The sequence below is a fragment of the Hyperolius riggenbachi genome, chromosome 3 (genome assembly GCF_040937935.1).
Source record: "Hyperolius riggenbachi isolate aHypRig1 chromosome 3, aHypRig1.pri, whole genome shotgun sequence".
NCBI classification, from domain to species: domain Eukaryota; kingdom Metazoa; phylum Chordata; class Amphibia; order Anura; family Hyperoliidae; genus Hyperolius; species Hyperolius riggenbachi.
The window spans coordinates 16,159,192-16,231,280 of NC_090648.1; the positions used below are offsets into that span (position 1 = coordinate 16,159,192).

Here is a 72,089-nt window from a genome sequence, read left to right on the forward strand (position 1 = left end):
ACTGAGAGGGGTGTAGGAGTGGATGAGGAGCCATTGAAAAATGTTGTAAAGGAGCGGTTGGAGAGGTAGGAGGAGATCCAGGCTAAGGCTAGGTCCTGAATGCCCATTAGCTGCAGGGAGTGGAGGAGGAGGGAGTGGTCGACAGTGTCAAATGCCGAGGAGAGGTCCAGGAGGAGCAGAATGGAGTATTTACCTTCGGCTTTGGCAAGGGCGAGGTCATTTACCACTTTGGTGAGGGCGGTTTCTGTAGAATGGGCTGTGCGAAAACCAGATTGCAGGGGATCGAGAAGGGAGTTGGAGTTAAGGAAGTTGGTCAGGCGTTGGTGGGCCAGGCGTTCAAGAATTTTTGAGGCAAAAGGGAGGAGAGAGATTGGGCGGTAGTTGGATGGCAGAGCAGGGTCAAGTGAAGATTTCTTTAGTAGGAGAAGCACAGTGGCCTGTTTGAATACGGAGGGGAAGATGCCGGTGGAGAAGGAGAGGTTGAACAGATAGGTGAGGACAGGGGCCAGATCAGAAAAATGTGGGCGATTGGAAGACAGTGGTGGTTTGTAGAAACGGGCAGGCCAGACATCTGATGTTGTTGCAGGGCGAACATCCGAGTGTAAATTGGTTGTCTGTGCGACTGTTGGGAATGGGTGTTCTTAACCGGCTGGGTGCCAGGAGACTCTTTAGATTGGGTGCTCTTCTAAATGTAATGGCAGGAGTGGGTGGGATGATGGGACGAAGGTATGGGTCCTGGAGCAGGATTTCCCACCTATTTTTTAAAATAGAACGGATTTGGGGGTGTTGGGTATTGTATTGTGTGATGAAACGTGGGCAGTCGGTGGTGGTAGGTAGTGTTGGGCGAACAGTGTTCGGCACTGTTCGGGTTCTGCAGAACATCACCCTGTTCGGGTGATGTTCGAGTTCGGCCGAACACCTGATGGTGTTCGGCCAAACTGTTCGGCCATATGGCCGAACTAAGAGCGCATGGCCGAACGTTACCCGAACGTTCGGCTAGCGCTGTGATTGGCCGAACGGGTCACGTGGTTCGGACCCGAACGCGCTCTGATTGGCCGAACGGGTCACGTGGTTTGGGTAAATAAATACCTGATCCACATCATCTCTCTGCCATTTGTCTGTGGGTTTAGCTTTAGGGTAGGCAGGCAGGGTAGTTCTTTCTCCAGCCAGGCTAGCCAGGGTCCCCCGGTCATTGTGTCGCTGCTGGGAATAGTAGTACACCGCTCACCCACACTATATAGCATTGTGTTTACTGCCACTCTGTGTCTCTCTGCTGGGAACAGTAGTACACCGCTCACCCTGTATAGCATTGTGCTCTGTGTCGCTGCTGGGAACAGTAGTACACCGCTCACCCACACTATATAGCATTGTGTTTACTGCCACTCTGTGTGTCTGCTGGGAACAGTAGTACATTGCTCACCCTGTATAGCATTGTGCTCTGTGTCGCTGCTGGAAATAGTAGTACACCGCTCACCCACACTATATAGCATTGTGTTTACTGCCACTCTGTGTCTCTGCTGGGAACAGTAGTACACCGCTCACCCACCACTGTATAGCATTGTGCTCTGTGTCACTGCTGGGAACAGTAGTACACCGCTCACCCACCCACTACTGTATAGCATTGTGCTCTGTGTCGCTGCTGGGAACAGTAGTACACCGCTCAGCCACCACTGTATAGCATTGTGTTTACTGCCACTCTGTGTCTCTGCTGGGAACAGTAGTACACCGCTCACCCACCACTGTATAGCATTGTGCTCTGTGACGCTGCCGGGAACAGTAGTACACCGCTCACCCACACTATATAGCATTGTGTTTACTGCCACTCTGTGTCGCTGCTGGGAACAGTAGTACACCGCTCACCCACCACTGTATAGCATTGTGCTCTGTATCGCTGCTGGGAACAGTAGTACACCACCCACCCACCACTGTATACCATTGTGCTCTGTGTCGCTGCTGGGAACAGTAGTACACCGCTCAGCCACCACTGTATAGCATTGTGTTTACTACCACTCTGTGTCGCTGCTGGGAACAGTAGTACACCGCTCACCCACCACTGTATAGCATTGTGCTCTGTGTCGCTGCTGGGAACAGTAGTACACCGCTCACCCACCACTGTATAGCATTGTGCTCTGTGTCACTGCTGGGAACAGTAGTACACCGCTCACCCACCCACCACTGTATAGCATTGTGCTCTGTGTCGCTGCTGGGAACAGTAGTACACCGCTCAGCCACCACTGTATAGCATTGTGTTTACTGCCACTCTGTGTCTTTGCTGGGAACAGTAGTACACCGCTCACCCACCAATGTATAGCATTGTGCTCTGTGTCACTGCTGGGAATAGTAGTACACCGCTCACCCACCACTGTAAAGCATTGTGCTCTGTGTCGCTGCTGGGAATAGTAGTACACCGCTCACCCGCCACTGTATAGCATTTCTGTACTGCCACTGTACTGCTGCCAGTCAGCGTGTACTTTAAGGATAAGTGAAATGAAGAAGAAATCCTGTGAAAGAGGGAGGGGCAAGGGAAGAGGTGTTTCCCCTGACGGTTCACGTACAGGCCACAGTGGAGCACCGAAGAAAACCCACTCAATACCGCCCATGTTGTCCAGGAAATCAACCCTCACAAATCCAAAAGAACAGGACCAGATAATTAATTGGATGACCTCTCAAGCGTCCAGCAGTGGGTTAAGCAGCACCAGCACATCACGCACGAGGTCCGAGTCCTCAGCCAGTTACAAGGAGCCAGTGGGCACAAAGCTGACACAACTGGCAGCGGCACCACGCACACAACTGCCAAATAACCAGTCCGAAGAATTTCCTCAGGACACAATGGGGTATTCGCAGGAGCTATTCCCAGCCCAACAAACTTCCACCTTTCAAAGGTCAATGGAACAGCCAGAAATTTTGTGCCCGGATTCACAACCATTTAGTGTGGGAAATGCACCGCGCACTGAAATGCAAGGCGAGTCCGAGGACTTTGAAACCCAAATCCCAGAGCAAGTTGGGCAGGAGGGGTTTCAATTGCAGGAGGTCAGCCGAGAAGATCTGGAAGACGACGTTGGAGTGAGCTGCGCAGAGGTTGTTCTGGCGAGCTCTACTCCACGGCGGCGGCCCACATTCACATATGACGAGTTTGAGGAGATGGAAGAGGAGGAGAGTATGGACAATGTTGACAGAGACCCAGATTTTATATGTGAAGGAGAACATCACCGTCGTAGCAGCAGCACAGATGAGTCTGTTGAAGAACCCACTGCTGCACGAGTTCGCCTTGTGCCACAAGGTAGGCGGCGCGAAATTTCAGGCACCACAAGCGTGGAAGTTCAAGTGAGACGCAAAAGAGGCGCAAACAGAAATCGCCAGCAAGGCAGGTGCTCCAAAGTCTGGCCTTTCTTTGAAGACTGCAGTGAGGATGGTACCATGGTGATTTGCAAGGTGTGCAAGACCCGCCTGAGCAGGGGGAAAAATATTAACAACCTCTCCACCACCAGCATGACCCGCCACATGGTATCCAAACATCCCAATCTGTGGGCGCCAGGACAGGGTACCAGCAACACTGCCTCCCTTGGGGTCACCAGACTCACCACCAGACCCTCCTCAGCAGCAGCAGTAGCCCAGCCATTGCGTGGTTCACAACAACATTCACAAACATCAGACGACGCTGACACTGTCACTTTCCGGAATAGTGCTCTTGAGGTCTCCCAGTCTTCATCAAACACAACAACCAACAGCCCTTCAGTGTGCAGCCCTACGGTTCAGTTGTCTGTCTCGGAGATGTTTGAGCGCAAGAGGAAATTGCCAGCAAATGACCCCCGGGCCGTGGCACTAACAGCCAGCATAGCCAAGCTTCTGGCCTGCAAAATGCTGCCATATCGAGTGGTGGACACAAACAGCTTCAAGGGCATGATGTCAGTGGCCATCCCACGTTACGTGGTTCCCAGCCGCTACCACTTTGCGTGCTCTGCAGTGCCTGAGTTGCATGAGCACGTGGTCAACAAAATAACCCGAAGCTTGAAGAATGCCGTTGCCTGCAAGGTTCACCTCACCACTGACACCTGGACAAGTGCGTTCGGCCAGGGTCGATACATCTACCTTACCGCGCACTGGGTGAACCTTGTGGAGCCTGGCAGCGATTCCTCACCTGCTACGGCGCGGGTGTTGCCCACGCCGCAAACAGCTGCACCGCCGTCCCTCCCACTGGATAACAACAGCAGCACCTACCTCTCTAACTCCTTCTCCTCCAACGCATCTCAAAGCTGTACCTCATCCGGAAACGCTAACCCAGCAGCAGTAGGATTGTGGAACCAGTGCAGCACAGCTGTTGGCATGCGTCAGCAAGCGTTGCTGAAGCTGATCTGCCTTGGGGATAAGCAGCACACAGGGGAGGAAATTTGGAGGGGAATAAAGGAACAGACGGATTTGTGGCTGGCACCGCTGGACCTGAGACCGGGCATGGTTGTGTGTGATAATGGGAGTAATCTCATTCGCGCTTTAAGGTTGGCTAAGCTGACACACATCCCTTGCCTGGCGCACGTGATGAACCTAGTAGTTCAGCGGTTCCTAAGGACATACCCAGGCGTGGCCGATCTTCTGTTGAAGGTGCGACGAGTGGCCAAACATTGCAGAAATTCCAGTACTGCTTTGGGGGCACTCGCCAAGATGCAGGAGCGCTTCAATCTCCCCCACCATCGCTTGCTGTGTGATGTCCCTACGCGCTGGAATTCTACGCTGCACATGCTAGCCCGCTTTTGCGAGCAGAAGAGTGCAGTGGTCCAGTACATGACGGCCCAGTACCGAGGCGCATCCGGACAGCTGCCAAGCTTCTGTGGATCCGATTGGGCCAACATGTTGGACCTCTGCCAAGTCCTCCAAAATTTTGAGCAATCCACGTTGCTTGTGAGCAGTGACAACTCTTCAGTTAGCATTACCATACCACTGCTGTGTTTACTGAAGAAGTCAATGTTGAAAATCAAGGAAACAGCTGTCATGATGCAACTGGAGGAATCTGAAGGAGAAAACGATCAGCGTGATGGTACCAACATCAGGCCATCCGCCTCAGGAAACGCTGGCCCCAGCAGCTATGACGAAGAAGAGGAGGAGGAACAGCTGGAGTTGGAGCAGGAATTTCATGCCACCACTGACGAGGGCCAGAGCGGTGCACGTTGGGCTTCCACAATTCAGCACAAATGGTCAGCAGAAGCAGACCAGGAAGAAGGTGATGACTATGATGCATCACAACAACTATCACAACGCTCACAAGAGGATGATAAGGATTCTGGCAGGACTCTGGCACACATGGCTCAATTCATGCTAGACTGCATTGAACGCGACCCACGCATTGTGCGCATTCTGGACAACACCAATTACTGGGTTTATATCCTTCTGGATCCACGGTACAAACACAATGTTTCAAAACTGCTTGAAGAAAGAGTCAGACAGGTCAAAATGGAAGAATACCAGCAGGCCCTTGTGGAGACTTTAGAGAGGAGATTGACATCCTCCCCCTCCTCTAGCCAGTTGTACGCCGACAGACTGACTTCCGCAAACCCAGGACGACCAGGACGGCAGCAAACAACACAAGCCGCAGCTAGTGCCCAAAAGGGAATGGTATCGGCAGTGTGCTTGGAGTGGGAACATTTTCTGACACCCATGCAGCAGCCCACAGAACAGCAAGCGTGCAGATCCACCTCCAACACCGATCGCCTGGAGAAGATGGTCAAGGACTACATGTCAGATGGCGTAGCTGTGTTGAACAATCCATCTGCACCCTTCAATTATTGGGTATCGAAGCTAGACACCTGGCACGAACTGGCAATGTACGCAATAGAGGTGCTGGCTTGCCCGGCAGCCAGCGTTATGTCGGAACGCTGTTTCAGTGCTGCCGGAGGCATCGTTACAGATCGGCGTATCCGCCTCTCCACAGAAAATGCAGACCGTCTGACTCAAATTAAAATGAATCAATCCTGGATTGGAAACAACTATGCAACACTCCTGGACCCCAACCAAGTAACATGAATAATGACCATCTGTGATGGGTTAGCGTTTCCGGTCCCTGTTTATTGAACCTCTCATCTGTATTACATTTATGACTGCATGGCGGTAAAAAGCATGCTATCCGCACGCTTCTTGTCCTCATGCAAGGCCTGGGTTGTTGTGTCTCAAAGCGTGGCCTTCTCCTCCTGCGCCTCCTCCTGTTCCATCACGTGTGCTGCTGCTGGGTTAGCGTTGCCGGTCCCTGTTTATGGAACCTCTTATCTTTATTACATTTATGACTGCATGGCGGCAAAATGCATGCTATCCGCACGCTTCTTGTCCTCATGCAAGGCCTGGGTTGTTGTGTCTCAAAGCGTGGCCTTCTCCTCCTGCGCCTGCTCCTGTTCCATCACGTGTGCTGCTGCTGGGTTAGCGTTGCTGGTCCCTGTTTATGGAACCTCTTATCTTTATTACATTTATGACTGCATGGCGGCAAAATGCATGCTATCCGCACGCTTCTTGTCCTCATGCAAGGCCTGGGTTGTTGTGTCTCAAAGCGTGGCCTTCTCCTCCTGCGCCTCCTCCTGTTCCATCACGTGTGCTGCTGCTGGGTTAGCGTTGCCGGTCCCTGTTTATGGAACCTCTTATCTTTATTACATTTATGACTGCATGGCGGCAAAATGCATGCTATCCGCACGCTTCTTGTCCTCATGCAAGGCCTGGGTTGTTGTGTCTCAAAGCGTGGCCTTCTCCTCCTGCGCCTCCTCCTGTTCCATCACGTGTGCTGCTGCTGGGTTAGCGTTGACGGTCCCTGTTTATGGAACCTCTTATCTTTATTACATTTATGACTGCATGGCGGCAAAATGCATGCTATCCGCACGCTTCTTGTCCTCATGCAAGGCCTGGGTTGTTGTGTCTCAAAGCGTGACCTTCTCCTCCTGCGCCTCCTCCTGTTCCATCACGTGTGCTGCTGCTGGGTTAGCGTTGACGGTCCCTGTTTATGGAACCTCTTATCTTTATTACATTTATGACTGCATGGCGGCAAAATGCATGCTACCTGTGCAAAGAAAACAGACATTTCCCGCATTTAAAAGACAGTTTTCCCTTTGAAACTTTAAAATCGATTTTCTCAAAAACTATAAGCTCTTTTTGCTAATTTTTTTTTCCTCTTGTACCCACTCCCAAGGTGCACATACCCTGTAAATTTGGGGTATGTAGCATGCAAGGAGGCTTTACTAAGCATTAAAGTTCGGGTCCCCTTTGACTTCCATTATGTTCGGAGTTCGGCGCGAACACCCGAACATCGCGGCCATGTTCGGCGAACGTTCGCGAACCCGAACATCCAGGTGTTCGCCCAACACTAGTAGTAGGTTGTGAATGGTTTGATGATGGGTTACTACTTCTCGGGTTTTTTGCTTTGAATATGGCGTCCTTGATTAATTTTTGGGGGTATTTTTGAGCTTGAAATTTGCTTGCGAGGATGTCAGATTGCAAATTATAGTCAGTGATATCTGTGCAATTTTTGTGGATTCTTTTGAACTGGCTATAAAGTGTGTTAATGGTCCAAAGGCGGTAATGGAAGCTGTCGAAGTGTATGTAGTTGTTGGCGTCCACCGGTTTGAAATATGTTTTTGTTTTGATGAGGTTGGATTCGATGAAGAGTGTTAGATCTAGGAATTCAATGCTTGTCTGGTTGTGTTTTGATGTGAACTGTAAACCAGCTAGATTGCAATTCAGATGATTGAGGAAGAGGGGAATGAGATCAGTGTTACCTTGCCAGATGAAAATGAGATCGTCAATGTAGCGCTTGCAAAATATAATATTGTCGGAATAGGGGTTGTTGGATTGCATTTTTTGGAGTTCGAGGAGGCCCATAGACAGATTAGCGTAGGAGGGAGCAAAGGACAAACCCACCGCTGTACCGTTAGTCTGATGATATACCTTGTCCATGAATGTAAAGATGTTGTTCTGTAAAATGAATTCTGTGCAGTTAGCTAGAAATGACTGTTGGCTGTAGGGCATTAGAGGGTTAGTGGACAGGAAATGTTTAATGGCTGTAATGCTGTATGAGTGGGGGATGTTTGTATATAGGGAGGTTACGTCACAAGTAAGCCATGAGTAGTTGTCTTGCCAGGAGATAGTACTAAGAAGTTCGATGGTGTGTGTAGAATCTTTTAGGTAAGAGCTGAGTGATAGTACAGATTATGAGTATTATGAGATTATGGGTATTCTGTAGTGTTTTAATGGCTGTCTTTTGTAGATGGGTGAGGTTGGAGGAGGAGTAGGATCTGTCTGTGTGGATGTTTTGTAGGTCCTGCAGTACTAGTGGGTAGAAGGTGTCAATGAAGTTGCCTTTAGATGCTGTGGGATAGAAACGGGATCTTCCCTTTAATTGGGTAGTGATGTATCGTTCGTTATTAATTTCAGGGGTGGATATTGTACATGATGGTATGGATGGTATGGTAAGAACAGGGATCACCCCCAAACCCCCAAGATTACTTCTGCTCCTGTCTCCGATAATGTTGACACCACACTCACCTCGTCTTTTTTAGATCTTCCTGCAACCCTGTCCCAAAACATACTTACCAATCAATTACCCAGCCCAAAAGCATCACGAATTATACTACAACCAAAGAAAAAAAGACCCCTCCCAGAATCCGAAAAAGAGGCAAACGTGGCAAAAGCAAAACGCAACAAACAACAATAAAAGCTGATCCCAAACCCCAACCAAAACAAACCAAATGCATATTCAATCTGTCCGACCATCAATTATCCTATAGTGAAACTACTCTGCTGGAAAGAGGATTATCTTTTTGTCCCACTAATCAACCCAATATGTTCCAGATTTTTTCGGATCTTAATGCTTATATACGTAAACTAACGCTAAAACGACATTTTGCCATAAAAAAATTAAATCCTCCCTCTTTCCATGAACCCACTGCCTTAATCGTAACAAATAATGAATCCATACCATCATGTACAATATCCACCCCTGAAATTAATAACGAATGATACATCACTACCCAATTAAAGGGAAGATCCCGTTTCTATCCCACAGCATCTAAAGGCAACTTCATTGACACCTTCTACTCACTAGTACTGCAAGACCTACAAAACATCCACACAGACAGACCCTACTCCTCCTCCAACCTTACCCATCTACAAAAGACAGCCATTAAAACACTACAGAATAACCATAATCTCACCATAAGCCGGCCGATAAGGGGGGAGGGATTGTCATTCTCAACACCACAGATTATCTGGAGGAAGCAGAACGCCTACTTGGCGATACCAATTACTATGAAGTTCTTGATACAGATCCCACCCCAGAGCTCAATACAAATCTTAAATCTTTCATCAACAGCGCATTTCACAACAATATTATTTCCAAAAATGAAAGAAACTACATCATTAATCCACATCCAAAAACTCCGTTTTTTTATTACCTGCCCAAGATTCATAAATCCCTCACCAAACCACCAGGACGACCTATCATATCTGGTATAGACTCACCAACCAGTAATCTTTCACGCTTTGTCGATCAACACCTCCAACCACATGTACTATCACTCTGCTCTTACCTAAAAGATTCTACACACCTCATCGAACTTCTTAGTACTATCTCCTGGCAAGACAACTACTCATGGCTTACTTGTGACGTTACCTCCCTATATACAAACATCCCCCACTCATACGGCATTACAGCCATTAAACATTTCCTGTCCACTAACCCTCTAATGCCCCACAGCCAACAGTCATTTCTAGCTAACTGCACAGAAGTCATTTTACAGAACAACATCTTTACATTCATGGACAAGGTATATCATCAGACTAACGGTACAGCGATGGGCTTGTCCTTTACTCCCTCCTACGCTAATCTGTCTATGGGCCTCCTCGAACTCCAAAAAATGCAATCCAACAACCCCTATTCCGACAATATTATATTTTGCAAGCGCTACATTGACGATCTCATTTTCATCTGGCAAGGTAACACTGATCTCATTCCCCTCTTCCTCAATCATCTGAATTGCAATCTAGCTGGTTTACAGTTCACATCAAAACACAACCAGACAAGCATTGAATTCCTAGATCTAACACCCTTCATCGAATCCAACCTCATCAAAACAAAAACATATTTCAAACCGGTGGATGCCAACAACTACATACACTTTGACAGCTTCCATTACCGCCTTTGGACCATTAACACACCTTATAGCCAGTTCAAAAGAATCCACAAAAATTGCACAGATATCACTGACTATAATTTACAATCTGACATCCTCGCAAGCAAATTTCAAGCTCGAAAATACCCCAAAAAATTAATCAAGGACGCCATATTCAAAGCAAGAAACCCGAGAAGTAGTAACCCATCATCAAACCATTCACAACCTACCACTACCGACTGCCCACGTTTCATCACACAATACAATACCCAACACCCCCAAATCCGTTCTATTTTAAAAAAATAGGTGGGAAATCCTGCTCCAGGACCCATACCTTCGTCCCATCATCCCACCCACTCCTGCCATTACATTTAGAAGAGCACCCAATCTAAAGAGTCTCCTGGCGCCCAGCCGGTTAAGAACACCCATTCCCAACAGTCACACAGACAACCAATTTACACCCGGATGTTCACCCTGCAACAACATCAGATGTCTGGCCTGTCCGTTTCTACAAACCACCACTGTCTTCCAATCCAACAACACGAAATTACAATACCCAATCAGAAATCAGTTAAATTGCACCTCCAGATATGTCATCTACATTATCTCTTGCCCGTGTCACTTTCAGTACGTGGGCCGGACCACCCAACCAGCACGCAACAGAATTGGACAACACAAAAGAAACATTCTCAAAAACTTCCCACTTTACAACGTATCAAAACACTTTGGCACCCATCACCACAGTGACCCTACCCTGTTCCGTATCACTCTCATCGAATCCATCTCACAACAACAGCACGACACTTTTGAAAAACTGAGGGCGAGGGAGATGTTCTGGATTCAAATATTAAAGACCCTCACGCTGGAGGGCCTCAATGAACAGTTAGAAAAGATCCATTGATCATATCCGATTATCATATCTTTTTTGTCGCCTCTTTTATCATCCTTGCTTTTAGTACTAATTTTATTCAGCCTAATATTTATTGCAAAATTGTTTTTGTAGGCATTTTTATGTTCTTTGTTGCTTACTTTGTTCACTTTTTTCCTAATTCTTCTATGATAATATTTGCATACAAGAAAATCGAGACTAACAGCCGTACCAATGTGAAGTCCTTTTATCACATCATCATGTATAACATAATGTTTGCATGTACATATTGGTTGTTTGATACTCCCTCTTATGATATTTATTGCATTGCTGATTACTTTGAGAAAATGTATGTTTTTTGTTATATATATTAATCCTTCTTTTTTCCTGTTTTTATACACCCCTCCTTTTTATACAACCTTTGTCTATATATGTGGCCATAGAATCATCTGACTATGTTGAGCAAGTCTCTTATTCAATAGAAGTACATCCTTTCACTACACTACCAGTACTGCCCACTAGATGCTGCTAGTGTATTGAAATAAAGAGCTATCTACCTTGTTAGAGATAAACAATCACAGTTTTTATATAAACAATTTTATAATTTAAGATGAATATCCTTTCTTCTTGAACACACTATCTGGCTTATTATTGCCTTTTTAATCCTTTTTCTACCCTACAATCTGACTTCAAATACCTATAAAGTCTGTCCTGGCTACTTGCCCACACACAATATGGCGCAGGACTCCTCCACACATGCGCAGTTACAGAGCTCTGGTCTCACGCCTTTGCCACCGGGCGGAAATGACGGAGCGCCTTCTCCTTCTCCTTCCCAATGCGGAAGTTATGATGCATAAACGCGTCCTATCCTGCCCTGAATGCGTCGCCATGGTAACACAACGGCGCATCCCGATGATGCGCAATGACGGCGCGAACTATGCCAGTGTGGCTGCAACTGGCCCGCCCAGCCTGCAAGTGATTGGGGGCGGTCTGTTTAGTATTTAAACAGCAGGTTAGTAGCACCTAGGCACAAAGGCGCCAGGTGTGATTCTGACACTCTGCTGGTAAGTTCTATATATTATTTTTTATCTAGATCTGCCTATCTCTTAACCTTCTTTTACATAACTTCTATCCCTACACTGATTGAAATAATTCCCCCTCCACCTTACGGTTTGTTTTTCCAAAAACATGTACATATGGCTTTCACTATCACTATACCTAATCCCCACTACAGCACCCACTGGTTTTACCCACACCAGCCAGCCTCAAATGCCCCCCCCCCCCACCCCATGCTCCCTCCCTCCTCCTTTTATGTCCACATTACACCTTGCACTCACCCTCCCCCCGGCCAACCAAATCCTATTTTAATCTCCTTATAAACCCCCCCCCCCTGTCCTCAGTATTAACCCCCTGTTCTCTTCACTAATAATTTCTATTTAACACTCATTTCAGCAAAAAAAGTGTTTGAATATACACTCTGCCTGTTTGATCAGTTAAACAATTGTATTTATCCTCCTACTTCTAAAAATGACCTTTTTAAGCATCCCAGGGTTTTCTTTTATATTTAAACATTTACAAAATAGGTTGAATGCTTTACGATCTCTAATCAGTGACAGCTTATTAAGTGTCCCAAAGTAAAAAAAAGGTCAATAGTTCATGTATTTTTTCTCTCCCTGCCCTCAGAAATTGTACTCAGTTAAGAGCACTTTTATGGCTGTAATTTGCTTATTAGGGATGTTTTCTATATTTCTGACAAGCCACCGACAAGACAGAAGCTGTCACTTCCATGCCTAGAAATGAACTCTTTCAGGCAGTAAAATAAAACAAGTAAAACAGCCTGGATATTAATATATGTTTTGCATTGTACATACACATGTTTATCTCATTGTCCTCATATCACCTCGGGTACACTTTAAATAGTAACATTGGACAATGCGTTTTGTGGGCAACAGCCTACTTCTTCAGGTCAAAAATAGTGTCCTAGAGACAAGAGCACATGTCCGTCTTACCTTTAAAACCATTTTTTAATTTTTTCATACATTTTTGTGTGCTTCCTTCTCTTATTCCCTTTTAGGTGATGTCACCATGAAAGTAGGAATTGCTTGCCCCAAACAGCCGCTCGCTTGAAGGCACTCTTGGATTTTACTACACACAAGAGCACGCTCGGGGAAGCTGCCGTCTGGAGCTCAGTTGACGTGCAGTGGTGATAAGCTAAAGATAGGGAATGCATTGAACTAAGTCAATGTATTTATGGATCACTTGATTAAACCAGCATCATTAGTAGCTGTATATGGAGAATTGGATTCCATACAATGTATGATGATGTAGCATACAGCACAGATAACATCAATAATAGCAAGATACACAAACGCCTTGATTCTTGTTTATGTATGTGGGGCAGAGGCCCCAAAGTGAAATAAAAATGATTAAAAACTGTTTAAAAATAGTCCAATAACTTCCAAGAGGAAAAAGATTGTGGACACCAGATTGGTTTCGAGAATCTCACCACTTTATTTTATCCCCAGGACACTGCAGAGTCCAGACACATGCAGGTGTAATGGCGACCTGACAGCCGTTTGCGAGCCTTTGATAGGCTTATAGCAATCATGGGGTGACGGACCAATTAAATTGGTTCCTGACCAAGATACGGAAGCTCTGCTGTTAGCGTGACAGCAGAGCGAAAGGGTGCAGCGATGTAAATAGAGGCGTGAATGAGTGATGAGACTCGGGAGCTGATTGACAGCTATGCCCTGGCTGGAATAATTGCCCACAAACAAGGCACAGATTTCAATCATTAAAGCCAATGGGTACTGGATTAAAAAAGAAAAAGTCAGATACTCACCTAAGGAGAGGGAAGGCTCGGTCCTAATGAGCCTTCCCTCTCCTCTCCCAGTGCCCTCGGTGCTGCGCTGGCTCCCCCGTTTACGTCCGCCGCCGCAGGGACTTCGGAGGTCTTCGGGAGCACTCGGGCTTCCGAAGACGGGCCGCTTCATACTACGCACGCGCGAGTGAGTCATAGAGGGTGCTCGCGCATGCGTAGTATGGAGCGGCCGCGTCATCGGGAGCCCGAGTGCTCCCGAAGGCTTCCGAAAGCTCCCGAAGGCATGCGGAAGTGGCAGTATTTGACCGAACTGGTCGAACACTGCCCCGGGGGATCCTGCGCGGGACCGGGCACCGGGAGAGGAGAGGGAAGGCTCATTAGGACCGAGCCTTCCCTCTCCTTAGGTGAGTATCTGACTTTTTCTTTTTAAATCCGGTAAACATTCACTTTAAGGTCCGGAATTGTTAAGGGCTGTTATTTTATTGATCCAAATAAACAAAACTCTCATAGATTGCAACACATTTCTCAGGACTAGATTTCTGCTTTAGGCATATAAGAGCTGTGGTGATCTGTGGTGGAGCCGTATGCCTCAGGCACTCAATGAGGCGCCAAGCTCTACTACAGCTGAGCTCATTGGAGACTGTACACTTTTTATATGCTTCCGAAGAAGCAGGAGCCCAATCCTGAGAAACGCATTGCAATCTATAAGAGTTTTGTTTATTTGGAGCAATAAAATTACATTTCTTAACCTCACTATTTTTAGCTTTTTTCCTCAAGAGGTTACTTTACCCTCACCTAATATATTTTTAAACTGTTTTATTTTATTTCACTTAAAGGAATACTATCGATTGAAACGACTTTTTTTTAATACTTTATATTAGTGTACACATTACCACTAGTGCTAGGGGCACTTTATTTATTCACCCAGGACTCTCTCTCGCTATCCCTGCTTAAAAATGTATTTCTCACACAGCTCATAGTAGTTTGGGTCACCCTCAGCTGCTTGGTTACTCTGCCACACAGCTCACAAATAGATTTCACTGTGTCACTCACAGCATGCAGCAGACATGAGGAGAAATAGGCTTATCTGAGGTGGTAACAGGTAACTAAATGAGCTGGAATATTGCTGGAATATAACTAGCTATAACACTAGTCTGTGTTTACACTCAGACTGGCTGCCTGCTTGTGGTGATTCACTCCAGGCTGCATCCACTTTACAAGCTGCTGAGAGGGGCAGACCACTGTCTACAATTAGCATTATTAGTATCTTTATCAGTCAAGAGAAGCAAAGATAATAAACACACATTGCTAGAATCTTTAACCCCTTACCACCATATCAACAAGATTCTTTCAGCAAGGTGATAATCAAACTATAAACTGTGGAGTTGATAGCATCTCCCCTTTGCAGAGACATGGTCTAGCCCTCTGGGAGCCCTCAGCATATAGATACATTTTGTATCCAACACTGACGCCAAAACTGACGGAGGATTTTACAGCTGAGAGGAACAGCTGTGTGAGGAATCAAATTGCTCCTAGTACTTGCCCTAATGTGTGCTACAACATACAGCATTTAAAAATAAATGCATACATCGATAGTATTCCTTTAAGTACCTCTGCATCACTTACACAATCATGCCACATTGTGTGGAGGGTATATTCCTTTGTTGTTTGGTCCATAACAGCTGAGAGCGACTTTTTAACCCAAATGGTGTTGAGCTTGTTCTTTCCACCAGCCTTCTGTTGTGCCAATGCCGTGGCACACATATGTGAGTATAACTGAGTATAACTATTCACATGGTCTTAATCCCTGTGTCACTAACTTGCTGCACTGTTTTATAAATGAAACTGTTTTCCTAACTCTAGAAAATGTTTTTATGTTTTCATTACTCATATTGAAAAAAAAAAAACTTTTGGGAGCGTTCTGCACCTGCCCAGTACTGTTGCGCAGACGCACACGCTCCTGGCAACGGGAATGCAGCAGGAGAGCACGCAGCCAGACTGTGCCTGTGACGACCGGCCCCGATTGGACAACCTACCAGGGCCAGTTGCAAACCAATGAGGAGGCAGAGGAGGACAGCGTGGGAGTGATAAGCCTGGAGGGGGCTAGGGGAAGCCCCAAGTTTATTTTTTCCCCCATCCAACCATCCCATTTTCCCCCATCTCAAGTACACTTTAGTTAATCTGAAAATTAAACAAGAAATCTGACCAGATGTAACTCTGTGTAACAAACAGAAATACTTCCCATGCGAAAATATTTACTCACAAAGGCTCAGTAAAATTTACATGTCAATTTTAATGGACGTCACACTAAGCACTTTACGTGAGTTATGCAGTTTGCCTTACTCACATTAGACACAAAATAGATATACAAAAAAGATGACGCCGAGAGCCTAATATAGTGTAGTATGTACGGATAATGTGTAGGAAATATAAAGAGTGCAATGTATACTCACAAGCCAGGGTTACCTCCTAGGTAATCACTGCATAGGCAAGTGAGGAGATTAGACCTGTCCCCACTCAGGATTAAGAAGTCGCTCTCTGTAGAAGGAAACAAGGGCGTATACTCCTCCACCAGGGGTGGATACAAGTATTCTCAAAGAAAACCGAGGCGAAAAAGGATAAAAAAGGCTAAAAAGTTTAAAAATGCTTGGAAGGCAATGGTGGACTTACCTCCTAAAGGCAGACACAAAACCGTCAATTTCAACAAGTATACATGTTTTAATATACTCCCCAAAGTGTTTGCAACGCATTTCACAGGTGTAGTCCTGCTTCCTCAGGCAATGAAAAAAGAAGCATACAACAGTATAAGGTCAGGGATGCACTCGGCACCTTACCTTATGCTGTTGTATGCTCCTTTTTTCATTGCCTGAGGAAGCAGGACTATACCTGTGAAATGCGTTGCAAACACTTTGGGGAGTATATTAATACATGTATACTTGTTGAAATTCACAAAATGTATATGTTGATTCTATAATGCAAGTTAGGTTATTTGGGTAACACACGTCATACAAGCAATATATGCGTTGTGTATATAAAGTTAGTTATGTAAATTGTAACATGTGTTAGGTAGTTGTGTAATGGCCAGGAAATGTTATGTGTGCTGTCTACACTTGTACGTTTTTATGAATTTTTGAGAATACATTTCCAAAATAGCCCCAGCCTTCAGATTAATTAGGCTAGCTGTAGACTCATACCGGCTAATCTGCTGAACAATCGGAACACCTTATTGAATCAGGAGGGGAAAGAGCTATTGTACCTCAGGCCCAAATGAAGGTGGCCATAGATCTATCAAGTCTGCTAGACTGCCGCCAGATTTACCATTAGATAGATCCCTCTCTGATCGAATCTGATGAGAGAAGGATCTATTGCCTGCCCACACACTGCAGACAGATTTCCAATAGATTTCTGCCTGCCATGCCCCATGTAACGGGCCTCCACTCCAGGCCCATGGTGAGCATTGCAGTTTCAACTGTCATTCTTTCATGACTCCTATCCTCCTCTTTCTAGGGTCTTTTTGAATTGTCACCACAAGTGCCTGTGCCAGGTGACTCTGGCACATGTATTGATGTCAGAGCATGCAGTGATGTCAGATGGTAGAGGCACTCGCTGTGACAATTCAAAAAGACCTCAAAACACAGGAGGAGGGATTTGTGCAGGCATGCCAGCTGATCATGCATCACTCACCACGGGTGTGGACACAGAAAATTGGGGGTATACTGGCCGGGGGTCCATTGGGTCAGATGGCCGTTGGGAAATCAAACCCCATTACCACCATGCTCCCAATCAAACCCTTGCGGCTGATATTTCTTAGATTGCCTGATTGATCCTTTTGACCAATTTCATCTGGAAATTGAAACAATCGAACGGGTGGCCATATTGACAAAAATTAGAAATGTATTGGCACCTTTACTCTTTAAAAAAATAACACTGAAGCCAGACTTGAAATAAATAAAATAGGGCAACATATCTAAGATTTTCACAAGTTTACTTTACTTCAGAGGTTTTGGACATAGGTTTACACTAGGTATAAATATACATCTGCTGAGGCCATCTCTTTATAGGAAGCAGTTTTCACAAATTACAGAACAGTTATAAGTATCACAAACTATGATTTTGTTCCCCCTTTTTTAAAGGACATCCGAGGTGAAAATAAACTGATGAAAAAAATAATTGTATCTATCCTCAGTCACCTAAAAATAACTTTTTTAGATATCCCACAGTTTTATTTTATATTTTAATCTAGTTTTTAAGTTTTTACTATTTCATTGTCTCTGCTTAATGACACCTTCATTGAAGTATGTCAGAGCTCAAATCTATGAATTATTGACCCTTTTTATCTCTTTCCTGCTCTCAGAAGCCATTTACTGACAGGAAAGTGTTTTATGGCTGTAATTACTTCTCAGTGAGTGTTGTGCTATAGTCTGACCCAGTCCCGACCCAGACAGAAACTGTCACTTACATACCTGATGTTTAGATTTTTCAGGCAGAGAAAGAAAAAAGAAACACAGCCTAGTTATTTGTGTGCTTGGCACTGTACATACACATGTCTATCTCATTATGTCACATGTCACCTCGGGTATCCTTTAAGGGGAATAATTGATAGCTAACATGTGCAAAACTTGGTGACCTTCTCAACTGCTACCTTGATATCTTTGTTCCTCAGCGAGTATATGACTGGATTTATTAATGGTGTCCCTGCGGTGTACATCAGTGACATCACTTTGTTTATATTTATTGACGCTCCGCTAAACGGAACAGAATACATGCAGATCAGGGTTATGTAAAATATAAAGACGACGGTCAGGTGGGAGCTGCAGGTAGAGAAGGCCTTCTCCTTTCCACTTCTTGTTGGAATTTTAAGGACTGTAGACACAACATAACTGTAAGATATAATGATGGATAAAAAAGGCATGTAGAGTACAGGAACGGAGAGGTACATTATAGGCAGGTCAATTATGGTGGTGTCTGAGCAAGCAATTTTCGCGAGGGCTGTAGGATCGCAAAAGAAATGGTCAACCACATTTGGTCCACAAAAGTCCAGCTTTGTAACTGTATTTGCACAAATGACCATGATTAAAATGCTGAACAGCCAAGATAAGCCAGATATGTTCACACAAAAGGTAGGATTCATTACTGAGGTATAGTGTAGGGGTTTGCAGATAGCCATATAACGATCATAAGACATGACTGCCAAGATAACACACTCTGTACTTCCCGAAAAAACAAAAAAAGTTAATTGCACAATGCATTCTCCAAAAGTAATTCTTCCTCTTTTATGAAGCACACCATGTAGCGTACTGGGCACGATATTGGTGGCCAGCATGATGTCAGAAGTGGACAGCTGGGAGAGGAAGAAGTACATGGGGGAGTGGAGCGTCTTGCTGTAGGCCACCAGTATGATGATCAGGAGGTTCCCACATACTGTCAAACCGTAGATCAAAAGTAGCAGAACAAAAACAAAAACTCTGATGTTAGGGAATATTTCAAATCCCAAAAGGACGACATCTGAAATTGCGGTTTGGTTGTTACTGTTTCTTTGCCTAAGTAAGGAAAAAAGGAAGGTAGGAAGTCAAGAAAGAGAGACAGAACAAAAAAGAAAAGAAGGAAAGGCTGAGCAAGTCAGCCAATTAGTTGGAGAGGGCTTTAGTTGCATATAGACAATGGCTATATGACCAGCAGGGGGCACCAGCGTGCAGGATATTCCCTCTCATCTGCCCCCCTCCCTAACTAACTGCATGGGATACTACAATAATTAAAAACAATGGTGCATGAGCCAGCCTGGGGCCCCGGGAACTCTCACTGCCCGGGGCCCCAGAACCAGCATCTAACACCATATGTGAGCGCAGCCAAAACCTTGGAGCTGCCACCTCCAAGGCCTGTCTCCTACTGCTCTAAAACTCCCCAGGCTGGCTCATGCACCATTTTTTTTAATAAAAGAAGGAAAGGCGGTAGGAAGGAAAGTAGGAAGAAAAACAAAGGGCAGGAAGAAAAAAAAAGGCAGGAAAAAAGGAAGGAATGAATAGGTAGGAAAAAAGAAGAAACAACAGGAGGGAGGAATGAAGGAAAGTGCAAAGGAAGTAAAGGAGGAAGAAAAAGAGGAAAAAAACCAAGACAGGAAAAACGGAAGGAACAAAAAGAGGTAAGAATGAAAGAAGCAACAAATAAAAAAAAATCATTTTGCCTTTGTTATTGCAAGATATGGACATGGCTTGTGGGACTGCTGTTACTGGTTCCCATTAACTCTACTGGTTCCCATTAACTCTACGGCCTGGTGCACACCAGAGGAGTTTTTCTGAGCGTTTTGAGTTTTTAAATCTGCTGCTAATGTTATCCTATGTGTCTGTGCACACTGGAGCAATGAGGTTTTGTAAAAACCCCATAGCATTACATTGGGAAGAGCTTTTGAAACCTCTAAAAGCTCTTTCCAATGTAATGCTATGGTTTTTTTACAAAACCTCATTGCTCCAGTGTGCACAGACACATAGAATAACATTAGCAGGAGGTTTCAAAAACTCAAAACACTCAGAAAAACTCCTCTGGTGTGCCTACTGTTTTACTGTACCATCATTTACAAGAAAAACATCTGTTTAAGGACAACTAAAGTGAGAGTGAAATGGAGGCTGCCATATTTATTTCATTCCACTTAAGGACCAGCTAATGCCCATAGGCGTCGGCAGGTCTTAAGTGGTTTCCCATGGAAACGGCCGCTCGATCGAGCGGCCTTTCCATGTCAGTTCACGGAGGGTGTCTCCGTGAACAGCCGGAGAGCCGCCGATCGCGGCTCACCGACAAAATGTAAACACGCGGGGAAGAAATCAATGCTGTTTACATCATACGGCGCTGCGGCGCAGCAGCGCCGTAGCGCAGATCGGCGATCCCCGGCCTCTGATTGGCCGGGGATCGCCCGCATATGATAGGCTGAAACCTATCCTTCAATGCGCAGGACGGATATCCGTCCTGCGCAGCCCATGGAGGGAGAGGGAGGGACAGGAAGGCAGGGAGCGCCGAAAACGCTGCGGAGGGGGGCTTTGAAGAGCCCCCCCCCGCAAAGTGCTGCAGCCGGCGGCGATCAGACCCCCCCAGCAGGACATCCCCTAGTGGGGAAAAAAGGGGGTAAGTCTGATCGCCCTGGCTAAATCCTGATCTGTACTGCGGGCTGGAGAGCCCCCACAGCACAGATCCTGCAAAACACCCCTGGTCCTTAAGTGGTAATACCAGTTACCTGGCATCCGGCTGATCTTGTAGCTTTAGTAGTCGTCTGAATCATACTCCTGAAACATGCATGTTGCAAATGCAGTCAAACTTAAGTCAAACTAGCATTAGAGGCCGATGATCAGCAGGACAGCCAGGCAATTGGTATTGTTTAAAATGAAATAAATATGTGAGCCCCCATATCCCTCTCATTTCAGTTGTCCTTTAAGCAATGTTTAACCCTTTTCTGGTACCATGAAAAATGTTATGTTGCCAATACCATGGGGCCAATCAACTGGACAATTAAAGTAGGAATCCCCTGGACACTTTACTGTAACTTCTACTCAGAAACGTCCCTGATTGTGTTGGTGGAAACCAATCCCAATCCTAATCAAGGCAGAATGGGCATTATAGAGCCTCCACACAAAACAGAGGAGTAACTCTAGATGGAACATCTGAACCCCTAGTAGAGGACAATCCATGATTCAAAGGACAACTGTAACCAGAAGGATATGGAGGCTGCCATATTTATTTCCTTCTAAACAATACCAGTTGCCTGGCAGTCCTGCTGATCTACTTGGCTGCAGTAGTGACTGAATCACAAAAAAACAAGCATGCAGCTAATCTTGCAGATCTGACAATAATGTCAGAAACACCTGATCTGCTGCATGCTTGTTCGGGGTCTGTGGCTAAAAGTATCAGAGGCAGAGGATCAACAGGGCTGCCAGGCAACTGGTTTTGTTTAAAAGGAAATACATATGGCAGCCTCCCCATACCTCTCACTTTAGGTGTCCTTTAAGTGAGTGCTCTGTCATACTCCTACATCCCACACCCCACCCATAAAACATGTGGCCATCCATTTCACTAATGTAATCCAGCATAGAAGGAAATAGATGACCGCAATTTGGATTTTATGGTGCTGTAAAAATTATTAGACTGTAGGCTCTACCGATGGGTGAATATGGCTATTTTTTGTTTCACTATAATTATTGTGAACATTTTTGCTAAGGGATGAGCAAAATGATGTGCGTGTCTGTGTGTGATGTTATCATGAAAAGTTTGTTGAGTTTATGATTGCATCACAAATTTTCATTGAAACATTTTTACATTGAAGTCAATGGAAGTCAATGAAGTCAATGGCCCATTTAGTTATTTAGTTAAATAAAACCTGACTTTTCTGGGTTTGTATTAATATATATTTTTATGCTAAAAGATTTTTACTAGATGGAAAGAACACAATCTCCAATTTACTAGCCTTTCAGGGATTCTCATCTATTGACATAACTCGTGAATGAGTTGCAAATTTTTGCCACTTGACAACTGCACCCTCATAAAACAAAAAAGTTAGTCACCTAAGAAAAAGGAAAGCTCTGGATCATTTAGAACCTTACCGTTCCTTTCTGCATCTCCTAATTCCACCACCAGGCCCCTGTTCACATCTCCCACTGACTGTGTCTTCAGGGCTCTGAGTACTTCCAAAGACAAGCAGCTCCGTACTTCACACACTAGACTAGTCTGTACATGTGCATACAAAGTACGCAGCCACTTGTCTTCGGAAGTACTCGTAGACCCAAGTACTTCTGTGGCCTTCCGAGGAGACCTGAATACGTCTTTGGAGGCTGACATTTATTTCCTAATAATAATAATCCACATTGCCTGGCTGTCCTGCCAATCCACTGCCGCTAATACTTTTAGCCATAGACCCGGAATAAGCATGCAGATCAGGTGTTATCTATTCAGACCAGATTAGCTGCATGCTTGTTTCAGGTCTGTGATTCAGACATTACTGACCAGAAAGATCAGGACAGCCAGGCCACGAGTATTGTTTAAGATGAAATAAATAAGTCAGCCTCCAAAAGTCTTTCTCCTCGGGTTCGTTTTAAGAAAAAACACAGTTGATGATTGATGAGGTACAAGATTCTTTACAGTGATCTCTATGTCAGCAGAACCTTAATAATTTCAGTAAAAGGTAATGTGAAAATGTTCTCAATAACTTCTGAGTTTTCTGCTGTATGTAACAAAGTGTATTTTTTTTTTAAAAAAGGATCATTTTAAAAAGCATTACATTTGTCTTCTGGTTCTTTGGACTTTGCAGATCTCCGGTTGATTTCTTAGGTTCGCCTGAGTGATAATGCCGTACGTGTTGTCAAGGGAATTGGAAGGCTCTGAACGAACCTCGGCATTGCTAGATTGTTCAGCTATTTATTGTTAAGATGCAGCTCCAAAGGGACACTCTCCAAAATAGAAACACATTAATTATACTCAATAAAGAAACGCTACTACAGTAAACAAATTAAACCCCAGAGAGACGAACCAATCAGAGGCCTCTGCAGTGTCCTGTGCTTCTCAATCCATGATATGGTAGATCTGGAGAAAGGAATCAGTACAAATAGTTTAAAAAGTGACTGCATGAAAGTGTCTTTAGATTGTACATTTAGTAGAAAAAATATTTTGTAATTTATATTTTTTAAAGCAAATCTGTAGGCAATAAATAGTAAAAGCTAGATACTAGAGGAAAGCACCCCCGATCCTTCATGACCCCTCTGCTGGTGGCCGGGCCACTCTTCATCTTCAGTGCCATGCTCCTCTCTGTGTACAAGTGTGGCTGTACTGTACAGGTGCCAGTGTGCTCCCACCTGCACAGTAGCACAGAGCTACTTGCACACAGAAAAAAGAGCAATGTACACATACAGTGGAGTGCAAAGGTTGGGCAACCTTGTTAATCTTAATGATTTTCCTGTATAAATCAGTGGTTGTTAAGATAAAAAATGTCAGTTAAATATATCATGTAGGAGACACACACAGTGATATTTGAGAAGTGAAATGAAGTTTATTGGATTTACAGAAAGTGCACAATAATTGTTTAACCACTTGAGGATCGCAGTCTTTTCGCCCCTTGAGGACCAGAGCCTTTTTCTCCATTCAGACCACTGCAGCTTTCACGGTTTATTGCTCGGTCATACACCCTACCACCTAAATGAATTTTACCTCCTTTTCTTGTCACTAATACAGCTTTCTTTTGGTGCTATTTGATTGCTGCTGCGTTTTTTTAGTTTTTATTATATTCATCAAAAAAGACATGAATTTTGTCAAAAAATGATTTTTTTAACTTTCTGTGCTGACATTTTTCAAATAAAGTAAAATTTCTGTATACATTTTTGTCCAAATTTATTGTGCTACATGTCTTTGATTAAAAAAAAAACATTCAGTGTATATTTATTGGTTTGGGTAAAAGTTATAGCGTTTACAAACTATGGTGCCAAAAGTGAATTTTCCCATTTTCCAGCATCTCTGCCTTTTCTGACCACCTGACATGTTTCATGAGGTGCTAAAATTCCAGGATAGTATAAATACCCCCCAAATGACCCCATTTTGGAAAGAAGACATCCCAAAGTATTCACTGAGAGGCATGGTGAGTTCATAGAGGATTTTATTTTTTGTCACAAGTTAGCGGAAAATGACACTTTGAAACAAAGAAAAAAAAAGTTTCCATTTCTGCTAACTTGTGACTAGAGTTGGGCCGAACGGTTCGCCAGCGAACGTGGTTCGCGCGAACGTAGGTGGTTCGCGTGCGGGTACCGCACGCGAACCTTTTGCGGAAGAAGTTCGGTTCGCCCCATAATGCACTGAGGGTCAACTTTGACCCTCTACATCACAGTCAGCAGGCCCAGTGTAGCCAATTAGGCTACACTAGCCCCTGGAGCCCCACTCCCCCTTATATAAGGCAGGCAGCGGCGGCCATTACGGCCACTCGTGTGCCTGCATTAGTGAGAGTAGGGCGAGCTGCTGCAGTCTCTCATATAGGGAAAGATTAGTTAGGCTTAACTTCTTCCTGGCTGCATACCTGTTCTGTTCAGTGAGCCCTCAGCCCACTGCATACCTGTACTGTGATCCTGCCACTGCATACCTGTTCAGTGATCCTGCCACTGCATACCTGTTCAGTGATCCTGCCACTGCATACCTGTTCTGTTCAGTGAGCCCTCAGCCCACTGCATACCTGTACTGTGATCCTGCCACTCCATACCTGTTCAGTGATCCTGCCACTGCATACCTGTTCTGTTCAGTGAGCCCTCAGCCCACTGCATACCTGTACTGTGATCCTGCCACTCCATACCTGTTCAGTGATCCTGCCACTGCATACCTGTTCAGTGATCCTGCCACTGCATACCTGTTCTGTGAACCCGCCACTGTATACCTGTTCTGTTCAGTGGACCCGCCACTGTATACCTGTTCTGTGAACCCGCCACTGTATACCTGTTCTGTTCAGTGGACCCGCCACTGTATACCTGTTCTGTTCAGTGGACCCGCCACTGTATACCTGTTCTGTTCAGTGGACCCGCCACTGTATACCTGTTCAGTGAACCCGCCACTGCATACCTGTTGTGTTCAGTGAACCTGCCACTGCATACCTGTTCTGTGAACCCGCCACTGTATACCTGTTCTGTTCAGTGGACCCGCCACTGTATACCTGTTCTGTTCAGTGGACCCGCCACTGTATACCTGTTCTGTTCAGTGGACCCGCCACTGTATACCTGTTCAGTGGACCCGCCACTGTATACCTGTTCTGTTCAGTGGACCCGCCACTGTATACCTGTTTAGTGAACACGCCACTGCATACCTATTGTGTTCAGTGATCCTGCCACTGCATACCTGTTCTGTTCAGTGGACCCGCCACTGTATACCTGTTCTGTTCAGTGGACCCGCCACTGTATACCTGTTCTGTTCAGTGGACCCGCCACTGTATACCTGTTCTGTGAACCCGCCACTGTATACCTGTTCTGTTCAGTGGACCCGCCACTGTATACCTGTTTAGTGAACACGCCACTGCATACCTATTGTGTTCAGTGATCCTGCCACTGCATACCTGTTCTGTGAACCCGCCACTGTATACCTGTTTTGTTCAGTGGACCCGCCACTGTATACCTGTTCTGCTCAGTGGACCCGCCACTGTATACCTGTTCAGTGGACCCGCCACTGTATACCTGTTCTGTTCAGTGGACCCGCCACTGTATACCTGTTTAGTGAACATGCCACTGCATACCTATTGTGTTCAGTGATCCTGCCACTGCATACCTGTTCTGTGAACCCGCCACTGTATACCTGTTCTGTTCAGTGGACCCGCCACTGTATACCTGTTCTGTTCAGTGGACCCGCCACTGTATACCTGTTCTGTTCAGTGGACCCGCCACTGTATACCTGTTCTGTTCAGTGGACCCGCCACTGTATACCTGTTTAGTGAACACGCCACTGCATACCTATTGTGTTCAGTGATCCTGCCACTGCATACCTGTTCTGTTCAGTGGACCCGCCACTGTATACCTGTTCTGTTCAGTGGACCCGCCACTGTATACCTGTTCTGTTCAGTGGACCCGCCACTGTATACCTGTTCTGTGAACCCGCCACTGTATACCTGTTCTGTTCAGTGGACCCGCCACTGTATACCTGTTTAGTGAACACGCCACTGCATACCTATTGTGTTCAGTGATCCTGCCACTGCATACCTGTTCTGTGAACCCACCACTGTATACCTGTTCTGTTCAGTGGACCCGCCACTGTATACCTGTTCTGCTCAGTGGACCCGCCACTGTATACCTGTTTAGTGGACCCGCCACTGTATACCTGTTCTGTTCAGTGGACCCGCCACTGTATACCTGTTTAGTGAACACGCCACTGCATACCTATTGTGTTCAGTGATCCTGCCACTGCATACCTGTTCTGTGAACCCGCCACTGTATACCTGTTCTGTTCAGTGGACCCGCCACTGTATACCTGTTCTGTTCAGTGGACCCGCCACTGTATACCTGTTCTGTTCAGTGGACCCGCCACTGTATACCTGTTCAGTGGACCCGCCACTGTATACCTGTTCTGTTCAGTGGACCCGCCACTGTATACCTGTTTAGTGAACACGCCACTGCATACCTATTGTGTTCAGTGATCCTGCCACTGCATACCTGTTCTGTGAACCCGCCACTGTATACCTGTTCTGTTCAGTGGACCCGCCACTGTATACCTGTTCTGTTCAGTGGACCCGCCACTGTATACCTGTTCTGTTCAGTGGACCCGCCACTGTATACCTGTTCTGTTCAGTGGACCCGCCACTGTATACCTGTTCAGTGAACCCGCCACTGCATACCTGTTGTGTTCAGTGAACCTGCCACTGTATATCTGTACTGTTCAGTGAACCCACCGCATCAGTGCGCATACCTGTGCAGTTAAGTGAACCCACCTACCTACGTGAGTGCACGCAGTGTGATATACCACTCCGTGCATACCCAATATGGACAAAACAGGTAGAGGAAGAGGAAGAGGTAGTGGCAGAGGCAGAGGAAGGCCACCCGGCAGGTCTGCGCGAGGTCGTGTAAATGTAATTTCGTGTGGACCTGGCCCACAGTACAGTGCTCGGAAGAAGGCACGTCCCATCACCTCCCAAGATTGTCAGGACGTGGTTGAGTATTTAGCGACACAGAACACCTCATCTTGCTCAGCCACCAGCGCTACTACTAGCACCACTTCCGCTGCATTTGACACTTCGCAAGAATTATTTAGTGTTGAAATCACTGATGCACAGCCATTGTTGTTACAGCCAGATGAATTTTCACCAGCTAATATGTCTGAGTTACGCGGCAACACTATGGATGTAACGTGTCAGGAGGATGAAGGACCTACTGATGGTGCAAGTTTGGATTTGTCTGAGGCAAGCGAAGCTGGGCAGGATGACTACGATGATGACGGTAATAGGGATCCTCTGTATGTTCCCAATAGAGGAGATGAAGAGGGGGACAGTTCAGAGGGGGGGTGAGAGAGTAGTAGGAGGAGAGAAGTTGCTGAAAGAAGCTGGGGCAGCTCTTCGTCAGAAACAGCTGGTGGCAGAGTCCGGCACCATGTATCGCCACCTATGTACAGCCAGCCAACTTGCCCTTCAGCATCAGCTGCTGAGGTCCCCATAGTGCCCACATCCCAGGGTGGCTCAGCGGTGTGGACATTTTTTAATGTGTGTGCCTCAGATCGGACCAAAGCCATCTGTTCGCTCTGCCAACAAAAATTGAGCCGTGGAAAGGCCAACACTCACGTAGGGACAAGTGCCTTACGAAGGCACCTGGAGAAAAGGCACAAACAGCAATGGGATGGCCACCTGAGCAAAAGCAGCAGCAGCACACAAAAGAAAAGTCACCCTCCTTCTCCTCTTCCTCCTTCAGGTGCATCATCTGCTTCTGCCGCTTTCTCCCTTGCACCTTCACAGGCACTCTCCTCCACTCCGCCTCTGCCCTTGAGCAGTTCCTGCTCCTCTGCCCACAGCAGCAGTCAGGTGTCCGTGAAGGAAATGTTTGAGCGGAAGAAGCCACTTTTGGCCAGTCACCCCCTTGCCCGGCGTCTGACAGCTGGCGTGGCGGAACTGTTAGCTCGCCAGCTGTTACCATACCGGCTGGTGGACTCTGAGGCCTTCCGTAAATTTGTGGCCATCGGAACACCGCAGTGGAAGATGCCAGGCCGCACTTATTTTTCGAGAAAGGCCATACCCCAACTGCACCGTGAAGTTGAGAGGCAAGTGGTGTCATCTCTTGCGAAGAGCGTTGGGTCAAGGGTACACCTGACCACGGATGGCTGGTCTGCCAAGCACGGGCAGGGCCGCTACATTACCTACACAGCCCATTGGGTGAACCTGGTGGTGAACGATGGCAAGCAGAAAGCGGCGGACCAAATTGTGACACCTCCACGGCTTGCAGGCAGGCCTCCTGCCACCTCCTCTCCTCCTGCTACATGCTCTTCGCTGTCCTCCTCCTCCTCCTTGGCTGAGTGGCAGTTCTCCTCTCCAGCTACACAGCCCCAGCTCCGCAGGGCCTATGCTGCATGCCAGGTACGACGGTGTCACGCCATCTTAGACATGGCTTGTCTCAAAGCGGAGAGTCACACTGGAGCAGCTCTCCTGGCTGCTCTTAAGAAACAGGTGGATGAGTGGCTGACCCCGCACCACCTGGAGATAGGCAACGTGGTGTGCGACAACGGCAGCAATCTGCTTGCCGCTTTGCATATGGGGAAGCTGACACACATACCCTGCATGGCACATGTCATGAATCTAGTGGTTCAAAGATTTGTGGCAAAGTACCCTGGCTTAGCGGATGTCCTGAAGCAGGCCAGGAAGTTCTGTGGGCATTTGAGGCGCTCTTACACAGCCATGGCACGATTTGCAGAAATTCAGCGTAAAAACAACATGCCGGTGAGACGCCTCATTTGCGATAGCCCCACTCGCTGGAACTCGACCCTGCTCATGTTCTCCCGCCTGCTAGAACAGAAGAAAGACGTCACCCAGTACCTTTACAACTGGAGTAGAACGAAACAGTCTGGGAAGATGGGGATGTTCTGGCCCGACAACTGGACACTGATGAAAAATGCATGCAGGCTCATGCGGCCGTTTGAGGAGGTGACCAACCTGGTGAGCCGCAGTGAGGGCACCATCAGCGACTTAATTCCCTACGCGTACTTCTTGGAGCGTGCTGTGCGTAGAGTGGCGGATGAAGCTGCGAATGAGCGTGACCAGGAACCGTTACGGCAGGAACAGGCATGGGACCAATTTTCATCAGACCCAGCTGTTTCCTCAACACCTGCGGCAGCACAGAGGGGGGAGGAGGAGGAAGAAGAGAGGTAGTGTGCAGAAGACGAGTCAGACTCAGAGGATGATGAGCAAGGTGTTTCTTTGGGGGAGGAGGAGGAGGAGGAGGAGGGGACAGCGGCAGGAGAACAACCGCAGCAGGCATCGCAGGGGGCTTGTGCTGCTCAACCTTCCCGTGGTATTGTTCGCGGCTGGGGGGAGGAGGTTGACTTACCTGACGTCACTGAGGAAGAGCAAGAGGAGATGGAGGGTACTGGATCCGACTTTGTGCAGATGTCGTCTTTTATGCTGTCCTGCCTGTTGAGGGACCCCCGTATAAAAAACCTCAAGGGGAATGAGCTGTACTGGGTGGCCACACTACTAGACCCTCGGTACAGGCACAAAGTGGCGGACCTGTTACCAACTCACCGGAAGGTGGAAAGGATGCAGCACATGCAGAACCAGCTGTCAACTATGCTTTACAATGCCTTTAAGGGTGATGTGACAGCACAACGCCAGCAAGGTACCACTGCCACTAATCCTCCTCCCGTGTCCACGCAGTCAAAGACAGGACGCTCCAGCGATCTCATGGTGATGTCGGACATGCGGACGTTCTTTAGTCCAACGCCTCGCCGTAGCCCTTCCGGATCCACCCTCCACCAACGCCTCGACCGGCAGGTAGCCGACTACCTGGCCTTAAGTGTGGATGTAGACACTGCTGTGAACAGCGATGAGGAACCCTTGAACTACTGGGTGCGCAGGCTTGACCTGTGGCCAGAGCTGTCCCAATTTGCCATCCAACTTCTCTCCTGCCCTGCCGCAAGCGTCCTCTCAGAAAGGACCTTCAGCGCAGCTGGAGGCATTGTCACAGAGAAGAGAAGTCGCCTAAGTCACAAAAGTGTTAAGTACCTCACCTTTATCAAAATGAATGAGGCATGGATCCCGGAGGGCTGCTGCCCGCCCCAAGACTAAGTCAGTCCCCGCACACACAGCATCTCTGCCTGCACGCCGTGTGACTGGCTGCCTGGCCTGCCCCAAAAAGACTAAGTCGCTCCCAGTCCCTCCACACAGCATGTCTGCCTGCAGGCCGCTTCACTACCTTCTCCGCCACCACCAACAGGGTCCGGGACTCCAGGCGGATTGCTGAATTTTTTAGGCCGCTGCTAGCAGCGGCCGCTGTAATAATTTTTATGGTGCGTGTACATGACTGCCTAATTTTTCTGGCTGCACTGAGGGCAGCTGCAACAACAAAAGAAAAGGCATGTACATGCGCCCATTCCCCTTCGTGATCATTACCTTGCCGTGGTGAAGGGGCTTGCGTATCACAATGAAGCAATGACCGGCGCCTAGATGAGTGTCTCGGGGGGCACACAAAAGATAATAAGGTCGTTGCTTCATTGTGGTCAGACCAAATTTGATCAGCTGGACAGTCACTGTTCTGTCATTCAGCTACATCAGCCAGGCCGACCATATGGGCTGTAAAGCCACCAAAACCTGCACTCTCGCCATGGTGCGCACCAGTCCAGCACGGCCGTCACTAGTACAAACAGCTGTTTGCGGTGCGTTACACGGTGAGTTTGGTGTGTCAGTGTGAAGCAGTACCTTAATTACACTACCTGATTGATGTATACACATGCAAGATGTTTTAAAGCACTTTAGGCCTGTCATTTAGCATTCAATGTGATTTCTGCCCTTAAAACGCTGCTTTGCGTCAAATCCAGATTTTTCCCGGGGACTTTTGGCGTGTATCCCACTCCGCCATGCCCCCCTCCAGGTGTTAGACCCCTTGAAACATCTTTTCCATCACTTTTGTGGCCAGCATAATTATTTTTTTTTTTCAAAGTTCGCATCCCCATTGAAGTCTATTGCGGTTCGCGAACCTAAAATCGGAGGTTCGGCCCAACTCTACTTGTGACAAAAAAAAAAAATGAAATCTGCCACAGACTCACCATGCCCCTCTCTGAATACCTTGAAGTGTCTACTTTCCAAAATGGGGTCATTTGTGGGGTGTTTACTGTCCTGGCATTTTGGGGGGTGCTAAATTGTAAGCACCCCTGTAAAGCCTAAAGGTGCTCATTGGACTTTGGGCCCCTTAGCGCAGTTAGGCTGCAAAAAAGTGCCACACATGTGGTATTGCCGTACTCAGGAGAAGTAGTATAATGTGTTTTGGGGTGTATTTTTCCACATACCCATGCTGAGTGGGAGAAATATCTCTGTAAATGACAATTGTTTGATTTTTTTACACACAATTGTCCATTTACAGAGATATTTCTCCCACCCAGCATGGGTATGTGTAAACATACACCGCAAAATGCATTATACTACTTCTCCTGAGTGCGGCGATACCACACGTGTGGCACTTTTTTTGCACCCTAACTGCGCTAAGGGGCGCAAAGTCCAATGAGTACCTTTAGGATTTCATAGGTCATTTTGATACATTTGGTTTCAAGATTACTCCTCACGGTTTAGGGCCCCTAAAATGCCAGGGCAGTATAGGAACCCCACAAATGACCCCATTTTAGAAAGAAGACACCCCAAGGTATTCCGTTAGGAGTATGGTGAGTTCATAGAAGATTTTATTTTTTGTCAAAAGTTAGTGGAAAATGACACTTTGTGAAAAAAACAATAAAAATCAATTTTCCGCTAACTTTTGACAAAAAATAAAATCTTCTATGAACTCGCTATGCTACTAACGGAATACATTGGGGTGTCTTCTTTCTAAAATGGGGTCATTTGTGGGGTTCCTATACTGCCCTGGCATTTTAGGGGCCCTAAACCGTGAGGAGTAGTCTGGAAATCAAATTCCGCAAAATGACCTGTGAAATCCTAAAGGTACTCATTGGACTTTGGGCCCTTTAGCGCAGTTGACCCCATTTTAGAAAGAAGACACCCCAAGGTATTTAGTTAGGAGTATGGTGAGTTCATAGAAGATTTTATTTTTTCTCAAAAGTTAGCGGAAATTGATTTTTATTGTTTTTTTTTTCACAAAGTGTCATTTTCCGCTAACTTGTGACAAAAAATAAAATCTTCTATGAACTCACCATACTCCTAACGGAATTCCTTGGGGTGTCTTCTTTCTCAAATGGGGTCATTTGTGGGGTTCCTATACTGCCCTGGCATTTTAGGGGCCCTAAACCGCAAGGAGTAGTCTTGAAACCAAATGTATCAAAATGACCTGTGAAATCCTAAAGGTACTCATTGGACTTTGGGCCCCTTAGCGCAGTTAGGGTGCAAAAAAGTGCCACACATGTGGTACCGCCGTACTCAGGAGAAGTAGTATAATGTGTTTTGGGGTGTATTTTTACATCTACCCATGCTGGGTGGGAGAAATATCTCTGTAAATGGACAATTGTGTGTAAAAAAAAAATCTAAAAATTGTCATTTACAGAGATATTTTTCCCACCCAGCATGGGTATATGGAAGGGTTATGGATGGAAAAAAAGAGAAAAAACAAAACAAAACAAAAAACAAGCAAGCAGCAAAGCAATAACTTCATTAACATTTATAAACTTCTTCAAACTAAACCTTGATATTGTGAACCAAACATTAGCTTTTTTGCTCACCTGTTTTTTTTTCGTATTTTTTTTTTAACTTACCTTCCAAGGACAAACCTCTCCTCCCCCATGGGACAATGTGCAAAGTGCAAATCGCACAGAGTTGTGGCGAAGTACATTACGCATTTTGTCCCAAGTGAAAGGAGAGGTTTCTGGCAGCCCTGTGTATTAGGGTCTCTCGAAACCAGATACTTGGTTTCACACTGCATATTGGCATATCCGGTGGGTCGAGCCCGCCGCACCGTATCACCCAAAACAGACCTTCAGGGAATACCACAAGAGTAGCATTCGGCCTAGTAATGAACTGCGTCACCAGAGACTAACATGACTTCCGGGCCGTCCGAAATTGCCGCAGAAGCCACGCAGTAATGTAGGCATGCACTAGCGTTAAGTCAAGCACTTCTGGCGTAGGGGGGAGGACCGCAAAGTGTGACTTTCGCTAGGCAATTTGCCCTAACGCTTCGCAGCAGTGTGAAATAGCACTGATAGACCCTTGTGTGCCTACCGCTGTGTGTGGAGTTCCCTACACTCTAATAGTGTACCTGCTCATGGTACCTCTCATAACACTCCCCTAGGCATAGGCCAGGCTGGTCAGGACAGGTGGGACAATAAACAGTGGTGTCACGCCTTAGTCCAGCCCTGCTGCAGACACAAAGTTCCATCACGATCTGTTTCTGAAATTGAAGAAACAATCCAGCTCTCCCAGCCTTACTGTAGACCAGTGCTGTCCAACTTCGCGGGCATGGAGGGCCATTTTTTTCCCAGGCCACATGGTGGAGAGCCAGGAGACCAACCCACCGTGCGCTGGTCTGGCTGGTTCCTATCTTCTGCTTGCCGCCGATATGAGGTGAGGTGGCGGCAGCACGGGGGGGGGGGGGGGGGGGAACGAGCGGAGTGGAGGGGGGCTGTAAATTTAAATTACAGCAGCCGAGGCATGGAGGGAAAAGGAAAAAAAAAGTCCCCTCAACTCTGGGGACTCGGGGCCAACACTGCCACAGCAGGGGGGCCCAGCAGAAGGCCAGTTGGACAGCACTGCTGTAGAGAACAAAGCTGTTGTAAATTGCCAATTGAATGAGGTGAAAATACACTTTTTTATACCAGCGTCTTGTTTTACGGGAAACTAAATAGGGCGCTAACCTCTGGTCATTGAAGTCCACCCCTCCCATGTTAGTATTATACTCGTGGACGACAAGGGGCTTTTCAATGACCTCAATTCACCGTTGAATTTCGACTGTCGTGTCTGCGTGAATGGTGGACAGAAAGTAAATGTCCCTCTTTTCCTTCCATTTCACCGCTAGCAGGTCGTCAGTACACAAGGCGGCCCTCTGCCCCCGTTCAAGTCTGGTGTTAATGAGCCATTGGGGGAAGCCCCGGCGACTAGGCCGCACGGTGCCACAGCATCGGATTTGTTCTATTTTTAAGTGCTGAAAGAGGGCCACACTTGTGTAATAATTGTCCACATAAAGATAATACCCCTTCTGGAACAAGGGTGACACCAAGTCCCACACAACCTTTCCACTGCTCCCCAGGTAGTCAGGGCATCCGACCGGCTCCACTTTTGAGTCTTTTCCCTCATAGACCCTAAAATAAGATGTATAGCCTGTGGCCCTTTTACAGAGCTTATACAGTTTCACCCCATACCGGGCGTGCTTGCTTGGGATGTACTGTTTGATGCGAAGGTGCCCAGTAAAACGTATGGGGGACTCGTCTACGCAGATCTCCTGTGCAGGGCTATAAGCATCTGCAAATCTGGATGACAGGTGGTCTATGAGGGGCCGAATTTTGTGGAGCCGGTCAAAAGCAGGGTGGTCACTTCGATGACAGGTTTCATTGTTATTGAAGTGCAGGAAGCACAGGATGTTCTCAAATCATGTCCTGGACATGGCAGCAGAGTACAAGGGAATGTGATATGCTGGGTCCGTAGACCAATAAGACCGCAACACATTCAGTTTGACTAGTCCCGTGTGAAGGAGAAGGCTCAAAAAAATGTTACATTTGGAAACTTGGACTGGTTTCCACTGGAAAGGCTGGGCAAGGAACTTATTTGCATTGGCGGTTATATATTGTGTGGCCTTACGGTTGGTCTCCGCCACGATTAAGTCTAAGAGATCCTGGGTGATGAACAGATAGAAAAAGTCTAGGGCCGATCCTAGATTATCTGTCTCCACCTGGACTCCAGACTGGGCGGTGAAAGGGGGCAGTACAGGTGCGGCGGAATGAGGGGATTGCCAATTGGGATTTGCCAGCACCTCTGGTAAACTAGGCGTAGTACGGGCCCGTCTTCTTGGTGGCTGCGACTGGGATCTTACTACACGTGCCACCGAACCAGTTTCAACTTCCATGCTGGTGCTCGCCACTTCACCAGGGTCTACGGAACTACTGGTGCTAGGTCCAGGAGATGTTGTGCTGCTGGTGCCTGCCCCACAATGAAATCTCAGACCAGCACTAACACCACTCTGCTGCCCTTGAGGCTGATCCTGCAGTCCAACAACATGGGGTGTGGTACGCCTGGCTCTAGCCGGGACCTCAACCTCGTCATCACTATCGGTCAGTGAGCCACTGCTCTCTACAGGTTCAAACTCTGACCCAGAAGATTCGTCGAATGAGGTGTCCCAATCGTCCTCATCTGACTCGGCCATGTACCTGTACGCCTCATCATCGGAATACCTCTTTCTTGCCATGGTGGACCGCTAAATTTAGGGGGTATTCCTCTGAGACTACCCAGAAAAAAAGAGCACCTACCTAGCAAAAGGAGTATTTGAGAGGTAGAAAGCTGTGGTCACTGAGTTTTGATTAAAAAAATAATCAAAACTGATCTTTACAGTGCCACAGCTATTGTACAGTTTTTTGCAGTGATCAGAAAAAAAAAATTCTGTCACTGCGGAGTGGCAGGCTGAACACAAGTGCAGGCGAATGATCAGGCCTGATCGGGCAAACACTGCGTTTTTTAGTGGATCCTAGTGACCCTAATATAGATCTGACTGCGATCAGTAATGATCACTTACAGATACTATACAGTAACAATGTTGATTAGCGACAGTGATGACGCTAATTAGTGAATGTGGTGCAGTGGGCTAAGCACTAACTGACACTAACAAAGGGGGCCTAGCTAACTGGCCTAACTGCTAACACTAGTGATACTAAAAAAGTGACAGTTTTCACTGATCACTGTTTTTAGATCACTAGGATAGTGACAGGGGGGTGGTGGCGAGTGGGGAATCAGAGGCAATCAGAAACAAATAAAGGACAATCAAAGCCAATCACGAGAAAACAAAGCCAATCGCAGGCCAATCACAGGGCACTCAAATCACGGAACAATCAAAGCCAATCACGGGACAATCAAAGCCAATCACAGGCCAATCACAAGGCAATCACAGGCCAATCACAAGGCAATCACAGGCCAATCACAGGGCAATCACAGGCCAATCACAGGGCAATCAAAGCCTATCACGGGACAATCAAAGCTGATCATGGGACAATCAAAGCCAATCACAGGCCAGTCAAAGCCAATCACAGGCCAATCACAGGGCAATCACAGCCAATCACAGGGCAATCACAGCCAATCACAGGGCAAACACAGGGCAATCAAAGCCAATCACGGGACAATCAAAGCCGATCACGGGACAATCAAATACAATTACAGCACAATCAAATACGATGTCAGCACAATCAAATACAATGTCAGCACAATCAAATACAATTACAGCACAATCAAATACAATGCACTGGTGAGGTGATTTGGGGGGCGGGGTCTGAGGGCGATCTGAGGGTGAGGAGGGTTGATTAGGTGCCCGCACGGGGCAGACTGGGTCCTGATCTGATGGGTGGCAGACACAGGGGCTGACGATGGGAGATCAGTGAGGGATTACAGGGGAGAATAGATGTAAACAATGCACTGGGGAGGTTATCAGGAGGGGAGGTCTGAGGGCAATCTGAGGGTCTGGGTGGGTGATCAGGTGCCCCCAAGGGAGAGTTTAGGGTCTGCTCTAATGGGTGGTGGTGACAAGGGGTGATAGACAGGTGATAGACAGGTGATAGATAGGTGACAGACAGGTGATCAGTGGGTAAGGCAGCTGTATACAAATGTATACAGTATACAGGGGGGGGGGTGGTCTGGGGTGGTCTGGGGGGGATCTGAGGGTAGGGGGGGTGATCAGGGGACCCTAGGGGGCAGTTAGGGACCTAATCTAGGGGATAGCGTTGACAGTTAGTGAAAGAGAGTGATTGATGGGTTTTTAGGTGGGTGCTTGGGTGCAGTGGTGTGCTGGGGTGGTCAGGGGGGGTTCTTAGGGCTGGGGTGGGCGATCGGGGTGTCTGTGTGGGGCAAAGTATTTTTTTTTTACTTAACTGAAGGGCTGCCGTCCTCTCTGATGGTCGCACGACGAAGTGAGCATCAGAGGAGGAGGCAGCCAGTACAATACATTTTGTTACAATAACAAAGTGTATTATACTCTTCTGATTGGCCTGATCGAGCTGTTTGAAACCCGCTGTCGCTGCTTATTGGCCGGCGGGTTACGGAGCAGAGTGTGCGGGGCCAGTTGCCGGCGGCAGATTGCATCATTGATGACGCGATCGCCGCCCAACCACGCATGCCGCCGCCAATGGGCGTATTGCGGTCTTTGGGCCCAGCCCTTGCCGCCGCGCATCGGCTTAAGGCGGTCAGCAAGTAGTTAAATACAATTAGGCAGGTGCATACATTTGGGCACTGTTGTCATTTTATTGATTCCAAAACCTTTCGAACTAATTATTGGAACTTAAATTGTCTTGATAAGCTCAATGACCCCTGACCTACATACACAGGTGAATCCAATTATGAAAAAGAGTATTTAAGGGGGGGTCAAATGTAAGTTTGCCACCTCTTTTAATTTTCTCTGAAGAGTAGCAACATGGGGGTCTCAAAACAACTCTCAAATGACCTGAAGACAAAGATTGTCCACCATCATGGTTTAGGGGAAGGATACAGAAAGATGTCTCAGAGATTTCAGCTGTTTGTTTCCACAGTTAGGAACATACTGAGGAAATGGAAGACCACAGGCTCAGTTCAAGTTAATGCTTGAAGTGGCAGACCAAGAAAAATCTCGGATAAACAGAAGCGACGAATGGTGAGAACAGTCAGAGTAAACCTACAGACCAGCACCAAAGACCTACAACATTATCTTGCTGCAGATGGAGTCACTGTGCATCGTTCAACCATTCGGCACACTTTACACAAGCAAATGCTGTATGCGAGAGTGATGCAGAGGAAGTCTTTTCTCTGCCCACAGCACAAAAAGAGCCGCATAAAGTATGCTAAAGCACATTTGGACAAGCCAGCTTTTTTTTGGAATAAGGTGCTGTTCACTGATGAAACTAAAATTGAGTTATTTGGGCATAACAAGGGGCATTATGCAGGAAGGAAAAACAACACAGCATTCCAAGAAAAACACCTGCTACCTACATGAACATATGGTGGTGGTTCCATCATGATGTGGGGCTGTGTGGCCAGTGCAGGGACTAAGAATCGTGCCAAAGTTGAGGGACGCATGGATTCCACTCAGTATCAGCAGATTCTGGAGACCAATGTCCAGGAATCAGTGACAAAGCTGAAACTGCCCCATGGATGGATCTTTCAACAAGACAACGACCCTAAACACTGCTCAAAATCCACTAAGGCATTCATGCAGAGGAACATGCTTCAATTCACAAAGGGCTGTCCGATAAAAAAAAAATCAGGTCGGTAAAATACCACATTTAGGATTTTAGACTTTTTTTGGGCAATTCATAAAGATTTTCACAAGTGTGGTGGAAGTTTGGTAATTTACCAAAAATCATTGCTTTAATTCACAAAGTCCTGTTCAGTAATGATGGCATAACTATAGTCAGGCACAGTTGTCATGGCACCCTAACTTTCGCCCTCCAGGAACCCACAAACCCTGCTGATCCACACCGCAAGTGTGCGGGCTAACTCATTTGTCACTTCCCCTTTACCAATCATAGGTAGTTATAGGCATCAGTTGGCATTAGGTAGCCAGAGGTACCCTCAGTATTAAGTAGCTACTGGTTCCCCAATTGAAGGGAGATCTTGTCAGTGGAATGCTAAAAACCAGGTGACTAAACTCTCATTTACGCTCCACTCCGGACTCAGCATAGGGGAGGGTGGAGGTGCTAGTGGAGAGGAGTGAGCCGCCCCTCCATCATCAGGCACTTGTAGGCATGTGCCTGCACTGCCTTATGGTAAATCTGGCCCTGATTATAGTAAAAGGCATCTCCAGCATCTCCTTCTATGTTCATGTTTGTTCTACTCCCTCTGAATAATGTCAATATTAGTCTTTATTCACATTTTATTTAATGGCCAGAGTTAAGATGAACTTCCAAAAGACATAAGACAGGCCATGCTTAGATGATTTCCCCATTTGCTCCTCTGCATCTTCAGACAGGAACCTAAAGGGTTAAATGTCTTAATGGATGCAGGGGAAATCTCTTTTGTTCCAGCTCTCTCCTCCGCTGCCTGGGGGATAGAGAAGCTTGCCCCTCCCATCTTGGTGTCGGAGCCTATTAGAGGGACTTGCAGGAGAAGTAGGCTGTTCCTATGAGCTCTATGCTCCTGTCAGTCATAGGCTATCCCTCTCTGCTGCAGTCAGTCATGGGCTACCGCACACTTTCTGACACATCAGAACTGGCAGTGATTACCAAAAATGTTACTGGGCTTTACCGCATACTCTAATGTTTATGAATTGACATTTATTGACATGTGGTGTTGATGTATTTACCAAACAAGTTGGTAATTTTCCTCACTGGTCAGTCATTTCTGCTTACCATGCAGTAACACCTTTTATGAATTGACATTTCACTAAATGATTGTTAAAATCAGCTATTTTCAGCATTACCGCATGTGGTAATACTTGGTGAATTGAAGCCATTGTAACACAAAGCGTTTCACGCCACTGTCTTTGTGTTAGGCCCAGCTCCACACTGCACAAACAGCATGTCACCTCACCACACGAATGTTGTGTCACCTCACCACACAAAGCTTTTCACCTCACTGTTGAGTTTGTAGAGCAGTGTTAGGCTCACACTGCACAAGCAACGATTTTTTCACGCTTACAAATTTTAAAAAAACCTCTGCGTAAAATATGTATTTTGGTGAAAAATGTTGCCATTAATTCTCCTCGTGATGCCACTGCCCAGGTTTTTGGACAGTTTTGGAACCTTTTTTTGGAAGGTGGTGCACTACACTGTCCACTACAAGTCTGTGGTGGGGTGGACTGTGCATCATCTGGAGAAAGTGGTTGACCATTCGAGGTACTCTTTGCTCAATGTCACTCAACAGAGTACATGGTCAAGTCAACAACTGTCCTCAGATATGCTCACAATCTAATCCTACCACAGTCATAGTCTAATGTCCAACCATATTATTATTATGTATTTATATAGCCCTGACATCTTCTGCAGCACTTCACAGAAAACATAGCCATGTCACTGACTGTCCTCAGATGAGCTCACAATCTAATCCCTCTAAAGTAGAAAAAAACTGGGTCTCGACCTGGATTTTAGGCCAATTGGCCAATTTTATTTAGCAAATACCACAGTGCAAAAGCACAACGTTTTGACCTGGTGGACTTTTTCAAGTGCTTACAGGACACTCGTGCAACAGTCACATATATAGACATCTCCTTGATACGCAGGAAGAGTAGGTGGATTAATTACCTCGGCACTCTTGCGCCAAATGGCATGAACGAGGCATACAATTTAAAATGTTTCCTGTGATGATAATACAATGTGGCTTGTCCCTTTAAGTTATGTGCCCGCCCTTGCATGGGTGTGTTTTAATTGTCTATATATGTGGCTGTTGCACGAGTATCCTGTAAGCACTTGAAAAAGACCAAAAATCCAGGCCTAAAATCCAGGTGGAGACCCAGTCTTTTTCTACTTTAGACTGTTGTTGCACCCTTGGTGGGTACGGGTGCTGTATTAATATTTGGGTTGCAGCATTGAGGTTTTACCCAATACCTCACAATCTAATCCCTATCATATTCATATAATTGTCCCTATCACAGTGTAAGGCTAAATCCGGGATAACCCGTTAATTTATGTAATGATCTGCTCTGCTGTCTGCACAGGCAGGCAGCTTTTTGACCATTTTTCAGGTCTGTATGCTGCAGGTCCCTGGAAAGGAGACCTGTTTTCACTCTGCAAGTTTCAGACTTGCTGTTCTGGTGAGAGGTTTGCATTCACGTATCTGGTTATTGAGAGCTCTGCCTCTCTTGAAGGCTTGCAGTATAAATGCCATTTCCTCCCAGAATTCCCTGCTGGTCATAAAGGTTTGGTTCTGCTGGACTTACCTTGAGTTTCAGCCCCTCTGTTAATTGTTTGCTAAATATTGTCTTAGAGTAGTTCATCCTTGGGAGTGCACATAGCATTCCTTCTAGTGCAGTCAGGTTGTTTATTATCTGTATTGCCTAGTTCTGTCTTGTCTTATCTGTTACGATTGCACTTTCTCCAAAGGCGGCTGATAGTGAATCGCTCTGTCTGTTTAGAACGCATTCGCCCTAGCGGTAGAGGCCATGGATCTTTCTGTATTCTGTCTTGGAGTGTAAGCCAGAGCAGCGGTTGCTACTGGTTGCTCCATCTGTCTGTCTGTCTGGATCACATTTGCCCTAGCGGTAGAGGCAGTGGATCCTTCTGACCTATGTTCCTGGAGTGTGGGCCAGAGCTTTTTGTCTGGTGTGAACGCTTGCTGTTGTCTGGTGTTAGGCAACCGATTAGCAAAGCGTTCTCGCCATCTGTTTGTCTTTTTGTTCTGTTTTCAATAGTTAGTTAGGGTTGGTACACTTTGTCGCTGTTGCGCTTAACGTGCGGTGACCGTGCCTTGAACACGCTTTGTCGCTATTGCGCTTAACGTGTGGTGACCGCGTTTAGCTAGTCCTGTCAGTTCCTTCGTGTTGGATTGCAGTTTGCTAATTGGTTCTGTCTTTATTCATTCTATGATCTGTCTTTACTCAGTCTTGTATCTCTGTTAGCAATCGCCATTCTTGCGATTGCTTTTTCACTTTTGTGTTCGCTTGTTGCATGTCAACCATCGCCGGGTGGCGACTAGATTGGTGGACATACATACATTCTGTCTCTGTGCTCACTCTCTCTTGAGAGGCTATCTTGCCCTGTATCGCTTTACTTCGTACAATTTCTATCTGGCATCTGTGACTGTGCAGAGGGTTTATTCCTCTGCACTCCACAGCACCATCTGCCGGTTGGAATTCCTATCTACAGGTGCATTTTCACCAAAGCTGGGTTTCCTTATCCAAGCGCTTGTGGAGGATTTCCCCAGTGTCAGCATACATGTTGTGCGCTTACCTTGGAGATAATTCCACAACCGGTACAATTTACCAGTATGTGTTTGGATATGGGAGAAATCCAGAATGCCTAGAGGAACCTATACAAGCATGAGGAAAGCATATGTAAGACAACAGTGTTAGTCACTGTATTTAGGTATTATTAAAAATTACCTTTACATCCAAATTTACAACACAATATGAATCCCCAGGGCTGGTTGTAAACACAAACTGTACTTTTTTGAATCATGAACTTTTTACTCCAATATAGGCCTATATATTTTCCTCTTCTGCATGACTAACCAGCTACAAAGACCAAGACAAATTCCTACTTATTTTCACAGTTGCACTAACTTTAAATTTCTTGTCCTGTTAAGATCATAGTGGGGGATTGAGTGTTTATGCGCTCAGAATTCAGGTAAGCAGTTTGAAATAATGTTTGCTGTTAATCTTAGCAACATCTGAATCCGAATCTATTTATTTGCTGAGCATGATTGAGTAATCCCCGGGATTGGTTTTGGCAACAGCAGAGCATAAAAACAAACAAACAAGCAGAAAATAATAAACAACGGTGTATGCGCTCAGAGACGGTCAACTGAGGTAATCTTCAACAGTTCAAAAGTCAGTTTGGTCACCAATCGGAGAGTCCACACTGTTAGGAAGTGATCCTCAGATAAGACATAGGAAAAAAAAGCAAAAAAAGGTAATAATAGTGTAGTATCTTTAGACTGCAGTGCACCATCACCTGCTAGTGCAATTTACTATATAGCACCCAAATAAGGTAAATGCAATGTGCCCACCAGATACTATTGCTGCTCTATTACAAACAGCAGATAAGCATAGGGTTTTTCACATCCGATCACTTGTTAGAGATAATCCTGCTGTGTGTCTTTATATACATCAACGATCCTCAATGCAAACAGATAAGGTGATAATAGTGCAGTCTTTATGGCCGTCTCTGAGCGCATACACCGTTTATTATTGTATTTGGTGACTGTCTTGGTGTCTGCGAATCGGTAATCTTAAAGAGAACCCGAGGTGTGTTTGAAGAATGTTATCTGCATACTGAGGCTGGATCTCCCTAATCAGCCCAGCCTCTGTTGGTATTCCAAATCCCCCTAATGTCCCCCTGCACTCTGCAATCAGACATAGATCACAGCCGCGCTGTGCGTACTGTGTTTACATCTGTAGTGTCAGTCTCAGCTGCTCCCCCGCCTCCTGCAGGGCTCCGGTCTTTGCCCCAGTCCCTTCCCTCTAATCAGCAGGGAGGGAAGGGAAGCAGGCGGGGACCGGAGTTCTGCAGGAGGTGGGGAGAGCAGCAGACTGACACTATAGAGATAAACACTGCCAGCTCTAAAAAGCTGTGTGTCGACAGCGACGCTGTGATTTATGAGGGATTGAAGAGTGCAGGGGGACCTTAGGGGGGTTTGGGATAGCGACAGAGGCTGGGCTGTATAGGCAGATCCAGCCTCTGTATGCAGATCACATTCTTCAAACCCCCTTCGGGTTCTCTTTAAGACTCATTAGTTTCTGTGGAGGAGCGCAATATCACTTTATGCATATAATAAACAAGGATAGTGTGATAGCACAATAACCATAACAATATTTGTGGTGGGAGCACAAAGTGCAGTAGCAGTGGCCTAACAGGGAAAAGGATGCGGGGTGACCGCAGAGGGGAGTGGGCATGGTGTGAGTTCAAGAGTCTTACAGCAGAGAGGGGAAAAAGTATGCCTTAAAGGCATAACATGTAGAGCTGAACTGAAGGCATAGCTCCCAAATGTCCCTCTTTTGGAGGGACAGCCTCCCTTTGGGAGCCAAATCCCCCTGTACTTCAGGAATCATGTACAGATCTTTGTCAATATATGTTTTTTAAATACTGAAAAATGTGTTTAATTGACTCTAAACTTTATTCCCATCCTTTAAATTGATATATTTCTTATTTTCAAATGTTAATATAAAGGAAAGGATAGAAAAGACCAGTGTGATTTGAATTATAAAACAAGATATTTTTCTTTCTAGTATGCGAGACTAGGGCCTTGATTCACTAAAGGGTGCTAAGTGTTAGAACGACAGTGAAAAGGCACTTTGGACGCAAAAACGGCCGCTTCACACGCTAATTCGTGCGCAAAAGTTTGCGTGCGCAAAGTTTAGTGCTGTGTGGTGCGCACAAATTGTCGCACCAGCATACTTAGCACGCATACGGTGCAACATTTCGCCTGCACCAGTGCGACGTTTCGCGCGCACCGCGCAATGCTAAGTTTAGCATTGCGCGCAATCTGTAACAGCTTTAGACGTGCAAACTACTTAGCACCCTAGTTTGCACATCCAAAGCTGTTAGGCATGCTAACTAGGTTAGCACGTCTTTGTGAATCAAGCCCTAGGGGTGTTATAGGGACGTGATTAGGGGTGTTATAGGGACGTGGCTTAGGTGTCCCTCTTTCTTATGTCTAAATGCTGGGAGGTATGCTGAAGGTAATATGGTTTCACTTTAACTGCTTGCCGACCACTCCACGCCAACTGGCGTGACCGCGGCGGCAGCCCCAGGACCACTCCACGCCGATTGGCGTGAATGACCTGGAATGGGGATTGCAGGAGATGTGCATGCTAATGCGCGCGCGCGTCTCCGCCTTCCGTCTCCCAACAGCAATCGCCACTCAGAGACTGTTAGACATTGTACAGTACGTCTATTAACCATTTCAGCCGCCCGGGCGTGAGCTTCCAAACTGCTCTGCTGCGCTCCCCCGCTCCTGCGCGCGATCTCAGGCGCACACCCGTGTCCCAGCGGTGTCCCCCGGTAGCCCTGGGATCAGTGAAAGGGAACATGGTTCCCGATCACCGATTCCTGTCCCCCGCAGAAAAACCAAAGCGTTCACCCGTGAGGCTTCAGCTCTTCTGCCTGGATCCCCCTTGTACTTCCGCTTAGCGAGAAGTACAAGGAGGGAAAACAAAAATGAAGGTGGCCATCTTGTGGCCAAATAGTAAAACTACATCTACACATTTTTGTACATTACAATTTACACATATAGCAACATTAACCACTTGCCGACCGCCCACAGCCCATGGGCGGCGGCAAAGTGGACGCCTAAAGGACCGCAATACGCCTTCAGGCGGCGCGTCCTTTAGGCATGCCGGGGGAGCGATCGCGTCATTGATGACGCGCGCTTCCCCCGGCAACTGGCTCCGCCCACCCGCCGTAACATCCCGCCGGCCATACGGAAGCGCCGGCGGGATGTTAACCCCGCGATCGCCGCTACAAAGTGTATAATACACTTTGTAATGTATACAAAGTGTATTATACAGGCTGCCTCCTGCCCTGGTGGTCCCAGTGTCCGAGGGACCACCAGGGCAGGCTGCAGCCACCCTAGTCTGCACCCAAACACACTGATCTGCCCCCCCCGCCCACTGATCGCCCACAGCACCCCTCAGACCCCCCCCTGCCCACCCCCCAGACCCCTGTTTGCACCCAATCACCCCCCTAATAACCCATCAATCACTCCCTGTCACTATCTGTCAACGCTATTTTTTTTTTATCCCCCCCCTGCCCCCTGCCCCCTCCTGATCACCCCCCACCCCTCAGATTGTGTGTACTGTATGCATCTATCTTCCCTGATAACCTGTCAATCACCCGTCAATCACCCGTCAATCACCCATCAATCACCCATCAATCACCCATCAATCATCCCCTGTCACTGCCACCCAACAATCAGCCCCTAACCTGCCCCTTGCGGGCAATCTGATCACCCACACCAAAAGATCGCCCGCAGATCCGACATCAGATCACCTCCCAAATCCATTGTTTACATCTATTCTCTCCTCTAAACACCCACTAATTACCCATCAATCACCCATCAATCACCCCCTATCACCACCTGTCACTTTTACCTATCAGATCAGACCCTAATCTGCCCCTTGCGGGCACCCAATCACCCGCCAACACGCTCAGATTGCCCTCTGACCCCCCCTTATCAATTCGCCAGTGCATTAATTACATCTGTTCTTCCCTGTAATAACCCACTGATCACCTGTCAATCACCTGCCAATCACCTATCACCCATCAATCACCCCCTGTCACCCCCTGTCACTGCCACCCATCAATCAGCCCCTAACCTGCCCCTTGCGGGCAATCTGATCACCCACCCACACCATTAGATCGCCCGCAAACCCGCCGTCAGATTACCTCCCAAATGTATTGTTTACATCGGTTATCTTCTCTAAACACCCACTAATTACCCATCAATCACCCATCAATCACCCCCTATCACCACCTGTCACTGTTACCTATCAGATCAGACCCTAAGCTGCCCCTTGCGGGCACCCAATCACCCGCCCACACGCTCAGATTGCCCTCAGACCCCCCCCCCCCCTTATCAATTCACCAGTGCATTAATTACATCTGTCCTTCCCTGTAATAACCCACTGATCACCTGTCAATCACCTGCCAATCACCTATCACCCATCAATCACCCCCTGTCACTGCCACCCAACAATCAGCCCCTAACCTGCCCCTTGCGGGCAAACTGATCACCCACCCACACCAATAGATCGCCCGCAGATCCGACATCAGATCACCACCCAAGCGCAGTGTTTCCATCTATTCTCTCCTCTAAACACTCACTAATTACCCATCAATCACCCATCAATCACCCCCTATCACCACCTGTCACTGTTACCCATCAGATCAGACCCTAATCTGCCCCTTGCGGGCACCCAATCACCCGCCTACACGCTCAGATTGCCCTCAGACCCCCCCTTATCAATTCGCCAGGGCATTATTTACATCTGTCCATCCCTGTAATAACCCACTGATCACCTGTCAATCACCTGTCAATCACCCATCAATCACCCCCTGTCACTGCCACCCATCAATCACCCCTGTCACTGCCACCCATCAATCAGCCCCTAACCTGCCCCTTGCGGGCAAACTGATCACCCACCCACACCAATAGATCGCCCGCAGATCCGACATCAGATCACCACCCAAGCGCAGTGTTTCCATCTATTCTCTCCTCTAAACACCCACTAATTACACATCAATCACCCCCTATCACCACCTGTCACTGTTACCCATCAGATCAGACCCTAATCTGCCCCTTGCAGGCACCCAATCACCCGCCTACACGCTCAGATTGCCCTCAGACCCCCCCTTATCAATTCGCCAGGGCATTGTTTACATCTGTCCTTCCCTGTAATAACCCACTGATCACCTGTCAATCACCTATCAATCACCCATCAATCACCCCCTGTCACTGCCACCCATCAATCACCCGCTGTCACTGCCACCCATCAATCAGCCCCTAACCTGCCCCTTGCGGGCAATCTGATCACCCACCCACACCAATAGATCGCCCGCAGATCCGACGTCCGATCACCTCCCAAGTGCAGTGTTCACATCTGTTCTCTACCCTAAACACCCACTAATTACCCATCAATCACCCCCTGTCACTGCTACCTATCAGATTAGACCCCTATCTGCCCCTAGGGCACTCAATCACCCGCCCACACCCTCAGAATGCCCTCAGACCCCAGCCCTGATCACCTCGCCAGTGCATTGCTTGCATCTATTCCCCCCTCTAATCACACCTTGAGACACCCATCAATCACCTCCTGTCACCCCCTAGCACACCTACCCATCAGATCAGGCCCTAATTTGCCCCGTGTGGGCTCCTGATCACTCGGCCAAACCCTCAGATCCCCCTCAGACCCCCTTCCGATCACCTCCCCAGTGCATTGATTGCATCTATTTTCCCCTCTAACCACCCCCTGAGACACCCATCAATCACCTCCTGTCACCCCCCTAGCACTCCTATCCATCAGATCAGGCCCAATACAACCTGTCATCTAAAAGGCCACCCTGCTTATGACCGGTTCCACAAAATTCGCCCCCTCATAGACCACCTGTCATCAAAATTTGCAGATGCTTATACCCCTGAACAGTCATTTTGAGACATTTGGTTTCCAGACTACTCACGGTTTTGGGCCCGTAAAATGCCAGGGCGGTATAGGAACCCCACAAGTGACCCCATTTTAGAAAAAAAGACACCCCAAGGTATTCTGTTAGGTGTATGACGAGTTCATAGAAGATTTTATTTTTTGTCAAAAGTTAGCGGAAATTGATTTTTATTGGGTTATTTTCACAAAGTGTCATTTTTCACTAACTTGTGACAAAAAATAAAATCTTCTATGAACTCGCCATACACCTAACGGAATACCTTGGGGTGTCTTCTTTCTAAAATGGGGTCACTTGTGGGGTTCCTATACTGCCCTGGCATTTTAGGGGCCCTGAACCGCGAGGAGTAGTCTAGAAAACAAATGCCTCAAAATGACCCGTGAATAGGACGTTGGGCCCCTTAGCGCACCTAGGCTGCAAAAAAGTGTCACACATGTGGTACCGCCGTACTCAGGAAAAGTAGTATAATGTGTTTTGGGGTGTATTTTTACACATACCCATGCTGGGTGGGAGAAATTTCTATGTAAATGGTCAATTGTGTGTAAAACAAATCAAACAATTGTCATTTACAGAGATATTTCTCCCACTTAGCATGGGTATGTGTAAAAATACACCCCAAAACACATTGTACTACTTCTCCTGAGTACGGCGGTACCACATGTGTGGCACTTTTTTACACCCTAAGTACGCTAAGGGGCCCAAAGTCCAATGAGTACCTTTAGGATTTCACAGGTCATTTTGCGACATTTGGTTTCAAGACTACTCCTCACGGTTTAGGGCCCCTAAAATGCCAGGGCAGTATAGTAACCCCACAAATGACCCCATTCTAGAAAGAAGACACCCAAAGGTATTCCGTTAGGAGTATGGTGAGTTCATAGAAGATTTTATTTTTTGTTAAAAGTTAGCGGAAAATTGATTTTTATTGTTTTTTTCACAAAGTGTCATTTTCCACTAACTTGTGACAAAAAATAAAATCTTCTATGAACTCACCATACTCCTAACGGAATATCTTGGGGTGTCTTCTTTCTAAAATGGGGTCATTTGTGGGGTTCCTATACTGAACTGGCATTTTAGGGGCCCTAAACCGTGAGGAGTAGTCTGGAAATCAAATTTCGCGAAATGACCTGTGAAATCCTAAAGGTACTCATTGGACTTTGGGCCCTTTAGCGCAGTTAGGGTGCAAAAAAGTGCCACACATGTGGTATTGCCATACTCGGGAGAAGTAGTACAATGTGTTTTGGGGTGTATTTTTACACATACCCATGCTGGGTGGGAGAAATACCTCTGTAAATGATAATCTTTTGATTTTTTTACACACAATTGTCCATTTACAGAGTTATTTCTCCCACCCAGCATGGGTATGTGTAAAAATACACCCCAAAACACATTGTACTACTTCTCGCAAGTACGGCGATACCACATGTGTGGCACTTTTTTGGACCCTAACTGCGCTAAAGGGCCCAAAGTCCAATGAGTACCTTTAGGATTTCACAGGTCATTTTGCGGAATTTGATTTCCAGACTACTCCTCACGGTTTAGGGCCCCTAAAATGCCAGGGCAGTATAGGAACCCCACAAATGACCCCATTTTAGAAAGAAGACACCTCAAGGTATTCCGTTAGGAGTATGGTGAGTTCATAGAAGATTTTATTTTTTGTCACAAGTTAGTGGAAAATGACACTTTGTGAAAAAAACAATAAAAATCAATTTTCCGCTAACTTTTGACAAAAAATAAAATCTTCTATGAACTCACCATACTCCTAACGGAATACCTTGGGGTGTCTTCTTTCTAAAATGGGGTCATTTGTGGGGTTCCTATACTGCCCTGGCATTTTAGGGGCCCTAAACCGTGAGGAGTAGTCTGGAAATCAAATTCCGCAAAATGACTTGTGAAATCCTAAAGGTACTCATTGGACTTTGGGCCCTTTAGCGCAGTAAGGGTGCAAAAAAGTGCCACACATGTGGTATCGCCGTACTCGGGAGAAGTAGTACAATGTGTTTTGGGGTGTATTTTTACACATACCCATGCTGGGTGGGAGAAATAACTCTGTAAATGGACAATTGTGTGTAAAAAAAATGAAAAAATTGTCATTTACAGAGATATTTCTCCCACCCAGCATGGGTATGTGTAAAAATACACCCCAAAACACATTCTACTACTTCTCTTGAGTACGGCAATACCACATGTGTGGCACTTTTTTGCAGCCTAACTGCGCTAAGGGGCCCAAAGTCCAATGAGCACCTTTAGGCTTTACAGGGGTGCTTACAAATTAGCACCCCCAAAATGCGAGGACAGTAAACACACCCCACAAATGACCCCATTTTGGAAAGTAGACACTTCAAGGTATTCAGAGAGGGGCATGGTGAGTCCGTGGCAGATTTCATTTTTTTTTGTCGCAAGTTAGAAGAAATGGATTCTTTTTTTTTTTCTTTTTTTTTGTCACAAAGTTTCATTTTCCGCTTACTTGTGACAAAAAATAATATCTTCTATGAACTCACTATGCCTCTCAGTGAATACTTTGGGATGTCTTCTTTCCAAAATGGGGTCATTTGGGGGGTATTTATACTATCCTGGAATTCTAGCCCCTCATGAAACATGACAGGGGGTCAGAAAAGTCATAGATGCTTGAAAATGGCAAAATTCACTTTTTGCACCATAGTTTGTGAAGGCTATAACTTTTACCCAAACCAATAAATATACACTGAATGGTTTTTTTTTTATCAAAAACATGTTTGTCCACATTTTTCGCGCTGCATGTATACAGAAATTTTACTTTATTTGAAAATTGTCAGCACAGAAAGTTAAAAAAAATCATTTTTTTGCCAAAATTCATGTCTTTTTTGATGAATATAATAAAAAGTAAAAATCGCAGGAGCAATCAAATAGCACCAAAAGAAAGCTTTATTAGTGACAAGAAAAGGAGCCAAAATTCATTTAGGTGGTAGGTTGTATGAGCGAGCAATAAACCGTGAAAGCTGCAGTGGTCTGAATGGAAAAAAAGTGGCCGGTCCTTAAGGGGTAGAAAGACTGTGGTCCTCAAGTGGTTAAACATTTACTGTTTATGTCCCCCACCAAAATATTTTAATAGAAAAAAAAAATTACAATAAAAAAGAAAAGAAAGAAAAAAGACATAAATAGTTGCCTAAGGGTCTGAAATTTTTAAATATGCATTTGAAGGGGGTATACTACAAACATTTTTTAATTATAAGCTTGTAAATAGTGCTGGGCGCAAAACGGAAACAATGCACCTTTATTTCCAAATAAAATATTGGCGCCATACATTGTGATAGGGACAAAATTTAAATGGTGTCATAACCGGGACAAACAGGCAAATTAAATACATAGGTTTTAATTATGGTAGCGTGGATTATTTTAAAGCTATAATGGCCGAAAACTGAGAAATAATGAATTTTTTCCATTTTTTTCTTATTAATCCTGTTAAAATGCATTTACAGTAAAGTGTCTCTCAGCAAAATGTACCACCCACAGAAAGCCCAATTAGTGGCAGAAAAAACAAGATATAGATCAATAAATTGTGATAAGTAGTGTTAAAGTTATTAGCGAATGAATGGGAGGTGAAAATTGCTCCGATGCATAAGGTGAAAAATCTCAGCAGGCTGAAATGGTTAACATTGTACAGTGCTGCAATCTACAGCAGCGCTGTACTGGGGACAGCCGTGTGACACGGCTGTCACCCTGGCACAAAAGTGATCGGCATATGACAACCGATCATGCTGATTGGCTGGCGAGGGGAGAGAGGGATATAAAATAAATAAAAAAATAAGTACAAATATTACAAAATAAAACAAATAAATTTTTATGAAAAAAATAAACAGGGGGAGGGGGGGGGGATTGGGGGGCAATCAGACCCCACCGACAGAGAGCTCTGTTGGTGATGACTCGTGAGAAAAGGGGAGTGGGGAAGCACTTGTGTGCTGACTCTGCTGAGTTATGCAGCCCTGCAGCTAGGCCTTAAAGCTGCAGTGGTCCATTTATAAAAAAATGGCCTGGTCACTAGGTGGGTTTAACACCGCGGTTCGCGAGTGGTAAAAATGACCTAGGAAGAGAGAAAATTATTTTCTGTTGAAAGTGAAGTAGAAGAAGTGCTTGAAGGTCTTTCTCCCAATGAGTCAAAATTCAGAAACTTCTGTGAAATGCTTGGCTAATGGCTGTTTTGACCTTTTGGTTCCTCAGACCGTATATCAGTGGATTTAGCATTGGTATCACCACTGTGTATAGCACAGCGACTGCCCGGTCCTGTTTGTTAAAGTCATAATTAGAGGGGTGCATGTAAGAAAAGAAAGCTGTGCTATAGAAGATGAAGAGGCAAGCAAGGTGTGAGGTGCAGGTACTAAAAGCCTTCTTTCTGCTTTTGCTGGTCTTCATCTGAAGGATAGACAAAGCAATCAGTGTGTAGGAAACCAAGATAGTCATGAGTGACCCTCCACCACTAGTGCCCACAAAGAAGTAAAGCGCACAATCACTCCATAGTGTTCCTGAGCAGGACAACTTGAGCAGTGGTAGAACATCACAGAAAAAGTGGTTTATGAGGTTTGATCCACAATATTCATGAGTAAATGCAACAGCGGTTTGCACTGTAGACTGTATGGTGCCAATGCTCAAGACCATGAAGATCAGCCCTAAACATTTCTTCCTCGTCATTAATGAGACATAACGAAGGGGATGGCAGATGGCAACGTATCGGTCATATGACATGGCAGAAAGCAAGAGCACTTCCGTGACCCCCAGAGTATCAAAGAAGAAAAACTGAATGGCGCAACCAATAAATGAGATGGTCTTCCTCAGGGACAGGAGGTCAGCTAACATTTTAGGAGTAATAACAGAGGAGTAGCAAAGGTCCACCAAAGACAGGAAACTCAGAAAGGTGTACATCGGAGTCTGAAGGCTGGAAGTGTTATAGATTAGAAACATCATGCCAAGATTGGCTATTATGGACACAAGATAGACGAATAAGAAAAGGATAAATAGGAACGGGGCCAACTTTCCATCTTCGGTTAGTCCCATCAGTATGAAAGTCATCACTTGTGTCTTGTTTCTGTGGTTCATCAATGTCTGTCTCTGTGAAGTAGAGTAAAATGTTACTTTAGAGCTAAAGGCAAGCTATGCACACTACAAAATCTGCAAAATCTGCAACTGTCAATGCAATTTTTTGGATGTTTACAGAACTAAGCAACTACTGTGGTGGCTAAAATCAATGTAGTATATTGGCGGAATCATCATGACTGGTGTGTAAGAACTGCATATGTATGCCAACAAAACTCTCAGATATTTTATCCCAGTTGCTTGATGTTTAAAAGACCATCTATCAAGGCGAGGACTGTACATGCACTCAGGGGCGTAGCAATAGGGGTTGCAGAGGTAGCGACCGCATCGGGGCCCTTGGGCCAGAGGGGCCCCGAAGGGCCCTCACTCAACTACAGTTTTAGCTCTCTATTGGTCCTGTGCTCAAAATAATCACTTCTATAGATACTTTGAATAGCAGTAATCATTAACTAACTGCTCCCCATCCCCTTCTTGCACCTCTGACTCTGTAGTTGCCATTGGCAGGTTTTGGTGCGCCGTACCAATTGTTATGTATAGAGTGCTTGGGGGGCCCCAATGTAAAACTTGCATCGGGGCCCACAGCTCCTTAGCTACGCCACTGCATGCACTGCTTTTTTTTAGAAATTGTCTGAAATGACTTTTCTCTCTGGGATCCTCTGGAATAGGCTACCATCCAATATACACTGTACAATGCATACATTTAAAAATATTGCCACAAAAAATGGTGCAAGGTAATGCTGATAATGATATCTTGCTACTATGGTTATTTAACGTTTTATAGATGTCCTAAAATGTTAATTTGAAGGCATAAAAACAAACGTTGTTTAGGTGATACTTTTAATGACTAACTGTACAAGATTTTTCTACAAGTTTTTGCAAGTAAGTTTCTTCTTCAGACATGTTTCAGAAGAACTGGTCTCCATCACTAACTACATGCAACTAAATGTTAAATAACCTTAGTAACAAGATGTCATTACCAGCATTTATCATATATTACCTGGTCTCAGCGATCGCATCTTCTCCACTTCCTGGTTAGTTTTCCGGAGTCCTGCAGTCAGCCAATCACCATGCAGGGATTGAAGGCAGGACAGCTGTAAACTAACTAGAAAGTGGTGGAGATGAGATCGCCCGGGACCGGGTAATATATACCTACACCTCTGCCTACTCTCACACTTAACCCTCCCTCGACTTAAACCCTAAGACTCTAGGTTAGGTGCCAAACCCTAACTACTCCACCCCCACTGCCTAACCCTAACCACTCCACCCCAGTGCCTAGTGTGATGAATGATACGGAAGTCGAGACGATTAGCGATTCTGTGTCGTTCCGCACAGCAGCGCCGAATGACATTTTTTCTTTTCATGAAGGATGTTTGTTGCCCAGTGGGTCTAATTAACTGGTTCAAAAGAATTCCTTGCTGGCCAGGGACACAAAGGTGTGAAACCTAGCCAGAATCCGGGTGTAATATGTCAAAGGTTGTTCTAGCTAGTCACACTCAGATGATAATCAAAACACCAGAAGGTCCTTTCATCCAAAGGAAGCTAGCTCCACAAGGGTCCACTGAAGGGCTCAGACACAGAGGCACCGCTGGGGAACAGCTTTAAATGCATATGGTTTATGATTTCAGTCTGTTAAATGAAAACCGTGTATAGCACAACTATGGAATTAATATAGTCTTATTCGTTAGAATCTGCCCAATGTGCTGATATAAAATTCATGACAATAACCCGTCCGGTTCTTGGCATATGACCCTTCTCGGGGACAGGACAGCCTAACGCACTCATGCAAGATGTCATATTAATCAGTATTTTCTGACAATTGTGAATCTGTTATCAGCCTAAATATGACATGTGTAGTTTATGAGTTACAGTGTTTTACAATTTAAACTCAAAATCCTCCTAGGAGGAGGTGAACTGTCATTGGTGGGTAATTCAGAGTGGGCAGGCGTTGCCACACTCCCAATCCAGCTTCATCAAAAGCACATTGCCAGCAGGCGGACTTCAGTCCTTCAAATCTCATCTTCAAGAGAGCCTGCTGCTGCTAACCAGAGGACCATGTGGTTAGCGGCCATCTTGGAACTGTAACATCTGCTTGGATTACAAAAGATACCTAAAGGCCTATGATTCTGAAACCAAGGACTTTGCATTTCTTTTCCCAGAAGGAAATATTCTCACACAGACTGCATTTCGGCTAAGTAAACCTTTCACAATTATTCCCTTTTATTTTAAGGTTTGTGTGATTATGTTAATTAGTGTATGTAAATGTGTGTAATGCATTTTTGTTATTAAAACGTGAAAAAATCGTTTTACGGTTATGACCTGTTCCTGAACATACACAATTGTACATACTCCTCCGAAAACGTTACCTTGTGTTCTAGAGTATCTTGTATTTATAACCCATATGCTTGAATCGGGCACAGATAGACAGATCTGGCGCCGATCCCTGCATACAGCTAAGGGTTAACTTACAGTGTTCGCAGTGTGCTAATATATTTACAGTCATGTGCTGACTCACATGTGCTGGCAAGTATTTGAATTGTACGTGTGTGGTGAATCCTTTGGAGTCAGGACGCTACTCTCAGCTAGTCAGCTCATAGATTGCGAATCCACATATGGGCATCTATGCGCAAAGCGACAGTGAGACCGAGTTTCTGACTCAATTGACCCGATCAAGGACACCTAGCCCTAAACCCCCTGCCTAAGTGTACCTACTCCCTGCCACCATAGCGGCAATAGTAAAAGCCACGATTAGTGACAAGGAGAAGATTAAATTGTGTTGCCATATTTTAACCTTCTTGCAGCTAATTGCATCTTTCACTATTGCTGCCTGAGGTGGTGCCATGTTAATAGGCGCTCGTCCTGCGCCATTTTTATCAGCTCTCCTGTGTAGTCACAAAGTTAAAGCAAACATGTCTTGTTAAAAGAAAATTATATACCATTGAAGAGGGAAGCCTGTGAAGTATCCATAACCCTTCCGCTGCTGTCTGGGACCCTCTACTTGTACGCAGCTGCCCTCCCCTCCGTCTATGAGTGAGGCTGCACTGCACAGGAATTAGTAGGGTTCACACCTGCGCAGTAGCATGGAGCAGCTCATGCATGGAGAAAAAGGCAATGCTGGAACAGCTCTGTGCTATTGAGCAGGCGCAGGTCTTCCTTTGTGCCTGTGCAGTGCAACTGATTTTACACAAAGGGGGGGCATGGCTGTGAGCACAGTATTCGACATATGTGTAGGATATTTTACCATGGTTGCAGTGGCAGATCGGAGGGGCATAGCAAGTTTGGTCCAGAGCCTTCCCCCTATTGAGGTAAGTATCTAACGTTCTTTAAAGACTACAGGTATGGTAAAAAAAAGAGATGTCCATTAAGTTCAACCTTTTTGGTGACGAGCACAAACTTCGCACTGTAATTCACAATTAAAATGCAAAATTGTAATGCAAAATGTTGACAAAAAAATCGTAATGAACTTCGTTTGAAAACAGTATTTTCACAATTTCACATAATTTTCATGTAATTTCCTGCCAAATTTAGCGGTCAATAGCATTGACAATTCTTACACACCTGAACTAATCAGCAAAATCCAAGACATCCACCAAGCATTTTGTTAGCAACACTACAGAAGAGCTGTTTTTAACTTTTCCCCTAAAGCAAATTGAAAAGGCTACAATAAGGGTTATCAAAAACCTTGTAATGCATAGATTTAAAGTTAAGATTGTTTTAAAAAAAACAAAAAAAGAAAAACAGACTATCACTTAAAGACAATAAGCCGAGATCTACTGTATGTTTTTGAGTGGTTTGTATTTCTTTATTTACAGTCAGAAAATCATTTTCAAATGTAGATAAATAAGGTTTTGCAACAAATATTCCTTTTTGGCTGTCTTAAAACGTAATTGTGTACCACACGAGATGTGAGCAGAATGCTCGCCACAGCAATTGGAGGGCTCCATTTTATATACAGCCCGGATAACCCCAGAGATTCACCGTAATGTAATGTCCCCTAATTATAATAACATTAAAAGCCAACAATGATTAAGCCATTTCCCTGCTGGGGATTATTCCTTTAGTAGAAAAAAAAATAATCATTTAATATATCTATATATCTATATATATATATCTATATATCTATCTATCTATATATACATACATATTGTATATATATATATATATATATATATATATATATGTTTATTTCTTACCACCATGTACCACAGGGCTCAGTTCTGAGGCCGTTGCTCTTTAACCTGTTTCCAAATGAATTTGAGATCCCAGGACTAAAGGACAGTGAAGAACTTAAAGAGAATCTGTATTGTTAAAATCGCACAAAAGTAAACATACCAGTGCGTTAGGGGACATCTCCTATTACCCTCTGACACAATTTCGCCGCTCCTCGCCGCATTAAAAGTGGTTAAAAACAGTTTTTAAAAGTTTGTTTATAAACAAACAAAATGGCCACCAAAACAGGAAGTAGGTTGATGTACAGTATGTCCACACATAGAAAATACATTCATACACAAGCAGGCTGTATACACCCTTCCTTTTGAATCTCAAGAGATCATTTGTGTGTTTCTTTCCCCCTGCAGCTATCTTCCACTGAAGTGTCAGGCTGTTTCTTCCTGCAGAGTGCAGACAGCTGTGCCTCTATGTAATTCCTCAGTATGTGAAAGCCCAGCCAGCTCAGAGGAGGATTTATCCAGCTTGTAAAAGATAAGAAAGAAGAGAGAAGCTGCCCTAATCTAAATAATACACAGGCAGTGTGCAGAGAGGGGCCTGGAGGGGGGATGCATCACAGAACCACAACACTAAAGAACTTGGCAGCCTTCCAGACACAGGCCGACAAGTCTGACAAGAGAGAGATAAGTTGATTTATTACAGAGATGGTAATAGTAGAACGTGCTGCAGTAAGCCAGAACACATTAGAATAGCTTTTGGAACTTGTAGGATGATAAAAAACAGGATGCAATTTTTGTTACGGAGTCTCTTTAAAGAGAATTTCCACTTTCTACGTCTACATCACATATCCATAGCACACAGTAATTTGGTGTTAATAAAAGATGTTCTTTTTATTTTAGTACAACGTTCTCTTAAAAGATATGTAAATTAAAGAGGAACTTTGGCAAAAGGGGAATAAATAAAATCAATCCATTGCTTATTGAGAGGTTACAAAATAGAAAAGAGATCTAGAAATGATTGATATTCGCCATGTAATTTGTTCATATTGTTTGATCCTTAATCAGCCTGTATGTAATTATCTTTACTACTGGCTGACATGAAACAGACAGCACTAGGCCAAAAGGTTCTTTTTAATAGATATATATATGCACAGAGAAATACTGGTTGCTTGGCAGTTGGAAACAGCTGTTATTTCCCACAATGCAACAAGGCTCACTGTCAGGACCATGGTCATGACATCATACTATCTTAGCCATACAGACCCCCCTGATGATCTATTTAAGAAAAGGTAAAGATTTCTCATGGGAAAAGGGGTATCAGCTACTGATTGGGATAAAGTTAAATCATTAGTTACAGATCCAATTTAAATTAGCAATTTTATCCATCTGCATTATCAGTGTATTTTCTTTAACCACTTATGGACCATAAGACACATTAAAACATCCTGTTTGCCCCGGTTAATGGCAACAGAATATTTGTAACAAACTCACCTGTCAGTGCTTAGTCCCGCGGTGTCCATCATGGCGTGTCGGCTGGTACTCGTTTGTGTGCACCGCCATCTAGCGTCCCCAGCGTCTTTGCAGCTGAGCTCCTCCACGCGTGCGCAATGTGACTGAACGGTCGCGTGCCAGATCAGGCGGATTCTACAGACTCAAGCGGGCGGGTGCATAAGTGTCAGCAGTGAGGTCATTATCCACACCTCCCGGGAGGCTGCACTCTAGAATCATCTGCACAGTATATAAGGCCAGGAGCTTCAGTTGCTCACTGGCCTTGATACTGATCAGTGCGCTGGTTCTTGGCATAGCTAGCTTCTTGAGCTACATCATATATGGTGGTACTCACCATATATATGTACTCCAGTTAGTCAGTCGTTGTTAGTTTCATTGATAGCCGTAAATTGTAATCTGCTAGGAAAACACATCTATTGTATGATTATCTGTGTACCGACCTGTTGTGACCTGTTGCTTTCCACTGCTGCCACTGTGTGCAGGTGCTCCCTTTCCCTTTGCCATGTGTACCTGCCATGACTGAAAAATCTGTGATTAGTGGACAGGAAAATGTGTTCCCTGAGCCAATCAAAGTGCTTGTAAGGGAATGATCATAGCTTTAACAAGAAGGTAACAATCATTTCTGTAACAACATTTCCTGTGTACTTTGAATTCTGTTCAGAACACACAGAATAGTGTGTGTGGGGACATCTAGTGGTAAATAAAAAAATACATTAAAATACACATTTACACTTCACTTTATACTATATAAATTAAATAAAAATAAATTAACCCTTCCTACCCCTAACCCCTGCCCCCAATAGTTACCAAAATTAAACAATTGTAAAAAATAAGTGAATGCATTTAAAAAAAACACATAAATAGTTACGTTAAGGACTCTTTTACTATGTCTGTCATGAGGGTATATTATTGTTATTTGTGCAAAAAATGGCTTATAATTATTTATCAGGCACAAAAAACACACCTTTCTTTAAAAATAATAATAAGTCACCATACATTATAGTAGGGACATAATTTAGATGTTGTAATAACTAGGACAAATGGACAAACACAATGTGTGGATTTTATTTACAGTAGCATTGTTTATTTTAAAACTATAGTAATGAAATTTGATAAATAGTGTATGTTTTCTCTTGTTTCACGGCTTTAAAATGTATAGAAAGTAAAGTAATAACTGAAAACAAATATCTGCCCCAAAAAGTCTAATTTGTTGCAAAAAAGCAAGGTATAGTTCATTTCGGTGTGATCAGTAATGATAAAATTATTGGCGAATGAAAGGGAGGAGCACTAACAGGTGAAAATTGCTCTGGTCCTTAAAAGGTAAAAATCCCTTAGTGGATAAGTGGTTTAACCATTTTAGACGTTTGGACGTGACTGTCACGCTCCCGCACGCGCTCCCATGATGCCCCCGTTAACCCAGAGATCAATGAATGGGAACATAGTTCTTATGAGAAGCCGCTGTCTTTCTGAGCAAAATAATAAGAATTACGTCCTCCTTATACTTCCTGTAAGCGAGAGTGCTCACTTACACAATGGAATAAAAAAAATGACTGTGGCCATCTTGTGGCCAAATAGTAAAACTACATGTACATCATTTTTTTTACACAAAACACAATAAATTACATTTAAAATTAACTGTTTAGCCCCCACACCCAAAAAAACCCCAAATAAAATGTTTAACTAAAAAAAAATAAAAAATTACAATTTGAAAAAACAAAACAAAAAACAAACAAACATAAATAGTTACCTAAGGGTCTAAACTTTTTTAATATGCATGCCAATAGATTATATTACTAATATTTTTTAAATTATAAGATTGTACGTAGTGATGGACGCAAAACTGAAAAAATGCACCTTTATTTCCAAATAAAATATTGGCACTCTACATTGTGATAGGGACATACAGTAATTTTAATGGTGTAATAAGTGGGACAAATCAGCAAATACAATGCGGGGGTTTTAATTATGGTAGCATGTATTATTTTAAAGCTATAATGGCCAAAACCTGAGAAATAATGAATTTTTTCAATTTTTTTTCTTAATTTTCCTGTCAAAATGCATTTAGAAAAAAATAATTCTTAGCAAAATGTACCACCCAAAGAAAGCCTAATTGGTGGTGGAAAAAATATGATACAGATCAATTCATTGTGATAATTAGTGATAAAGTTATTGGCGAATGAATGGGAGGTGAAAATTGCTTGGATGCATAAGGTAAAAAACCACTGAAGGCTGAAATGGTTAAAGGACAACTGTAAGCTCTAAAAAAAAGAGTTTAACTTACCTGGGGTTTCTACCAGCCCCCTGCATACATCCTGTGCCCACGCTGGCGCAGGACTCTCCTGGTGACATGAGCGGGAGCGATGACGCATTCGGCGAACGGAGTGTCGTTTTGTCCCGACACAGGACGTCTGCAGGGGGGAGAGGGGGGCGGTAGAAGCCCCAGGTAGGTTAAACTCTTTTTTTAGAGCTTATAGTTATCCTTTAAGTACGTTTTGCCCAGTAACTCAGTAATGGCCCTGTTTCTATGGGTAAGTTATTGCACACCGGACAAGGCATTATGCTCAGGCGTTTTGGAGCTACAATCATTCCTTAGTTAAAGTGAACCAGAGACGAAGCACCCTTGTGTATTTTACCATAGAAATCAGTGGGAACATTAGAGAAAATATTTACCATGCTCTCTGTTCCATCCTCACTGCTAAAAGTGTCTGTTATCTAGCTGAGATAAGAATCCCGGACTGAGCATTGATTCTGGCTTTGCTATAATGACTCAGCTATAATGATTCCTGAGCAAAGCCAGCAGGGGGCAGGCTTGGACTTGAAGACAGCAAAGAACACAGTCTCAGCTATAATTATTCTGTAGCAAAGCCAGACCGACTGCTTAGTCGGGATTCTTATCTTAGAGGTGATAACAGGCAAATTAAACAGAGAACAATGTAACAAAGAGCAGATTAGGTGTTTACTGTCATGTTCCCACTGATTTATAAGGTAAAATACATGAGGTTGCTTCATCTCTGGTTCTCTTTAAGGCTAGCCTTGCCTGTGGCTGTTTTCTAATAAAGATTGGACCCTTTTAAACTTTCCAGTTGAGCGGATTCCTTCCTTCAATGCAGGAATAATATTGTTTGCAGGATGGCCCAGGCTTCGTTCCTTCAATGTTTGCACCTGGTGAGGCTGAATGATTATCCTGCTCCTGTATCATTACAGCAGAGAGGTGAGCGGTGTTATCCTCTTTCCACAAATATGTTTCACTTCCACATGCAGGCCCCACCCCACAATCAGCACACCGTCACTTGGCAGGATGCAGCAGAGTTATGTGTTAATATTTTAAAAGATAGGGAAGGGGACAAAACAACTCAATTCCAGAACAGAACAAATATAAATGGGAATAATTGCAAAGGATTAGGCGTGCCACCTATACAGCCATATGCAATATAGAATAATGATTAGGAGGAGGAGGCAAGACACAGACATTCTAACTCAAAAATACAAATAACTTTAATGACACAAAGCTAAAATACAGACACAAATGTATAAAATTTTACTCAATACTGAGTGAGAGTGAGGATAAGCCCTGGCCAAGTATGTCTAATAATGCAGCCTGTCATCGGCTGCTATAATTAACCCTTTCCCCAGCCCAATGGCTTGAGGCTCTGTCTATATAGGCCATAGATTGCAAGCACTATGCACAGCCAAAATCCAGTCAGTAGAAGCACTTAGTAACCGTTGTCCATAGCAACATACCTTGCTTAAAGCTTGAATGGAGCATAACAGTACCAGGCCACAGAGCAACAAGTCTAATGGCCATATAACAGATCATGTGGAGTGCAGTTGAAGCAAAGCATAGCCTTCAAAGCAGTTCACTGCCCATTAGTGCATATATTTGCAGGCATACTTCCATGTCAAATGCTGATGCTGATGCTGGTGGCCCGATGGATCATCCACAAGTGGAATGCATATGATGGCTGAGCTCAAGGCTGAAATCTGGAATAGCTGGCAGGGGAAACAGGCACCAAGAGACAGAGGCTTACACAGGTGTCCCTATGCAGACATAAGGCCGTGTCATGCCAGCACGTTTCACCACAGTATAACATACGTCCAAAAGACCGCATGTGCGCACCTGCGGCTGATCGCATGCATGCACGCACTCTCAGCCTGCAGTTCGTTAGCCAGGGAATCAGTGAATCGGGGCATGGTGCCTGATCACTAATCCTTTTCCCCGTCAGAAAAAGTGACGGCTTCTCTCGGAAGCCTCACTCTTTCTGCCTGTCATGTCCCCCTACGTCCCTCTTAGCGTACATGTTACGCTTAGAGTGACGTACTGTAAACAAACTCATGACTGCCATCTTGTGGCCAAATAGTAAAACTACATCTACATAAAAAAAACACATATTCACATTAAAAAAAATACTATTTACATCCCACCCTCCAAAAAATACCCAAATAAAATGTTTAACAAAACAAAAAACAAAAAAAAAATTACAATAAAAAAAACGTAAATATTTACCTAAGGGTCTAAACTTTTTAAATATTCATGTAAAGATGAAATATTTCTTTTTTTTTAATTTTTTTTAAGTATAAGCTTGTAAATAGTGATGGATGCAAAATGGAAAAAATGCACTTTTATTTCCAAATAAAATATTGTCGCCATACATTGCATAGGGACATAATTTAAATGGTGTAATACCCGGGACTATCAGGCAAATACAATATGTGGGTTTTAATTATGGAGGCATGTATTATTTTAAAACTATAATGGCCTAAAACTGAGAAATAATGAAATTTTTCAATTGTTTTCTTACTTTTCCTGTTAAAATGCATTTACAGTAAAGTAGCTCTTAGCAAAATGTACCACCCAAAGAAAGCCTAATTGGTGAAGGAAAAAAACAAGATATAGATCAGATCATTGTGATAAGTAGTGATAAAGTTATAGGCTAATGAATGGGAGGTGAAAATTGCTTGGATGCATAAAGTGAAACACGACTGAGAGCTGAAGTATTAAAGAGGAACTTTGAAAATCTTAAAATTTAAAAGACATACAAATAAGAAGTGCATTTCTCCCAGAGTAAAATAAGCCATAAATTACTTTTCTCCTATGTTGCTGTCACTTACAGTAGGTAGTAGAAATCTGTAATTACCGACAGATTTTGGACTAGCCCATGCTCTCATAGGGGGGTTCTCAGGGTTTTCTTTATTTTTAAAAGCACTTAGTGAATGGCAGTTGCTCCATCCAACTGCCAAAATAGTGTGCAGCGAGCAGGGAGGCTACCAGGATCTTTGTATAAATCTTTTTCAGGGAATGTCTTTATAGAGAATAAAGGCCATGCTGAGAATACCCCATGAAGAGATGGACTAGCCCAAAACCTGTCGGTAATGTCAGATTTCTACTACCTACTGTAAGTGACAGCAACATAGGAGAGAAGTAATTTATGGCTCATTTTACTCTGGGAGAAATGTACTTCTTATTTGTATGTGTTTAAAATTTTAAGATTTTCGCAACAGTTCCTCTAGTCTTAAGCACTCAAATTCGTGATTTAAATGAGCTTTAATTAGCTCAGGTGTGCGGCAGGGAGTGAAGGGGTTATTTAACCTCCCTGGCGGTAAGCCAGAGCTGAGCTCGGGCTATGCCGCCGGGAGGCACCGCTCAGGCCCCGCTGGTCCGATTTGCATAATTTTTTTTTGTTACACGCAGCTAGCACTTTGCTAGCTGCGTGTAACCTCCGATCGCCGCCACTACCCGCCAATCCACCGCTATACCCGTCACCGCATGCCCCCCCCCCCCCCCCCAGACCCTGTGCGCTGTCTGGCCAATCAGTGCCAGGCAGCGCTGTGGGGTGGATAGGATTCCCCTTTGACGTCACGACGTCGATGACGTCGGTGACGTCATCCCGCCCCGTCGCCATGGCGTCGGGGGAAGCCCTCCAAGAGATCCCGTTCTTTGAACGGGATCTCTTGATCTCCGTTCGCCGAAGGCGATCGGGGGGGCTGGGGGGATGCCGCTCAGCAGCGGCTATCATGTAGCGAGACATTGTCTCGCTACATGAAAAAAAAAATGTAAAAAAAGGTATTTGCTGCCCCCTGGCGGATTTTAACAAACCGCCAGGGAGGTTAATCCCCTGGAGGATACAATTATATCGCCCAGGAGGGGGCGCAGCACTTTTTAAAAAATGTTTTCTTTTTTAAATCATGTAGCAAGCCCTGGGCTCGCTACATGATAGCCGCTGCGCAGCGGCATCCCCCCACCCTCTCCGATCGCCTTCGGCGATCAGAGTCAGCAGGAAATCCCGTTCAGAACGGGATTTCCTGCTGGGCTTCCCGGTCGCCATGGCGACGGGGCGGGATGACGTCACCGACGTCATGGACGTCGTGACGTCAGAGGGAGTCACGATCCACCCCTCAGCGCTGCCTGGCACTGATTGGCCAGGCTGCGCAAGGGGTCTGGGGGGCTGCGTGGCACAGCGGGTAGCGGCAGATCGGCGGGTAGCGGCGGCGACCGAAAGTTACACGCAGCTAGCAAAGTGCTAGCTGCGTGTAACAAAAAAAATTATGCAAATTGGCCCACCAGGGCCTGAGAACTCCTCCTGCGCGACATACCCCGAGCTCAGCTCGGGATTATCGCTCAGGAGGTTAAATCACGAATTCAAGTGCTTAAGCACTCTTTATTACTCGTGAGAGCATCCCTGGTTGCTACTACACCGGGGCCCTGAGGGGCCAGTTATCAATGGCAATATTAGCTCTCTATTGGTCCTGTGCTGGTATTAATCACTTCTATAGATACTTTAAATAGTAGTAATCATTAACAAGCTGTTCCCCATCCCCTTCTTGCACCTCTGACACTGCAGCTGTCTTTTTTTTGGCAGATTTTGGTGCGTTGTATCAATTGTTATGCATAGAGTGCTTGGGGGGCCCCAAGGTAAAACTTGCACTGCTCCTGAACCATGCTACTCCTTCCCCGGGAACACCTCCTGCGTCATCAGTGATCACAGACAGGAAGTACAAGTGCGTATGAAGGTAGCAGCTATGCATAGCCACCGAGGAAGCCCGGGGAAACACAGGACATCCCTCCTGAGTAGACCCTGCAGTTGAAGCTCTTTCAAAACTGTTGATATTGTGAGATTTTTTCCGTTTTCCAGAACATTCCTGTGCCACAGTGCACTGAGAGCTATACAACATGTGGATCAAAAAGTAACTCTCGCTGAAATATTCCACCTGTGTTTACAGGGGATGGAGGAGACAAATGCCCTTATTCAATTAATTTTTTCAGCACTTTGCAATTGAAAAAAATAAAAAAAAAAATAGAGGAGAACATGCTATTATTCATTTTTTTTTGTATTTTCTTGCTTGTTGGTGGTTGTAAAGGCATTTTATTTTTATATCACATAGGAGAAAACTCAGAACAAAAAAAAAAACTTAATTTTATAAAGACAGGGGCATAACTACCACACCTGAAAAAGATGCAGGTCGCGGGGGGCTGAAGGGAGAGAAGCCTGAGGGGGGGCACGGCGGTTTTGGGGCCCACCACCAGCCTGTATGCATTAACAAGCAGGCGGACAAGTAGGAAACAAATTGTTTGCGAGCATGTTGTTGCTGTCTGGTGCCGCGGGCACTAGGACCTGGAGGCAAACTTCTTTATAACCTCCTGCTTGGATGCTTCCTTATCAGCCCCCTCAAGCACGCAGGATGGACAAGCACAGCGAGGTAATCCCTTGTGGGCTGCCATGAGCTACACTTAATAATAATCCGAACATTTATATAGCGCTTTTCTCCTGTTGGACTCAAAGCGCTCAAGAGCTGCAGCCACTGGGACGCGCTCAGGAGGCCACCCTACAGTGTTAGGGAGTCTTGCCTTGAACTCCTTACTGAATAGGTACTTGACCTAGCCAGGATTTGAACCCTGGTCTCCCATGTCAAAGGCAGAGCCCTTAACCAGTACTCTATTCAGCCACTTCTGTGTTTTCTTCTTTCTTCTTCTTTCTTCTGGTGCAGACTCCTACAGACAGGCGGTGAATGGTAGGAAATGTCTGCCGCTGCGAGAATGTATTGCCTAATTCTTCTGTGTTTCGCCCAGCGAGGATAAGTTAGGATAAGGTCATCCTTCCTGAGGTGGAGATGAGTGAATTGATGTGTGTGTGTATTGTGTGTGTGTGTGCGTGTGTGTATATACAGTATATATTGTGTGTGTGTGTGTGTATGTGTATTGTGTGTGTGTGTGTATACAGTATATATAGTGTGTGTGGTGTGTGTGTGTATATGTATATACAGTATATTTATATTGTGTGTGTGTGCGCACCCGTGCTTGGATCTTCTGTCTGCCTGATGTCTGTTGTGTGGCTGGGGGTGCCTGCGTTAGGTGTTGGGGGGAATTCTGTGTGAGAGTTAGTTCACTCTATTAAAAAAAATAACTTTGTTTGTGGTTGATTGCCCTGATGGGTGTGTGTGTGTGTGTGTGTGTGTGCGTGCGTGCATGCGTGCGTGCGTGCGTGCGTGTGTGCGTGTGTGTGTGTGTGTGTGGTGGGTCAGTTGGGTTGTATGGGAGGGCCCCATCCAAAGTTTTGCAGGGGGGTCCAGTGGTTTCTAATTATGCCCCTGTATAAAGACTAGAGATGGCTCAAACCTCCGATTTTTGGTTCGCGAACCGTAAACGTGAACTTCTGCAAAAGTTTGCAAACATGCGAACTTCCGCGAACCGCAATAGACTTCAATGGGGAGGTGAACTTTGAAAACGAGAAACATTTATGCTGGGCACAAAAGTGATGGAAAAGATGTTTCAAGGGGTCTAACACCTGGAGGGGGGCATGGCGGAGTGGAATACATGCCAAAAGTCCCGTGGAAAAATCTGGATTTGATGCACAGCAGCGTTTTAAGGGCAGAAATCACATTGTATTGCTAAATTGGAGGCCATAAAGTGCTTTAATACATCTTGCATGTGTATACATCAATTAGGGAGAGTAAGTAGTGTACTGCTTCACACTGACAGACCAAACTCACTGTGTAACGCACCGCAAACAGCTGTTTGTGCAGTGATGGCCGTGCTGGACTGGTGCGCACCATGGCGAGAGTGCAGGCCATGGCGGTTTTCAAGCCCATATGGTGGCCAGGCTGAGGTAGCTCAGTGATAGAACAACAGTGACTGAGTGTCCAGCTGATCAAATTTGGTCTGTCCACAATGAAGCAATGACCTTATTATCTATCTTCTTGGGTCAGGAGGTGTGCCCCCCAACCCCAACACACTCATATAGCCAGCGGTCATTGCTTCATTGTGATACGCAAGCCCCTTCACTGTGGCAAGTTAACGATCACGAAGGGGAATTGACACATGTACATGCCTTTTGTTTTGTTGTTAGGCAGGCATGTACACGCACCGGAAAAAATTCTTATAGCGGCTGCTGCTAGCAGCGGCCTTAAAAATTCAGGAATCCACCTGGAGTCCTGGACCCTGTTGGTGGTGGCGGAGAAGGCAGCCAAGCGGCCTGCAGGCAGAGATGCTGTGTGCGGACTGGGGACTGACTTAGTCTTGGGGCAGGCAGTCACACGGCGTGCAGGCAGAGATGCTGTTTGTGGGGACGGACTTAGTCTTTGGGCAGACCTGACCGTGCTTTGCAGACCATGTGGTCAGATGGACCCTTGACCCACCGCTGTGTGCCAGAGATGACACCACTTGCCTCTCAACATCATGGTACGGATTGGGTATCACCTTTTTTGAGAAATAATTGGGGTCTGATATCTTCCACTGTGGTGTGTGGCTTTGTTTTTGTGTGCTGCTTTTCCTCAGGTGGTCATCCGATTGCAGTTTGTGCTTTGTCATCATGTGCCTTCCTAAGGAAGTTGTCCCTACGCGAGTCTTGGTCTTTCCACGGCTCAATTTTTGGTGGCATAGAGTACAGATGGCATTGCTCTCATCTGAGGCAGACACACAAAAAAATGTCCACACCACTGAGCCCTGGGCTGATGGCACTTTGGTGGTGGCAGCCGACTAAGTGTTAAGTGGGGTGCCAGAATCAGAGCAGGAGGAGGAAGATATGTTATGCTTCTGTGCAGAAGCTGAGGAAGATGAGGTGTTCTGTGTTAAATAGTCAACTACGTCCTGACAATCTTGGGGGTTGATGGCACGCGCCTTCTGAACACTGTACTATGGTCCAGGGCCACACGAAATCACGACAGCACGACCCCGAACAGACCTGCCGAGTGGCCTGCCTCTGGGTCTACCTATGCCTCTGCCTCTATCTGTTTTGTCCATATTGAGGGGGGATGAAGTGAAAGGTATGCACTGACTTGACTAATACAATGTGCAGTCACACAGGTGCAGTGAAAGGTATGCAGTGACTGGTATTACAATACAATGTGCAGCTGTCACACAGGTGCAGTTAACAGGTTTGCACGGACTGCTATACTAAACAGCATGCGGTCACACAGGTGCAGTGAACAGGTATGCAGGGATTGGTATTACAAATGTACACCTGTCAAAAACACACACAGGTACCGTGAACGGGTGTAATGACACTGCCTGCGGTCACGTAGGTAGGTAGGTGCACTGAAAAACAACAGGTGGGTATGCAGTGATTGGTATTAAAAATGTGCACCTGTTACACACACACACACAGGTACCGTGGACAGGTGCAATGACTGGTGGTATTAACAATGCTTGAGCTCACGTAGGTAGGTAGGTGCACTGAACAGTCAACAGGTGCAGTGGTTGGTATTACAAATGTGCAACTGTTACACACACAGGTACCATGAACAGGTGCAGTGACTGTTGGTATCAACAATGCGTGCACTCACGTAGGTAGGTAGGTAGGTAGGTGGACTGAACAGTGAACAGGTGCAGTGATTGGGATTACAAATGTGCAGCTGCTTGTCACACACACAGGTAGTCACTGAATGTGCTGGGCCTGGCAGTGGCACAGTAGGAATTACCACCAAGGGGCCAAAGGCTAGCTGTGGCTGACTGACAGGGCTGTGTATCATGCAAGTGGGCCACAAAAAAACAAACCAAAAACACATAGACACAAGAACAAGATTAGCTCTCAAAAGAGCTGTTGATGGGTGCTTTTTAGCAATAAGAATCAGCCAGGAGCAAGCTAATAAGCCTACAAGAGCCTAACTAAGCTTTCCCTATGTGAGTCTGCAGCAGCTCTCCCTTCTCTAATTACTGCAGCCACACGAGTGAGTGAAATGCCTGACGCTGCCTGCCTTTTATAATGGGGGGGGGGGGGAGCTCCAGGAGGGAGTGTAGCCTGATTGGCTACAATGTGCTTGCTGACTGTGATGTAGAGGGTCAAAGTTGACCCTAATGATGTAGTATAGGGGCAAATCGAACTTCCAAAAAAGTTTGCGGTTCTCTGCAATTGCGAACCACGGAAGTTCGCCGGTTCCCATTCGCCGGCGAACTGTTCAGGCCATCTCTAATAAAGACCAAGATACCTAAACTGTCAAATTCATATCATAACATGCTTATAAAAGAAATGTAAACTTTGCTAAATCCTTTTTTTTGCAGCCACAGATTTGAAACACCACAATGGGGGCAAAGACTGTACCAGGTGGACTCACCTCATTTATGCTAAATCACATGATCAGCCCCAAGTTTTTAATAGGCACAAATAGCACGGCATCACCATAATATCTATGCCATACACTGCGGGAGGAAGGGAGGGGTGTTACATCTAAAATACAAAAAACAAAAGTCCAGTTAAAATAAACCTATTCCTAGTAGAAAATTAACATTTCTTTGCCTTTCTGTCACCACCAGGCAAGAAAAAGAAAAACAAAATTAATTACAATTTCCCATTACGACTTTGCATTGTAATTGTCAATTTAGATGCAAAATTACGACTACGCAAAATTTGTGCTCATTACTTCTTCCCACATCCTCCTCGCTACTCCTGCCACTCGCCAGGACTCTCCAGCTGATCGGGGCCCAGCACGGCCACACCTACACAGTAGTAGTTGTACACTAGTGGCCAGTGGCGTAGCTAAGGAGCTGTGGGCAGGACAGGACCAGTAGAGAGCTAATACTGAAGTTGAGGGAGGGCCCTTCGGGGCCCTGATGCGGTGGCTACCTCTGCAACCCCTATTGCTATGCCCCTGCTAGTGGCTCTGGCTTACTGCACAAACGTGGCTATACAGCGTGAAGAGGAATGTGACCCAAATCTGATTTCCGATAAGGCCTTGTTAGAAATGTTTGGGGGGTCCACAAGCAGTGATGGGAAACCGGAGGAGGGCATGAGAAGCCTCTATAGGATCCAGAGGCTTCCCTCTTCTTAGGTAAGTACGGTATGGGTTTTGTACCTAAACTTCGGCTGGGTGCACTCTAAATCTTACTGTCATACTCACCGCGCTGGTCCCAGCCAACATCGCCGTGCGCGTTTCCTAACGCACGCGCGCGGCAATTCTTGAGGTTTTATTGCTCTTTGGCAGCCGCTTCAGGGTCATCCGCATAGTACACATGCGTACGCAAGGTCTTTGGCACACACGGATAGTTTTACCTGTAGAAATGCTAAGTATTATGACGTACGCATGCACAGAGGGTTAGCGGACGTTTGTACGCATGCGCTGCATTTTGGCGCCACAAATCCCTATATAAGCACTTCCGCCCATAGACAAAGTGCTGTTGTTTCTGACAGTTCTGGATGAGCCTGTGTCTGGTGAATCCCTGCTCTGTGTTGTTTTTCCGTTGTGACTCCTGGCCTGTGATCCCGACTCTGCTTGATTGCCGCCTGCCTCGACCTTTGCCTGTGACCTCGATTCCGCCTGTTATCCGACTGCCTCAACCTCTGCTCGTGACCTCGACTTCGAAAGACATCCACCTGCCCCGACCTCGGCTTGTGACCCCGACTATGCTCTTATTTTCAGCTCCAGTATCTGACACTTTGATCTCCACACCGCAGTGTCAGCTGTTCTCCAAACTACTGTGGGATTTACCTAAGCGCAACCTGGTGGGCACTAGGCAA

At 45.5% G+C, this 72,089-nt stretch overlaps 2 protein-coding genes across 2 annotated transcripts; both read right to left on the minus strand.

Annotated features, from left to right (window-relative positions):
* Positions 1-18,425: 18,425 nt before the first annotated feature.
* Positions 18,426-33,225, minus strand: LOC137561820 (olfactory receptor 2G3-like). Its single transcript, XM_068273175.1, has 2 exons — positions 33,197-33,225; positions 18,426-19,362 (listed from the first exon to the last, which is right to left on the minus strand). The coding sequence occupies exons 1-2, from the start codon at positions 33,223-33,225 to the stop codon at positions 18,426-18,428; spliced, it is 966 nt and encodes a 321-aa protein (XP_068129276.1).
* Positions 33,226-52,546: 19,321 nt separating this feature from the next.
* LOC137561821 (olfactory receptor 5G25-like) lies at positions 52,547-53,449 on the minus strand. The gene has a single exon (XM_068273177.1). It carries the CDS (start codon positions 53,447-53,449, stop codon positions 52,547-52,549), a length of 903 nt encoding a protein of 300 aa, XP_068129278.1.
* Positions 53,450-72,089: the final 18,640 nt, after the last annotated feature.

What these genes read in the sequence shown, in the direction of transcription:
- LOC137561820 (XM_068273175.1), bottom strand. Translation starts at nt 33,225, where the DNA reads ATGGGGGAGGAGAGGTTTGTCCTTGGAAG. An exon ending in GAGAGGTTTGTCCTTGGAAG is followed by an intron (nt 19,363 to 33,196) that starts GTAAGTTAAAAA and finishes TTCCTTACTTAG; the next exon opens with GCAAAGAAACAGTAACAACC.
- LOC137561821 (XM_068273177.1), bottom strand. Translation starts at nt 53,449, where the DNA reads ATGACTTTCATACTGATGGGACTAACCGAAGATGGAAAGTTGGCCCCG.